The sequence below is a fragment of the Diplotaxodon limnothrissa genome, linkage group LG3 (assembly GCF_057381915.1).
Source record: "Diplotaxodon limnothrissa isolate DT_005_m linkage group LG3, D_limnothrissa_male_GT1.1, whole genome shotgun sequence".
Classification (NCBI taxonomy): domain Eukaryota; kingdom Metazoa; phylum Chordata; class Actinopteri; order Cichliformes; family Cichlidae; genus Diplotaxodon; species Diplotaxodon limnothrissa.
Genome location: NC_140598.1, coordinates 49025442 through 49097530, shown reverse-complemented (window position 1 = coordinate 49097530; position 72089 = coordinate 49025442). Strand labels below are relative to the sequence as shown.

Here is a 72089-nt window from a genome sequence, read left to right as displayed (position 1 = left end):
AGACTTACCGGCGTTTAATAAGCAGATGCTAAGAAGAAAAAACCATAATAACAACACAGAGTAGCGTTACTAGAATGATCTGCATGCAGGCTGCTATTGACGTTAGTTGTACCTTTATCATTATTCTAACTACAAAATGTGTTGCAATAAAAACAGAGGCTTGGCTACAGAAGAAATGTTTGTAGATTAGATGAGTTATCATACGTTCTGTAATTTGGGAGCAGAGCAGTTACTACAGTTGCAATAATCTCAATTAAATGGAGGAAATGTCTTCCACTAACAGCTCACATGTATGTTGCCTGAGAGGTGAAATACAGGCTAAAAACTCAATTAAATGCTTATCTAAAGCTGTGAGATAAGCTGGTACATGTTGATAGTTATTTTGTTAAACTAATCAGCTGCCATCCTTCAGCCCTCACTTTCAGTGACACGAAGCCCTGTTCTTTCCCAGTCAGTATATGTAAAACAAGCTGCATTTGCAGTTTACAGTCATTAGTTTCCTGTTTAAACTGTGAGTCAGGCAGACCTTTTGTGGTATAAAGGTCATTGGTACTGTGTTTACAATACATTTGGGTCATTTTATATCAAAATCTCATAAAAAAAAAAAAAAGTTCCCAACTGAACACCTCAGACTATGATCATATTAGAAAACTGCTTTGAGGAATCATGGCTAGAAGATGACCTGATATCAAAATGTAGGGAAAATGAGACATTTCATATTCTGTAACACGTTTTCACTGACCAACTATCTCACCTATCTCCAGTGAATGATCACAAGACAGGTAAACCATCCAGGGCACCAATGCTGAGGTTTTATACTCTTTGTTGTCATAGACATTAAATTGCTAGTAACACCATGCTTCTTCTTCTTCTTCGGCCGATTCCTTTTAGGGAATTGCCACAGTGGATCATCTTCCTCCACCTCACCTTGTCAACACCAACCCTCTGCATGTCCTTCACTACATCCAGGAACCTCAACTGTTGTCTTCCTTTCTTCCTGCCTGCCTGCTCCATCTTCAACACCCTTTGTCCGATATATCCTCTGTCTCTGCTCTGCACATATGCAAACATCTCAGTCTTGTCTCTCTAACTTTGCCACCAAACTGCCTGAGCCATCCCTCTGATGCACTCATTTCTAATCTTGTCCATTCTTGTCACTCCCAGTGAAAATCTTACATCTGCTTTCTGCCACCTCCACCTCGGCTAATGTTGATCTGCAAAATGATCCACTGTGCAGTTCCAACTGGAAATCGACTGATTGGCAACAGCATTAAAAAACAGATTATAATTCATCGTAACTCAACATTATTGACGCAGTGTGTTGACAGAGAACATAATAAAAGGCAGAAACATCCAAAAAAGGGCTTTGACTGTCCTTCAAGAACCCTCAAGAACTATTCCAACTTGAAGACATTACAAGAAAGCTGCCTCAGAGAGTTCGGACTGTGTTGAAGGATAGTGGCAGTCATATTTTTCGAAAGCATAGCTAAGCTAAAAAGTAAGTAACTCGGCAGCACAGTCACAGGCTGCAGAGTTCCAGATGGCTGAGGATTACAGCAGCAGACAGTTCAGCTCAGGTCAGCACAGAGATCCTTCTTTGAAAAAAAAAAAAAAAAAATCATAGGAACAGATCTGACTTTCAGACGCTTTCCTGTGTTTCTCTGTGTTCCTGCCGCCTGTCATGCCGCAATAGTCGGTAAACCCTAAACATCTGCCACCTGTGTGGGCTAAAAAAAGACATTTTTTAACTGCTAGCATGAACGTGAGCTTCTCCTGGCCAATAAAACAGCTGAAATGGGTCAGAGGTTTCTGGGAGTCATGCCGACTGCATGCCTGTAATTGAAGCAGGTTACTGACCTTTACTTTCAGTTTATCGTCACACCCTTTATATTACTCTCAGCCTGATTATGTTAACAGGTGTGCTACTATGTTTGTCTTGTGTGTGTGCGCGTGTGTGTGTGTATATATTCATGTGCTTATCAGTCAGTTGTGTTTGTTTTTTTTCCATCCTGTTGACATTTTGTTCTGGATTGTCTGACACTCGAATTATCCTTATGAAAAACATCTCACGCAGAGACGATAAAGTAGAGATGTGCGTGCGTTAGTAAAACGTGCCAATAAAGAGGAAACTTACTCTCTTTTCTGTCTTTGTTGCTATTTTTTTGTCCTGCATGTCTCTCCAGGAGGTCTGAAGATAACGTGCGAGTACATAACCCAGCACGAGGGAGTTCTGTGTGAGGAGGTGAGGCTGCTGAGCGAGACCAACGACGACGTCTGCGTCAGAGTTAAAGTTCACGCCAGAGTCATGGGTAAGGTTGTGTTTAACAACATATATGTGATAATATAATCTTGTCTGCTTCTTCTGTATAAATAGTTACAAATACACCACATTGTATCCTATAAAAGACCTTTTTCTTTTTTTTATAGCTGAGGCATTGTGTAGTTGATTGATTTTTCAGTCATTACCATACGACTACCTATGCCCGTGAGACTTTCTATTATAAAACCATTAATCATTTGGGAACTTATTAAACTGAAATGACTGGAAGGCTTCCATAGATTAGTTGCTAAGGCTCATGAAACCTCGAAGGAAGGCCAAAGACGATTTACCTCATTAAGTGTAGAGGACAAACTGACCAGGAGCCATTTGGTTTAGTTTTTATCACTTAATTTGATTAATAAAATTTCATAAACTTGTGGAAACAAATCATACATTTTCCACAGGTTTTCTAAAATCTGAAGTGGTTCTTAAAAGTGTTTTTTTTTGTTTGTTTGTTCCTCCATGTCTTCTTACATGAGGTAAAATACATAAATACCTGATTAACTTATTGATAAATGATTTATTTGATAATTAATATATAATTGGTAGTTCTCCCAGACTGTTAAATGACCTATAAAGTTAAATGATCAAACTACATAACATCAGAATTTGCCCTCACTGACCGCTTCATTGAGTACACCTGTTCAAGGACGCATCAATGAAAGCGCCTACTCAGCGAGTCACATTGCAGCAGCTCGATGCTTTTATCCATGTAGACATGACCTTTGGGATGTGGTGGAACAGGAGATTCACATCATGGATGTGCGGCAGCTGTGTGACGCTGTCATGTCAACATGGACCAAAATCTCGGAGGAATGTTTCCGGCACTTTGTTGAATCATGAAGAATTAAAGCAATGTTGAAGGTAAAAAGAGGGCCAATGCGGTTCTAGTAAGGTGTACCTAATAAAGTGTCCTGTGAGTGTATTTTCATTATATTTTACTTTTTAATTTATAAATGATCAGTCATTTCTTCTTTGGTTTTAAAGGGAGAACTAACAGATAATCCCAAAGGTCGCTTGTTTCTGGTGTGCTGCTGCCACCTGCTGGTTACTTTGAATTTTTGGGTCTGAATAACTTTTAAAACAACAACCAAAGTAAGTCACAATGAACCACTAAAAAAGAAAGGCTAAATTTTTTTGTGGTCAAATTTTTTAAAATAATAAAAACAAAAATGTTCAGAAATACTAACCGAAAAATCATTTTAAAAAGTCCCCTTTTCTGTGGTGAGGGATACGACAGAAACAATATGGCTCTTGTAATCCATAAATCTTTTGTTCTGCTCTGTCCTGCTGCGCGGAGGCTGTAATAATAAATTTGCATCCTCCTCTTCAATCCATGTCAGTGAGACTGAATTAGTCTGTGGCGTTTCTCTCAGCAGATGGAGAATTAGTTAAAGGGGGTGCGCAGTGTGTTTTTCCATCTGTGTCTGTGTAAATATAGCAGAACGTGGTGTGTGTGTGTGTGTGTGTGTGTGTGTGTGTGTGTGCGCGTGCGTGCGTGCGTGCGTGTGTGGTACTTGCGTAGTTGAGGATGAATGATGGCTGTGTTGTTTAGTGTTTATTTTTATCCTCATAATGTGGCCTGAACATCTGTTCAGATGTTTGTGTGTAACTGAGTCCTGGATGAAAACCAGATCAATGGATTAAACTCTACGTCAGCTGTACCGCTCACATCAGATCAGTGACGGAGTATAATACAACTCAGCTGCAGGCTGAGCCTTTAGTCTTGTATAAATACACATGGTTGTTATCCGATGTATAGTTAATTATTATATATCCAGTGAGGCTGATAGGAAGCATCCTAATGGTAGTTTTTAGTTAGTTATTAAAATGTAAAAAGTGATTTTATCTTGTAGGGAAACTGTAATAGACATTCCCAATATTTTAATCTAATTTGATGAAAGCTTGAACTGCTAGTTATTTTTATGTTCATCTATTCTTAAGGTGGTCGTTTGTTGGAGCCCATATACGTTATTTCTTAATACCTTAAAAAAACGGTGTATCCAAAACAGTATGGTAAAAAGAATCACCTGATGTCAAAGTGCTTTAAGTCTTTAGCCACTCACCGGTGACGATCAAAACATGTACTGTTAGAAAGCAGATTAGTGAGTTTCACATGTTGCAAGTAGGTAAGATAACAATAGGAGTGGCTGCAGACAAGCTCGCAAACGTGTGGGAGTAGTTTGATCTGGGACTCTCCACCATTTGACCCTTTGAACTGAAGAAGCTTCTCGGATGAGAGGTGAAACGTCTTCAAGCAACTTAAAGAAGTCCAGACGCTTTTCTTTCCAAGGTCCTTAGACTATGATGGCCTGGATGAGTAGTTTAGTTATTTCATGGACATATATCGTGTGTCCAGAGGGGAAGGGGATGTGTTACTTGTGAAAATTTTAAGCTTTGTAACTGTACATTCAGCTGTGTATTTTAAAGTCTACGACAGACTTCTGGCAGTAATTTTGGCAGTATTAGGGCTGGGGGGAAAAAAAATTAAAGAAATTGCATTGGCCGGGAATCGAACCCGGGCCTCCCGCGTGGCAGGCGAGAATTCTACCACTGAACCACCAATGCGTTGCTGCATGTGTATCCTGCAGTCACGAAAAAAAGCATGCGCCTGCTGCTGCAGGGTGGGAGGAGGGACTGTGGAGAAGTAGAGTAGATGCCTCAGGGGAGAAGGAGGAGGGGGGTGAAAAAGGGGGCTGCCTCTCTTAAAGGAGCCGCTCGGTCTGTGTCTCTCACACCGTGTGCACATCGTGGATTATATACATGAGTTTGAGACCGATGCCTGAGCTTTTTAAAGCCAAGTGCTCACAGGTCATGTTTCCACTTCTAAATGCTCTACAACAAGACTTAAAGGAAGGAAAATATGTCACTCTCTTTTTTGCCTCTGTTTGCTCAAATACTTTGATGTTGTGAAACACTGTTCATAATGTGCAAAGGTGTGGCTGGAATAGACTGACGATGTTTTATTGTTATTGCACCAGAACATGCCATCAAAGGTTATTGTCAGATTGTAATGTAGCTCCAAATAACTGACTCCTGTCAGACATTTCCAGTGCCTGACTTTCAGTGGTTGTGTCTAGCTGAAGGGTTTCAAATTGATTTAGTTCATGGACCACATTCGATTCAGTTCTGCTTTATTTAAACAGCACCAATTCACAGTGACAATCACTTCAAGGCACTTTATATTTTAAGGTACAGACACTACAGTATTAGAGAGGAAACCCCAGCAATCACACAGTCCTGTATGAGGGAGCACTTGGCAATAGTGGGAAGGGAGATTAAACAGGAAGAGATATCAGAAAGAAAAAGTTATAGATATCCAATGTTTCTTTAATTTGAGCGAGAAATAAAATTTGTTACTTTTAGGTCATTCAGGCTTCGTGCTGGGACAGCCACTCTCATAACGCCATCCACTCTAAACTAACAGCACAAGGCTTCCTGGTACCAGAACGTCCAGAAATTCGGACTTGTTTCTCTGCAGATTTTAGACTCTGCAGCCATCTAGTGGCCGGATATCGACTCTTATGCTCAATCACAAAGAGCCGCCTCCACGTCTAAAAGCCTTAAAGTTCATATTTAAAATTTGTAGTTTTTATGTGCAGACCAGTTTCATGCCTGAACACTGGGCCATATAGTACTACATGATCAAAGGTCTTTTTACTTTTTTCAAATGTAAATTTCCCACATAACTATTGACTTATCACATTTAGGTTTGTAAAGAAAGCTACAAGAGTCTTGAATATGTGCAGGATCAGAATCTGTATTTATTTTGTTTTAAATTAACATTTAGATTATTTAGTTTCATTAAATGCCTCTTACAGTAAATTCAGGCTAGTGAAGCAGGTCATTTCCCAGCATGCCCTTAGCAGTCGACAGCCTTGATTAATCTCTCATTACAGTTCATATTGTAATGTAAGAATCGCGCTGATTAGAGTAACGATTTCTTTTTGTCTCTCTGCCTCTTGTCCAGATCGTCACCATGGTACCCCCATGCTGCTGGAAGGCGTTCGCTGCATCGGTCCGGAGCTCGAGTACGACTCTGAGCAGAGTGACTGGCAGGGATTTGACTAAATGTCAGCCTTCTGTTCCCAGTTGTTTCACACATCCACAAACGCCTACAGAAGTTCACACACCTGCCATCTTCACAGATAGAAAAAGAAACAGAAACCTCCTGAGCTGCCCGTTAATACACACACACACACACACACACACTATTAGTGCCACGGGCTGTGCAGCTTTTCCACCTCTGGTGTGATTCACTGTTCACTGGACCTCAGAAATGGTTTTCATCCTGAGACGTGAAAAACATTCCTCAGCTCTGACCTTCACTCTGAAGGAACATGTAATTAAGTCCTCTTGCTTTTCTGTCTTCAACTGTTGTGCTTTCCTTGTTCATCCGTTAGAGGGCAGCGTCTGCCTGTAAATCAGCACAGCCTCACAACTACTTGTGGTTCAGTTTTAGTCTTTTTCTGATGTGCAAAGCCCGCCTGGATTCATAGAGTTAGGAGTAAACAAGGGCTCATTTACGACTTCAAAAGCTTGACCCTAAATTAAGGCTCTAATCTGCGCAATTCAGGGAGGACGAGAGCGAATTAGGAACATTGTTTAACATGCAATACCTCTGTGTGACTATCAGGGGTGCTAAAGAACTCTGCATCCGTTACTGCTCCAATCTCAAGGCCATCTTTTACCAGTTGTGCTGCAGTGTTCTCTATTTAAAGGAAGACCTAAATATAAAATGTGTCTGCATCTTCAGTGTTCATGTTAAACCCATCTCAGCAGGTATACCTAATATTTCTGTTGTATTTGAACCAACCTGCCCCAAACATTTCACTTTCCCCAGTCTGCCTTTCAAAATAAAACATAGGCTTGTTTCAGTAGGTGAGGAATGAATGTACAGCTGCCACACTGGAGGGAGGGGAAAGTGATGCTTCAGTACCTGCTCTCCTGCTATCTGGCACTGATCTGCTGACATATGTCAGGATTTTCTAAGCTGGTTTTCACTCTGTGTGATAGGTGTGTGTACTTTAAAAGCTCCTTCTCGTTCTTTTTTGGGGTCCTTAGGACCAAGTAAAGCGCTATACAAATACAGACCATTTACCATTTAAGAGGAGCTGACATCAAAATCTGACGTTTACCTCTCGTGTTTTAAGTCTTGTCTTTTCTTTTTCTTCTTCTTCTTTTTGTTGTTGTTGTTGCTGAGCTACAGATGCTGTTGACTCACCAGTTTTCCCCAAATTAAAAACAAATGTGTAACCAAAACAAGATCGAATCAAATATTCGGTGTACGTGTGCATAGCCTGTAGTTGTTTTAAGGGTGTTAAACTGGGGTGAAAGAATTGGCTGATGAATTTGTTTAAATATTGTTGTTATATTATTATCGAATAATCATTTTAAAAACATTTTCATTATTTTATCCCAAACTTTTCCCTGGACCAACATCTCCTGCCCATGTGTAGACCCTTAAAGCAGTGCTTTAACACACACTGACCACCATCCTTTGGTATTTAAGTCTCTGAGGGGCTTTTTCCTTTCAGCTATTCAAGCTCCAATCTCTTGCTTTAATCCATGAAGCCTTCAGAAAAGTGCCTTTCATCGCCACATCCCGTTTGTCTCTTAACTCCCCGTTGTTCATCCGTCTGCATCCTGTCACCCGAGCAGTTTTCAGGTTTAGCCAGTGTTAGTCCGAGCCACCCAGGAAGCACCTAAACTTTGGAAGTTTGCAGGTTTCAAACCACTACTTCCACCACCTCTCTGTCCCAGCGCCGTCTTCACAGTGCAACTGCAGATCAGAGGGAGCTCTGCTAACTTAAATTTGTGCTTAAAAGATCAAGTGCCATGATCTGGCTGCACTGCCGTCTCTTTATAATCTCCTCTGAAAGAAGTCCTAACATCTCCTTCCTGCTGGTTAATGTTCATGTTTTTGTTGTTACTCGTTCTGTTGTTGGTTGCATTCAGCCTTAAAGAATTCAATTTAGCGTGTAATTTTTTTTCTTATTATTAGACCACGCGCACTGGGTATAGTAAAGATTGGATAGATTATTTTGATGTTTGTTTGTGCACGATAGGTCAGAGATCCATCTTAGTGTAAAGCTGAAGTGCTCGATAGGTTTCAGGAATGTAGCAGTTTATTTGTTGCTCCCGGTATGTTTGATTTGTATTTTTAATGTTGAAAATGGATTAAAAAAAATGTATATGTTTGAGTCTGGCTGCTCTTTGTGTCCGCTGTCAGTGCATTTCAAGGATGCTTGGTGGCAGTCTCCACTGTCACTGCACAACAGATATCCTGCAGAAAGTCTATTCAGTCTTTTACACAAAGTATTTCTTTATTTGACTTCAGTGGATAGGAAAAAAAAAGTTTTTTACCCTCTAAAAAATTTAGATGAATTGTGAAGTCTTCACTTGATTTAGGGTTACTTTATGTTCTCGACATTACAGGATCTTTGTGGAGAAAAGTTTCGCATGAGACTGAACACAAAATGTACTTGTAACCGGTTCATGGAAGCTTTACAAGAATTCAGTTCATGTTTCTGTCCAACACACAAACCTCATGACATCCTCCTCTTAGTCAGATTTAGTGATTTACTGTAAATGTCCCAAACAGTACAGACTACACTCCTTTTCTTTTTCTTGGATCATGATCTAGAATTATAATAATATTTTTGTCTGTGTTCAATTATAATTTTAATTGAATACATGGGATTACAAAGGTTGAAGAAAAAGTCTCATCCACCTCATATTTCCATATATGTCTGTCAGGACTCAGAATCAGAGAAACTTTATTAATCCTAGAGCAGCATGCACCCACACAACAGACAACACAGCAATCCTATTAAATGAAGTGTAGAAGTAGAAATATAAATAATATAAATATATATATTTTTAGAGAGAGACTTTATCTCAACATCTACAGGCAGGCTGTGCACACACAACAACAAAAGTTCTCATCGTGTTCAGGTTTAGTTGTTTAACAACCTGCAGGCCTGCATCAAAATTATAACCGGGACGATGTGCCATTACTCCCGATTCTTGAGTTTACGCTCCGCTTTAAAACTTCCACACTGGAATTTCTCCTATAAATAAATCAATAAATAAAAGCGGACGCAGCACCGTGAGAAAGCAGGAGAGGATGTTGTGGATTCTCTCCTTTATTCCTCTCCAGCTGGTTTCCAAACATTATATAACCAATCTTAAATAACCGCCGCTCTTGCAACTGCGTAATGTCGCAGTTTCAAAGGTCGCAACCCTCCCACAAACGTCCACACAACACCAAACTGACGCATTTCTAATTTGCTTACGTTTGACCTTCAGATTTGTTTTCTTCTCATCAGTTGATGGGCGGCTTTGGGGACAAAAACAAAGAAAAGAAAAGTTTGAAGAAAGTCCGCAGTGTTCAGATCACAGAGGTCTCTGCGCTCCTGGGACCCTCTGTAGTCCTGAACTAAACCCGGATTCGCCAGCCCCGATGCTGCCGCATCAAACTAAAAATCATTTAAAAAAGAAAAAAGAAGGACAAACAGCCGTTTGACCTAAGACTGAGATCACAGCTCGCTTTTAACTTTTTCTTTCTCTGAAAAAAAAAGTAGTCTGGGGGAAAATGCAGAGCTGCACGGATCTGCATTTAAACTAATAACCTTGTGATTTTCTACTTTCTTGTTTTCTTTGTCATTTGAGACTCCTCCTGTTGTTAAAGTGAACTCATGTCTTTGAATAATGACGTGCACAAAAGCAGGAGTCAGTAGCTCTTTAAATACTCGGTGAGGAGACAGAAGCACAACTAACATAACTTTAGTAGTTTTCATATGTGGTCACGTTTGGACCAGTGTAAGCAGCAGCGGTGTTTGGATCCCGTGGAAGAAACCAAAAGGCAACATGTATGAGGACACCAGACAAGCGCTCTGAATTATCACATTGATAATTTTCTGTGTGTTTCTAATAAATGCTGTAAAACTCTAATAATAATAATTTAAATTCATTATTAGTTAAACTCATTTAATTTCAAGTGAAATTCTAATTTAAAACATTACCACAACGATAGTGTAGTTTGTGTAACTTTGAAGTGTGGCGTTATATTCAAAAGTTTTCCTTCCGTTTAAAAAAATATTGATTTTTCTTCTTTCTTTTCTTTTTGTTGTTGCAGATTTTAAACGGGGAGAACTGAATCTAAAATTGAAATTTGTGTATTTCTCATGCTTATTATTATATTCAGTAGTCCACGGGCAAAAAATAAAAAATAAAATAAGAAGATTTTAGAGCAGTAATCGCGCATTTCAATACCAACACGAAATCATATTTATAAAAAGGTACATTTCGTTCAAACAGTTTGACCTTAGAGCCACACAGAAGGCTACTTTGTCTACAGAGCGTCACTCCACAGGTTTTATTTGGCGGGTCTTTTCCTCCCGGGACTGAACCTGGGATTTTTTGTGTAAACCACCACACTGTGGACCACTTGTTAAAGTTAGTTTCCTCCACTTTGTACGTAAAAACTTTGTAGAGAAACCTTCAACGGGCCAGAGCTCCTCTGCGTCCGTTTTAACGAGCAGCAGCATTCACACACACTGCACGCGCACATTTACCGAACAAACAGGAACTCCGTGGAGGCTCGTGTGTGACATCTAACGCACTTTGTTTGTGGTTTTTTTGTTTTGTTTTTTTTTTGTTTTAAAAGAGTTTCTAAGAGGCTCGTGCAGCCTTTTATGTCCTCGTTTGAAATCTTCCAGTGGGAGACTTTTCCCCTTTAAATTGTGATAAAAACTTCACTTGTTTTTTATATTCACATAGCTGTGTTTGGCATGGCTCCACAGAGGCAACACTCAGGTTTGCTCATTAAATGAAGTTAAAGTGAAAACTCTAACAATTCTAATAAAAATCGTTACATGGATTCTTACACGTGGACATGTTTGCGCAGAGCTTGTGTGAGATGTGTGCCCTCCCACTGACCTCCGGGATTACAGTGATCTCTGTTGATTGATCTGATTGATCAGATTCATCTCCACGAGGCCGCAATCCGTACACGGGGTGGCGGTGGTGGTGGTGGTGGGGGCGCAGATGAGGCAGTCGGTGAATGGTGCAAATAAAGCGTTTTTTTCTTTTGGCCTTTGGGCACGAGCTTTTCCAAACAGTGCGCAGGTCTGGGTGGCTGTAAACACTGGTATCATGTGACGCAGAATATGCGCTTTGATTTAATGTAAGTGAGATTTCAGGAGATTAAATTTGGATCTCACCATGATGATACTAAAAAACAAAAGTGGGGGAAATTTGTTGTTGTTGTTGTTGTTGTTGTTTTTTCAGGATAAACCTGAACTCAGATCAGCACAGCATAAGGAAAAAAACTTTCTAAAAAAAGATTATTGTTATTATTATGCATTATTTTATACTTCCAATGCGATAGCGACATTTAATGAATAGTGACGAGTGCAGACTATAAAATGAAGCGCAAAAGGAAAGTTTAAGAAAGTCAGTATGTTGGAAAAAAAACAAACATCTTAACTGAAATTACGAATGAGGGCACTTAGAATAAAAACATTACACAGAACCACTTCGGTATTAAACGCGTGTAAATTGATGCTGTATTAACATATAAAAAGCATCCAAATGTTTCTTAAATGTACACCAGCATTTAAGTGCTTCCCTATATCGCCACAGTAAATGTTTTTGATATGAAGCATTTAAGGTGAAACAAAACACTGTATCTCCTGTTTGTTTTGGGGCATCTTTTGAAGAGGACCGATCTGTTTACTATTGCACAAATTCAGCCGTGTCTTTTAATTTCATGCAACCACTGTTTGTGCACGTTCACTGTTTATTAACAACACAGGGTTGTCCCCGTCTTGATCTCTCTATCATGCATGTGTCCATCCATCTAACGCTCTCTAAAAAGCCTAAACAAGCAGGTGTGTCAGTCGGCAGCCAGGCCTGAATGGAAGTACTGGGGTACAATTAGGCATCAAATGTAGCAGCCAATAAATAAATAAATAATCTGTACTTGTTAACATATTAGAAACATGAAAATGTTTCCTAAAAACACCCAAAGAAATCAAGCTATGAGGAGTCTTCAGAAAATTGAATATGGAGGGAAAAATCTGTTTTTTGGAGGGCAAAAACATTGGAGACAACGAGGAAGAAGGTGTGTGTGTGTGTGTGTGTGTGTGTGTGTGTGTGTGTGTGTGTGTGTGTGTGTGTGTGTGTGTGTCGCTGTGCAGCAGCAGCAATCAGTCCCCTCTTGTCTCTCCGCAGAGTGCAGCGTCTGATTGACAGTTTCTATTCATACTCTGTGAGATTAGGCCAGCTGAAAGGAGTAACGACCCATGGCTGTGCGCAGTAATTACGGCTTCGGATAAGAAAAATAAGAAAAAACACACACGGCAAAACTATAATTATATAATCCCATTCAAAATGCCCCCCTTTTTCCGCGCTGTTTTCAGACACGTTTCACCTGTAAAGAGGAAATTCCATCCAATGTTTCAGTTGCGCCCGCGACTGAAATTATCTCACAATCACAACAAACTACAGGCTGCACCATCAACATCAAGCTGGCAGAAGAAAATAGACCGGTGAAAAGATGACTCCGCGCATATACAGTGGCGCTGGCAATGAGCCGCTTTATCTCCAATGGAAAACAAATTGTAACCTCACTTTGTGCTGCTTCATCTCAGTGCTTGTGACAGATTTGTGTGTTAACAGCGTGCAGTGTGCTTACCATCCATATCATAAACAAAAGACCAGACAATTCTGTGCAGGCTAAGGGGGTGGACAAAATAACCGGAACGCCTATTCAGACAGTTGGTTTAACTCTTTGGTCATTTTCAGAGTGGAGATTGTGACACTATGGCACCGGATTAAATTTTCAAAACACGTGTTTTGCTGCTGTTGCATCCATCCTCAGGATACAGCTGCTTTTGGCTGGAAGCTAAAAATCCAATCTCTGAACTAAAGCTATGCAGATAAAATATTTTGTAGATACCACACATTTAAAAAAATACATGTATTTTATTTATTTATTTAGCTATGAGCTTTGTTTTTTATTTATTTTTTTACAAAATTATGGCCTCATCACAACAACATTCAGGGGCACAACAACTTTCTCAGAAAAAAATCCAACTCAGTTTTTGAGGTTCTGCGTATTGAAGCGACTCTGTCCTCAACGCACAGCACAGTCTAGTAATATAGAAATTTATTTAATGGCCCCAAATCATGATTTCGGTTTTAAAAAACGACTAGTATCGTAATATTTTGATTTCAATAAGAAAAAGGGAACTCGAAGGTTCATGTGAATGAAGAATAGATTTAGAAACGCTCACAGCATGCGAGCAGGGCAGGGGGCTTTCTGTTTATTCCCAATATGTGGCAAAGACCGATAAGAACATCCAGGATTTAATAAGCAGGAAATTAAGAATATATTTTACTGCACAGCTCAAATATATATATATATATATATTTTTTCCTGGTGTTAAGAGGCTTCCATTGAGAATTGCTAGTGCCTCTGATCGAGTGAGGGAAAAAATCGAGCTAAACTGAGACATATTGAGAATAATTCAGGCTTTACCTTACTGGGTCAGAACTGTTCATTGTGCATCTGCACTCATTGTTTTTCTGGACCGCAGTGAGGATGCTGTAGGGAAACCCGTGCATTGCTTCTTCGGGCTGTTTCCAGAGAAATACTGCAGGAAAAAAAACAATCGTCTCATATCTCTGTGCCTGATCGCAGTCCACAGCGCCGCTTATCCTCTAGTGAAAACATGCCCTGCCGGTGGACCAATGGGAGAGCGACTCTGTGCGGGCAGGAAATGACGTCTGGTTCGTGTCACCACAAATGCTATCCACACTCTCCTGCTCTGATGTAGGCAGGGTGCTCGAGCCGCCCCGCTCAGACGTGATGTTTCAGCTGTAAAGCAAATTGTCAACAAACCAACAAGAGTGCTCGAGACTCTGCGAGCAAATGTGACCCCATTACCCGACACCCTCTAGAAGGGTCTCAACACAGACATTTTTTTTGTTTGTGCGCCTTTCAAAAGCAGGAGAAGGACGACCCCCTTATGTGACCATCTCACCATCATCATCATCAACATGCAGTCACGGATCTGCAGAGGCAGCCGATCTGACCAGGAGTGAAGTAACAGGCTGCTGCGCTGGACAAACCAGGAGAAACTTTCCTTCCTGACTTCTGCACGGTGAACTGTGGCCGCTGTGGGTTTTTTTTTCAGCGCCTCCTCACACTTTATTTCTATGTGGGTGAGCAGTGTGTGAGTGGCACCTACCCGCTCCTCCGTAGATCTTGTTGCCCCCCTTGCAGCCCGCACCATGCATTCCTCCTGCACCTCGTATAGTTAGAGAAAATATATCGAGGTCTCTTTTTCGCTCTCACCCCCCCTAGGCCCGGCTAACTCTTGCTTCGGTTTTGGACTCCGGACCGTGCGTCATGCAGCAACACCTGAAGCTCACCACGGTCCCTTTGCAGGACCACATGGTTCCTTTGTAACTGGATCTACTTTATTTTGGAGGGAGAGGGGGGCATGCTCTCCTCGTCTCTGGAGAACATTTTCAAAGAGGTGAAGAAAGTAGAAAGAGAGGACTGAGTGGAAGTGACGTAAGGAGGGAGAGATAAAGCTAATCTTATAGATTGTAACTTACTTGTAGATGTTTGACCAGGCCACGACTATGGGCGATGGGAACCACCGCTGTGGTCCCAACCCACTGTGTCCGGACAGGATGGAAACAAAGTGTCGCTCCGAGATAGGGAACCGGTCTCCGGTTCAGAGCTCCACCGACACCCCGGGAACATCAGCATCCACGCCGACTTCCTCCAGCGAAGACGGGCATGACAAACTTTTGGGAGTGGACCCTGACTACTGCCGGAGAATTTTAGTAAGAGGTGAGTGGACAAAACGAAGAGATTAGTCCTGTGCTTAAAACTGCTGATCAGACAAAGATCTGTCAAATTTTACGCAGTACACGAGTATCATAAATAAATTAAGTGGATGTACAACAAAAACAGTTTAGATTATAGACTAACTTCAGATACACAGTGCAGCCAGGCAATGCATTTAAAATAAAATATACACACTTTAGACAGTGGTAAGAATTTTCCTGGAAATGTTTTAAATATCATATCAAACTATTAAATAAAAAGAAGAAACACTTGTGTTTATATGGAGTCAAAACTGTGAAAGTTTATCAAACACACACTTGAACTTCTAAACAAAGCGTATGATGTGAGCATGACACATCTGGTGAAGAGAGACCCAGAAAAAAAGAAAAAAAAGTATCTATTGTAGTAACAACAGGCGGCGTGCACTTTAACTATAACAGTTTTAAACAGCAACAGTAGGGGAGTAAACACACCTTCGCTTTCTAAGTCATTTTTACTTATGCATACTTATGCAAACTTAAACCTCTGAGACAAATCATCGACTAATACTGGTTGCATCAATTGTGGCCGCACCTTTGTTCGTGTGAGAGCATAAAAAATTAATTAGTCCAATCAATAATGAAAACAGGGACATTTTGCTTCAGTGAGATGATGCCTTATATTTTCCTAACAGCAGGGATATTTTGCCTTTAAGCGATAGTGAGTGCAGCTGCTTCAAATCACAGCTGAGAGGTGCAGGAAGTAAAAGAAAGGCTTAAAACTTAAAATCAGGGAGAAGTCGCGCTGTTTGTGCAAAAGAACTGATATATATTTTAAAACACACACACACACACACACACACACACACACACACACACACACACACACACACACACACACACACACACAAAATAAACACACATAAGTGTGTGTGTATTGCCTTTTCTGTCATTATATTATTACAAATATTAATACATAATATTTCATTAAGTGTTAAAGTCCACACTCTCCTGCAGGAGGTCAGAAATCTGGGTAAGATCGTGAGAAAATAAGTTCCGATAAAAAAAAAAAGTCAAGAAGAAAATAAAAATAATAATAAAATAAAATACATCCGTTTCTAATCCTTAAAGTTCGTAAATGATTGCTGGTAGTTCTTTCGGAGTCATGGAAAACATAAAAAGAGAACTTAAATCATGTGTTCCGATGACAGCTAAAAAAATATGAAAAAAGTACATGATGTACTTTTTTAAATGTATGTAAAATACACAAACATACATAAAACAGCAGTTAGACATATTTTAGGCCAGCTGCAAATTAAATTAAAATTATATAATTTGAGTTATGAAATAACTGTCTTAACCTCGTTTAAAATATTGATTTATATTTAGAATATTTGAAAACTGTGAGCCATTGTAAGAGTTTCGTGCATGGATTTTTTTTTCCCAGAATGCATTTCATTTATGAAAAAACATAAACGTCAGCTTCTCTGCATTGAGAGAGGACAATAAAAATAAAATAAAATCTGAGCGTTATTTCGATGGGGATCTATTTCGCAGGAGTGTGTAACCGCTGTGGGCAGACTCGGTATGTCGGCCTATCAGTTTTCAGGTTATAGAAAGCTGAGGATGTTGTGGCTGCTGGCTGGTTTAGTTTTAGCTTTCATCGAGCGTTTTGTCGTGCGCTGTCATGGCTCACACTAAGCGGGGAAAAAAGCATATTTAGCTTTAGAGAATATTAAAATTACTACAGTTCACTAGGAGGGCTATGGCAGGAAGAGGGAGAGAAATGTCCATGTAAGAGGTCTAAAAACCGTCTGTGCTCCTGTAGAAATGCACCTACACGGCTTATTAATAACAGAGTCATTCTTTATTTCTGACTCTTTGTTGCACATAATTAAACATTGTTGGGTGATTCTATTCGAGCGTTTTATCTGTATGTAAAATAGTGTTTGTGATTATTTATGGACATACTGAATCAAACGTAGTTCTGTATTAAGAGATCTGGCAGTCAGGTGTTCATTGTGAATCCTCAGCACTCGTCACTCCCTAGTGCTGGAACATACGGTCCTTATTGTGCTGCCTCAGTTTGATCATCTGAGAAGAAAAAGAGGCCTGGAGGACAGATCTGTGAGGCCATTTAGGTGGGGATAGTGTGTGGTTAAACGTCGGTAGGATTTGTTTTTCGAGCTGAGGCCGGCTTTTCCGCGGAGCCACCGAGGTCATCGAGAGGTCAGCAGGTCTGCAAACAGCCGCTGGCTTCCTCCTCTGCTTGCAAATATTTGCTCAGTTCGAGCTGCTCGAGCAAGGACATATCTAAACTGTATGTACTGTATGATTGTGTTTAAGTAGATTTAGCCTCTCTGAAGAGAAGATTTTCCCCCTTCCTTTCTCTTGCCTGGCTACACTTTATGCAAATAAACTATGTGTGCGTAAAGACGGAGAGCTCATTATGCATCAGGGACCTGGGGGTAACCAAACACTTGTGTTTGAGCTGTTGGTAGGGCTGGGATTGAAATGCGTTTTCAGTACAGCTCATGGCGTGCAGGGACCATAACTGATGAATTCACGGCGTTTCACAGACGCTTCTAATTGTCACCAAAACGCAAAAACAACCCGCCTTTTGTCTTTTACGCAACAATCCTCATTTTAACTTACCTGCTGTGTTTTATTTACATTTTCAACTCCACGTTACAAAGAAGAGGGTGTTTGACATTTATAGGAGCCGAACAAGTCCATGTAACTGCACAGCTTAACAACAACAAAAAACAAACAAAAGAAAAAAACGAGTTTTGTTTTTACGCACACTATGCGTTTCTCTTACCGTTAGCAATGTCCTGCCCGTAGAAAACACTATGTGCCTCCAGTTCAATCGGTTTTGTTTCATATTTTATTCAAAGCTCTTCATATTTTATTGGAGTACATATTTTATGACCTGAAAAAACCGTGGACAACGACGGGATCATGTCTGGCCGGTGCGTCCATTCGTTGTGATAAATACGAACAAATATTCGTAGCTACAGTGAGACCACAAATACACGGGCTGGACACGTGGTTTAAAAACACAAAACAAAACAAACAAACTTTTTAATTTTTTCTTTTTTAAGAAATACGGGTGGGTTTTTTTTTTTATCAAGGACTTTTTAATTTTCGGCTCTCCACTAGGTCTGATTCAATGTATGAAATTATTTATTATTATTTTTTTTCCCGGTGTTTTCATTATTCTGGGAGGGAAAAAAGTCATGGCAAACATGAAACAATAATACTTAAAAGTCAACACAAGGAAAAAGCAGGAAAGCTGCCACCCATAGAAACCGTGCGCGCTAACTAATGTTCGGGGCAGATAACGGCGCGCAGTCCTGGTGCTTGGAGTGGAAACGATGCTCAGAGAGCTTCTGTGCAGCTGAGTCGCAGTGTTACAAAACACATTAGTAGCTCTGTTTAAAACCCAGGGCAGAAATTAAGTGATACAACACTTAATTTTTTTAAAGGAACTGACCAACAGCCAAATACTCGCAGTACCATAAATTTGACAATGCGTCACACAAATTTGGTTTTTTAAAATTTATTTATTTATTTATCTTTTACGCACGTTAACCCAACATGGCCCTCAGCTCTACAAGCCTCATGTATGTCCCTGCGTTTTGGGCGCAGGGCAAGTTTAAACCCAACTAATTCAGTTTTAATGATAACATGGCACGTTGGTTCAACTAACATACCATTAAAAGTATGTGCCATCATTTACAACACCTAACACCCAGGCTCATTACTGATAACAGAGTCTGTTTGCCTCCGTGTTTTCTCTCTGAAGTCGTATATTGGCCGGTTTAGTATCTTTATAGTTCTGTTTCTGAAGTCTGCAGCTGCTGGAAAGTCGATTAATCTAGTTTTTAGCTGTTTTTCTCTGTTTCGTTTTCAGCAGCTATCTGTTGCTATGTTATAACCACCACAGCCTCACGTTAACACTTACTTTAACCGAATCGACGTTTCTTTTTCTGGACAGACGCCAAAGGCACCATCCGAGAGATCGTCCTGCCCAAGGGCCTGGACTTGGATCGGCCCAAACGCACGCGGACCTCCTTCACGGCCGAACAGCTGTACCGGCTCGAGCTCGAGTTCCAGCGGTGCCAGTACGTAGTGGGGCGCGAGCGCACGGAGCTCGCGAGACAGCTGAATCTGTCGGAAACGCAGGTAAGGCCAAAACGGAGCTAGCTGCTCTGGACCAAAAATACTTTAAAAAAATGATACAAAACAAAACGGTTTATAAATATTTAAAAATAATTAGCCGTGACAAAATTTTCTCCAACTATGCACTTAGCTACTAAGTTAAGTAGCCGGTTCCTAGCCAATACATTTATCTCATAACAAAGGCTACTTTAATAACATCACAGCCCTCTGCTATACTTGGCTAGCTAAAGCGGGGGTTCGATTAGCGACAGACAGATGTTTTCTTAATTGTGAGCACAGGTGTGAGCAGAATCTTTAATTGGCTCCTCGACCAATCGCAAACGAGGAGTCGCAAAGCTCAGAATAACTTTCCACAGAAAATTGTTTATTTATGTCCGTTTTCAAGAACACATGTTTTCACAGTGATGGGATCAATAAGTATCTACCACAAGTCCATTTTTGGAGCTTTTAAAATACCTCTGCCTGCATTTAGGTATATATGCATTTTTTGATGAATTTCAAACCACAGCCTCTTGGTGAGTCAACATCTCCGTGACACATGTGGATGCACATTAGCTGCTTGTGTGTTACGATCAAAGTGCACTTATGTCTTTTCAAATTGTTTTAATTGTCAGCAAACGCAGAGAAATATAATTAAAATGTAAATACATAGTTATTAATTCAGTTTATTTGGTTGTACGTTGGTAAGAAACCACACAGAATCAAGGCTGAGCACACAGTGAACAAAAAAAACTACAGAAAATGATTGGTGGTGGTGGTGGGGGTTGGTGTTTTTGTAACATAAAAAAAATAGATCGTGACATTTCATGGCACTCTTTCCTGAACCCACCTCCCGTCATTCATTCCTGCCCAACCACAGAGGTCATAGCTGTATGGAGTTATGCATTAGCAGCAGCGGCAGCACAGCAGGCTTTATGTTTCTTTCTTTTCTTCTAAAAATGAGCTGGTTTCAGAGAATTGTCCCTAAATTACAAATTACAACTGGCTAAACTGTTGGCTGAAGGACAAGTTGACATATGTAGAACAATAAAAAGCTTGGCGCAGATGTAAATCAGCATTAACTTATATCCTCTGTAACTTCACTTTATGCACTTTATGTTAAAGATTAAAACAGGTGAGTTGGACTTCTGCTGTCCAAATGTGTGCTTTTTAATATTCATGTTTTTTTCATATATATATAAACACTGGAATATTTCTAACATTTTGAGTTATTTTTCAGTGTTAGAAAATCAGCACTGCTCAGTGTTAGTCTTTGTTAATCTTCAACACTGACTAGGTTACTTTTAAAAATATAACACTGTCAAAAGTGTTCATTTAACACTCAACAGTGTTATATTTAACACTCAGAGGAGTGGACCCACTCTCTAGTGTCGATTTAACACTGCTGTGTACCGAGACGCGTCGCCTGCGTGAAAGCACTAGTTGCAAGCAAAAACACGCAGCACTTTTGCGCATCTTCGTCGTGCGCGAAGCAAACCAATTGTGAAGTACCTCAAAACATGCCCTCACAAATAAAGGTGGTCGGATGGACGTGTGTGAAACACAGAGCAGCCACTGTGTCCCTCATTAGCGCTGCATATAGGGGTGTTAATGGGAGGGCCTCAGCTTCCTGCTGCTGAGGATTGGCTGAATGAAAAACTGTCTGGCCTTCAAGTGACGTGAAAAAAAAAGTGAAAAAAAATCTCTTTAATGTGAAATATTAAACCCACGGAGTCGAAATTTCTTAATGCTATGGGAACAGCTTTTAAGCGTGATCGAAAGGCTTTTAGTTGGCATTAGAGGCGTTTTCTTCCTCATTATTATCCTCTTTCTATCGGTGGCGGTTCCATGTTTTTAGGCAAATGCGCCATTCAAGGCTAATCGCGACCAATCACAAAGGAAAGATAGGAGCTCTTATAAGTTTCAGACCCCCTTTAAGGAAGATGTTTGGAGATGTTTTTCTGGCTTTCTGGTGACTTATGGTGTTTGTTGATGTTTTGAGTTCGCTTCTAAAGATTTTCGAGCAGTAATCTGATTTTCATGCTACAATTAAAGAGCGTTACGTTTAAAAGGAACTCAATTACATCTATCTATCTATCTATCTATCTATCTATCTATCTATCTATCTATCTATCTATCTATCGTGAACAATTTCTGTTGGAAAGCAAAAACAGCAGAAGGCCTCAGGGCTTAAAGCACTTTAGAATAAAGTCCATGTTTTGGGGTAGTTTCGATTTTGTTTACTCGGTGGGAATATGATTGACTTTTAGATGATGATTAACTTCCAATTAAAATATGGTGAAAATGTGCGTATTTCTCTGTACATCTTTCATCGTTATTTTTTATGCCAAACTCTTTTGTATCAAGTGATCACTGAAATGAAAAAGACTAAATAAAAAAAATATATAATACATTTATAAATACATTAAATTAAATTAAAAAATAAAATTAAAAAAATCCCTAACTCCCGGTATTGCTTGTATTCAAGCTGACCCTGAATCAGCTCACAAACACACAAATTTCCATAATTGATTCATATAATATAAAAATATAGAAAACACATAAATAAGAAGTAAAAGTCACTTCCAGCAGTTGATCAGCATCTGAATATCAAAACTATTATTCTCACGTGTTCCAAGCTCCAAAACGTAAATGTAAACTTTGCACTTTCTTTCAAATCTGATTCTGGTGATTTTGGCCCGAGTTTGAAAGCGTAAATCTTCTTCTCATATGCAATCATTTATCCATAAAAATGGGTGGAGCTCTGTTAGTGTGGAAGAAGTTAATTTTAAATTAGTTTATTCGTATATATATATATATATATATATATATATATATATATATATATATATATATATATATATATATATATATATGATTTTTCTGCATTGAGCTGAAAGAGTACAAAGAGCAGTGTGAGAGAGAAGAGAACAGGTGTTATTTATGAGGGTTACAGTTACAGTTATTTTTCTTAAATTATTCTGACTGAAACAATTCAGAGAAACCGAAGACTTCAGCCTCATTGAAACATTTGAGTCCACGTATGAACAAAGCAGGTGTAAAGAGGGTCACTCGTGGCCCTCACTCTGTTGTAACGCGTTACTCTGTAATCTGTTACCAGCTCAGAGCTCCCCCTTCATCCCGGCAGGTGGCTCCCCGCTACTGGACAACACAGCAGGAAGGGCTGGAGCACACACACACACACACACACACACACACACACACACACACACACACACACACACACACACACACACACACACAAAGCCTGAACTGTACATGAAGCCTCCATTTCTGTTACCTTCATGGTCAGTTTTGGTTGGATAACGGAGGACTGATGGATGTTTATGGAGGTGTGTTCCTGCATGTGGAGTTGCTTTAGGATGGCAGTCAGAGAAATCAGTTGATTCAGTGAAAGTCTATGTAACCGTCTGTATTTTAGGACACATTATGTGTGTGTGTTATCGTGTGTATTCTACCTCACACTTCCAGACGAAACACATGGCCTGTCAGCATTAGAAAAATGTAAAAAAAAAATATATAAAAGCATGTACAACATTTTCAGCCAGGAAAAAACAAAAAAACAAAGAAAAACAAACTTGTGTGTTCTTTAAATCTCTCCACTAGCTCGAGTGGTGTGTTTGCCCTCCAGATGAAGTACAGGTTGCCTTTGTCTCAGCCTTTTGTTGTCTGCAGCCCTTCCACAGAAAGCTGTGGATTTAATGGTTTCTGTGCTGTGGTGTAATCCTGCCTCAAATGGAAGAGAGTTCAGGGATGAGATCGTGTTTTATAGATAATTTATAGCTGACTGAACAGAGCACATTTGGGCATATGCTAGCACAAATGCACACCTTTTTTTAACATATTTGTTTGAATGCACCGCAAATAAACACTGATTTTAGATTTCTGTTAGACATCTTTTAACATTCGGCTGTTAGAAACGTAAAAAATCTCCAAAATAAATCTCTTCCAGGATCTAGGACTGTGACTACAAACCCTTAGATTTTTTTTTCTCCGTGTACAGAAAGTAAAATCTAAGTCTAAAGTGTCTCCTATATCTTCTCTTTATCAGCCTCCACTGCCTATTTATTTTAAAAATTGAAGAAGGGAGTATGAGAAGATTTTTTGTGTAAATTAAGGTATTTCAGTGTCAAGAGAATTAAAAAAGAATATTGTGATAATATATTTTTAAAAAACTTATGTTTTGTGCAGTGCAGTGTGCTGTCCGTTAAATTGTTTAGTATGTGGGACACAAAGTTGGCTTCATGTAAAAAGTGTTGGATCAGAGCAGGTGGAGCTCGTTCACAGATCGGCTCTTAACTTTCTCTTGTTTTTATCCCAAACAAATCATTCAGTCTGCTTTAGTTTGTTTTCTTCACTGAGCTCTCAGGTGAGTGTGCACACGAATGATTTGCATGTGTTTTCTGGCCCAGTCAGATTCTGTCCCTGCTGGCCTCCAAACACTCTGTAAAAGAAGCACATTTTAGTGTGTATGTGTTTTGGGTATGTCCAACCTGCAATCCACCTGGTTTGGGAATGCCTCTTTATTCCCCTGGAAGAGCTGGAGGCGGTAGCCAGGGACTGGCTCATGTTGTCCCAGTGACCTGAAGCCCTGGATAAGTGGTAGAAGATGGGTGGATGGTTGGATAGATGGAAGGAAGTGTACAGCCAGTGTTAGAGTGAACCTCTCAGATGTAGCTGCAGGTATATAAGTCACCCAAAATGAGTGTCATGCTTTGTTTGTTGCCCTGTCTGATGTCTTTTCTCTCAGATGGACTGTCTCTTGATGCCAAACAGCCTGGAGAGCAGTTTAATGGCTGTAAAAACTTCAAATGATGCTGTTTGTTGCTTTTTGTTTTGTGGCCTACTGTACTGCAGAGGGGTCAGAGGTCACAGATGATCTAATGTGGATCCCAAAACCTGTAACTTTGGATTTGTAACCGGTTGTGTAAGGCTTCTCTTAGCAGCTTGCAAAGTGGTTCATAAATAAAATGTATTAATGAATTAATAATTGTTATGTTGAGCACTATGTGAGGGTAAAAGGAGAGAAACGTGGCTCTCGATGAACCTTTCTGACCTCTTATGAAACTGAAGTTACCGTTTGCTTGTGCAACTGTGCAAAATTCTTTGCATGATATTATTTAACGGTCAATGTTTTAGTGGGAAATAGCAAGAGAGGTGTATTATGGACCTGATTAAGCCCTATGGGAAATCCGATTTTCCTCCTTTAGATATACAAAATTCCTTTTTTGATAACACGAGCAGAAAGTGATTTTACGTACATGCCGATAGATCCCTGAAAGACAGCTATGTTCCTCTGAGACAAGACGACGAGCCGTGCTCCTGCGGGTGTCTGCTTACAGTGAATGTGCTCGTTGTGCGTATTGTTCTCCATGACGGCCCAGACAGATGTTGTCTGGCCGATCGTCTGGAGCGTAGAGGGCCTGGCCATTACGTATAGTTTTGCAGATGTAGCAGAGAGGCGGCCGCACAGTACGGCGATTGTCCAAACACTCAGAATGGAGAAAGAGATAGGAAGGGAGGCTGTCAGACAGACAGACAGACAGAAAGACGGACACTTGCTGCCTTTGTGCTTTCAGATTAAATGTTTGGACTTGGTGCTGAAAAGAAACAAACTCTTTCCTCTTCGCTCCGCAGTGACCTAAAACTCGAGCGTCGTCTTCAAAATGGGAACTTTGTCCAACTTAGCGATGGTCAGGAAGAAACCTGTGAAGCTCTGATTATCTAATCAACTGATTAGGTAATCAGAACATAACAGCAATTAATTCTTCGCCGCCTTTGTCTCTAATCACTCTCATAGATTGATTTGACTTGCTTCATCAGTTTCTGGCAGAGTGAAGAGTGTGTGAAGCCAAGCAGAGGGTAATTTTACAAACATATGGAGCAACTTGTAATCCTTCAGCTTATGGGGAAATAGGAAATCAGCAGAACTGGATACAAGAGGTTTTCACTTCATGTGCACAAACACTCACACAAACACAGACACACACAAAGCTGACCCCAAGTTGCCAGACAATTAGAGGGGTCAAAGGTCTCCCATGTGGCCCTTATTTTTTGGGTAAGATTTCCAGTTTGACAATTGCAATGACTCCTGTGGTTGAAAATGGGAATGCTGGGAAGCAGTCAGATAAACGGAGCAAATGTGGAGGCGGAGCAAATTAAATAAATTAGAAGGTAATGAATCCAGTCAAATACTGATGAGTACAAGTATCTAAAATGTGGCCTTAACGACAGTGTTTTAGTAGCATAGATGGCTTTACATGCTTTCATTTTGGCTCATTTAAAACACTCTAAAGTCTTTAACAGGAAAGCCGCTGAGCAGAGGAGATGCGGGACCCCCTGTGCTATAGGTGATGCATGCACAGACATGAAATCTAAGAATAAGGTAGAGTCGCGCTTTATTGTAGCTTGCTTTTACCAGCTGTGATTCCCCAGAAAGATGGAAAAAAAATAACAACTGTCACAGATTTGGGCATCACGAGGCTGCGCAGCCAAGACGAGACCATGTGCCGAAGGCGATGGGAAATTCAAGTGACTGCGGGGTGACATGCACAAAAAGTCATGGACCACATCCAAACACCTGCTGAGTTTTTTTTTTTGCTGAATGCGTGCGGTGTATCGCTAACGTTGCAGTGTGCGCGGGGAGGAGGTAATGGCTTAAACGGAGAGCAGTCATTGGACAGAGGACAGGAAGGAGGGGCAGAGAGAGAGAGTGAGAGAGGTGGGCCTCATAACAGTCCCGAGTGCTTTTGTGCTAAGGAGGATTAGGCAGCCATGTCTAACAGCGATTCTATAAAACGAGGTTTGATTGATTGATTGATTGATTGGTAATTTATTTCAACATGTGAACAATATACAAGTACATTTAGAAAAGAAATGAGAGAAAAAAAATATACTATACAAATTACATACAAAAAAACATTCTGATTAATTTACATGTTGAAAGGGAGTGGGAAGAAGTATACACTTATTTAATCCCACCCCTGTCCCATAAATTATCAGTGAATATTTAGTCAGCTTCCTTACTGATATAATTTGTAATAAAAATAGTGAACAGATTTCTGATATACTATATACTATAATATCACATCATGAATTTTTTGTTTGTTTGTTTTTAAATAGAGACATTCACTTAATTTAAATATTTTCCTTTTCTTTATAGATCGAGAAGATCATATTTTTATAACTCTTTTTGAACAGTTTTATGTTTGGACATTGCTTTAATTCCATATTCAGTTTGTTCCATAGTTTCACTCCTTGAACAGAAACACAAAAGCCTTTTCTTGTAGTACGTACCTTCATTGTTTTGAAGTTACAAAAACCCCTTAAATTATAACTTCCTTCTTTCAAAAAAAACATACTCTGAATATTACCTGGCAGTTCTTTATTTTTTGCTTTGAATAGAATTTGTGCTGTTTGGAATTTCACTATATCGTCAATTTTCAATATTTCAGACTGCAAAAATAGTGAGTTTGTATGTTCCCTATAACCTGCATTGTGGATGATTCGAATTGCTTTCTTTTGAAGAGTAAAAAGTGAATGTAATGTGGTTTTATAGTTATTGCCCCAGACCTCTGCACAATAGCTTAAGTATGGTGAAACCAGTGAACAGTAGAGAATATGAAGTGATGTTCTGTCGAATACCTGCTTTGCCTTGTTTAGTACTGCAATGCTTCGTGATACTTTGGAATGAATATATCTTACGTGAGCTCTCCAGTTAAGTTTTTCATCTATTATTACCCCCAGAAATTTATTTTCACTGACTCTTTCAATATCAACACCATTTATTTGAATCTTTGCATTAGTATTTAAACTACTATTTCCAAATAACATAAGTTTAGATTTATTCAAATTTAATGATAATTTGTTTTTATCAAGCCAGAACTTCACTTTACTTATTTCATTAGTCATATCCTCCAATAAATTCTGCAGATCATCACCAGAGCAAAAAATGTTTGTATCGTCAGCAAAGAGAACCACTTTTAATACTTTGGACACTTTACAGATGTCGTTAATGTACAAGTTGAAGAATTTTGGACCCAAAACTGACCCTTGGGGTACACCACAAGCAATGTCCATACATAAGGAGCAACCACCATTTATTTTCACAAACTGCTTTCTGTCACTTAAATAACTCCGGACCCAATCTAAAACTACCCCTCTGACACCATAACGTTCCAGTTTTCTTATTAATATATCATGATCTATAGTGTCAAATGCCTTTGTCAAGTCTATGAATAACCCAGCCACATATTGCTTTTTGTCTATGGAATTTGTGATGTATTCTATTGAATCTAATAGTGCCGATGATGTTGATCTGCTTGATCGGAATCCGTACTGACTCTCAGTGAGTAGTTTATGTTTATCTATAAATTTTTCCAGTCTGTTTTTAAACAGTTTTTCAAGAACTTTTGAGAATTGAGGTAGTAAAGAGACAGGCCTGTAGTTTGTGAAATGGTGTTTGTTTCCAGATTTGTATAGAGGTATAACTTTTGCTATTTTCATTCTGTCTGGAAATCGACCAGTTTGAAATGATAAATTACAGATGTATGTAAATGGTTTTATAATAGCCTCAATGACTCTTTTAACCACTAACGTTAACCTCTGAGTGAACCTGGAGCTGCTCTGAGGTTTAGAGGTCAGGTGAAATGTGTTGCTGACAACAGTTTGGAGGGGAGATGTGAATATCAGGCAGGTGAAAATGATTTCTAGTCCTAAACTGAGGTGATTTTACTTTTAATACAATACTACTACTATTTTTTTCATGCATGAACGTGTTTAAATGATCGAATCTGGTACATTTAACCTCAAACGGGCAGATTCTGGGATTCTTTGCAACCACACATTTTGATACTCGACAGAAGTGATATTGAAATACCCAGAAACAATGAGGAGATCACATCCTCTGCTGTGTGTACATAAAAACTTCATTTTATTATAATGACTTCATTTATAGAGCACATTTTAAAAAGACTTATTATTAAGTGCTTTGAAAAACGAACAAAATCAGGACACAGGAGGTAAATGAAAACAGAAAGCCAAACATTAATGGGGGGGAAAGGGGCGAAAAGCAAAATGTCAATAATATTAATAAATACCATTCAAGGAATAAAAGCTATAAAAGCTACAGCAACAGTGGAGACAACAAACAAGACAGTGGAAAATAAACAACAGCACTGCGTTAATGAGTTTATCAAAATATGCTTTCAGAAGTGATTTAAGGAAGTCCTCGACGGTTTAAAGCGTCTCTCCTCAGGCAGGTTGTGCAGAGCTGAGGGGCCCTGATGGAGGAGCATTTCTGCTGTGCGTTAAAGTAAAACATGCAGGGAGCCAATGGAGAGAGGCCAGGGTCGGTGTGACGTGATGCCATCTGCTAAAACAACATGGTTATGCAGGCATTTGAGAACAAACGCTCCACGGGGCTTCACAATAAAAGCATGTAAATGATTCAAATGTCAGGGTAGTGGTTAAGAAGTGAGCAAATATAACGATGGTTATTTTGAAACGGACAGGTGAGTTTTAAGTTTAGGTGCAGAGACATAAATACGACTGATCATCTTTGTGAAACAGTTTTATAGATATTAGTGTAAGTTTCCCCAAACTAAAAGGACAGTAAGTTTATAATAGATAGTTGGTCCGGCCCATTAGCTAGCCGCTACCAACCCATCGCATACAGTACAGCTGAGTCGCCAGTGGCCCATTGCGCTACATACACACTCTAAGAAATAAAATGTTGCATTTACTCCACCCAGTTATGTCAACCGGTTCCACATAACTGGGTTAGTGAAATATAAAATGTATAATACACTTAATTTGAACAACAAATTTTAAGTACATCTGTCAAGCTTTGGCTAATTAAATGCAAATCACAAGAATGGTGTTGTATTAACTAAATATCATAATGTTGATCTAACTAACATGTTGACTTAAATTGACAACACTAAATAAAATCTACTCAACCAAAACAAGCCCTACTTACTCTATAAAATAAGATGTTGCATTTACTCCACCCAGTTATGTCAACCGGTTCCACACAACTGGGTTAGTGAAATCTAAAATGTATGACACATTTAATTTGAACAACAAATTTTAAGTACATCTGATAAATTGACTAACCCTAAACGAGCTCTACTGAAACTATAGGATTAAATTACTTACTCTATTTAAAGTAAATTGAATAAATCAAACACAATTTTATTCAGTTAACCCAACTTTAATAACACTTGGTGTAAAATGTGCTGAAGCAAACTTTGAGCTGTTCAAAATTCTAGATCAATGCCTTTTTCCTAAACAAAAGTATCTTCACATATATGCAAGTGCATATTAAGTACAGGAAGACATAATACAGAATGTTAAAATCAAGTTATTAAAACTGGAAAGTGTTGTGATTCCAACATTTTTAACATTAACATGACTTAATTTAAACTTGCTTCGGGTACAATGGAAAACTCACAATACAGTCCTATAAACAACAAGTAGAAATGATTTTAGTGGCATTTTTGTCCATATTTAAAAAAACTTTTTTTTCCCCAAAACTTAAAATGAAGTCCAAACTTAGGAGCAGTCTTGTTCAATGTAGCTGGATGGTGGTAAAAGTTCAACATGAACAAAGCATGCCAAAAAGTATGAGGCCTTGCAGAAGTTCTTGTGGAATTCAAACTGAACAGTTTATAAAGTGCAAGGGTGCATGGGTTTGAGAATCTTGTAACCAGTTCAGTGTCCTCTATAGTTCAGTGCAGGCTGTTTCACTCTGACAACACAGACTCCTAAAGTCAGCTGCTCCATTTCTCTTCTTGCACTAAGATCCACATCCTTAAAATGAAAACAAAGGGGGGAAAAAGTTACTTGCATATAGATACATATGAACAAATGAGCCCACCTTCAATTTACTATCCCAAATTAAAAAAAACTAACAAACAAACTGATCTTTCCCCTTTTCTAACTTACCAAGAATTCCTTGAACAGGTCATCTGGCTTTTTATTTATGTAGACACAGATAGTTTTTAGAACGCATTTCCGTCGAACATCAATGCTGATATTCTGGTGGAGATAAGAACTCAATGTGAGACAAGATTTTGGTTCTTTTCCACCTCTTCTCAAACCAAAGTCAAAAATATTAACAGATGAGTGATTAGCGATGAGTAATTAAACAATGTTTGACAACTCACATTAGTGACATTCAGTGAGGTTAATGATTGGTTAGGCACTGACTCTTCTGAGTCAGATCAACAAATATATGAACACAAAACTAGAAGCTTTTCAATTTTGACAATACATGAAAGCTTTCACTTTTGCTTTAATCAATTCTAGACTGTTCAACAATATAATTATTAATTGTACCCCTAAAAATGTTAAAATGAAATAGAAGATTAGAACTCGGCAATATGGATTCAAAATCCTATCACAATATTTTCTGGTATTTATTACGATAACAAGAGTTACAATAAAAGATACCAGTAACCACAATCACATCTGAGCCACTTTTGTTGCATCTACTGACACAGAACTAGCTGACCAACATAAAATGAAGGGGGGAACACACAAATTGTCACTTTGATAATCAATGGAACTGATACAAGGAGTTAAATGCATTACATATCGTTAGCTTCATAGCATAATTGCCTAAGTCATTTGACTAAGTCAATGACTTAGGCACTTATGCTATGAAGCTAACGATATAGCTGTATTACACATAATGCTGCATTTTAACGACACAAGATAAATGCATGTCTTACACTTTAATCACTGATATTAACACTAAACCAGATATCAACACGGGGTAGAATTCCTTCAAACAATGTAGCAACTTATTTGATGCATGTTTCTAAAATACACTATACATATATTTCATTCTTCAAACGGATAGGATCGCTGGCGCTCCTGGTGCTCATTACTGACACCAGGGAGCATGCGCGGTAGATGTTGGGAGTAATTTTAAAGCTGCAGTTCTTAGTAGGCAAGTTGCAGCTTAACATGAATCGTAAAACATTTTGGGAAATTACACCGAAGTGGGCCCAATAATATTTGTTAAATGCCTGACTACTAACACCTGTGAGAGGCATACAAGCTAGAATGCTAAAAAAAAAAAATTACCAAACATCATTTGTTTTAAAATAAAACATACAGAAGTACTCCCGAAAATGTCGGATGTTTATCATTTAGTACACATTAACCAAATTTGTCATCCTTAAATGGTTGTACTTACCAAATAATCCTCAAATGGCAATGGATTTTATCCAGGCTTCTGAGCATGATGCAAGTTTCGGTTGAAAATGGCGGTTGTTCAAACTTCCACACTGCACATGTGCAAACTGAGAAGTACGGAGAGCCTGTTAGGACAATCCTCTTCAAATTAAAGTGCTGTTCATTTTAAATGAACTTTTTACGTTGGATTTAATGTACTGCATTTTGTTGTATTGAAATATTGTGTTATTAATTAAAATCAAAACAATATCCTTGTGTTTAGAGTTAAAAATCAATTGGTGACATTAATTTTAACATAAAAGGTTTACATAATGCTAGCAACATCAATGTATCATTTCTTAGAGTGCAGTTGAGCATCCATCATTGCATTATATATGGTTCAGTGGCCCCTGGTGTTTTCATTGTGTGTTCGTCACATGCCTGAGATCAGGGGGATCTCAACAGGGTCACAGTGGGAGCAACAAGCGGGTGGAGGAGTCGTAGAAAGTGCGCCGCATTTCACTTTGCATTACACAGCCATTATACAGTCAGAGAGTGCTGCTGGGATGTTGTAGTTAATGATTTCAATCGTGCGGGGGGGTCAAGTGCATACAACAAAAGGGTCAAAGTGCAAAAAAAAAACAAAAAAAAAACCATTAAGAAATTGAGAATCATAAATGCATCTAAACACAAATAAATCTTTTCATGATCTCCAGTTCTCCATCTCTAGCTGGATACAGCAAAGCTTAGGTGCACACACATATGCCCACTTGATCTGTACATTGGGTCTTGATCTGGCTTAACCTTTCTACCTCTAACCCGGTTTGCCCACCTTGCTGTTTGCAGCTGGCTGTAACCACGGTGAAGGCCTCTGACCTGTGCCCGGCGGCCTCATCATCTCTCCATTTTGTTGAACGTACCCCAACCTGGCTGAATTTACCCCATCACTGTTTAAATTGTGTTTTGTTGCTCAGCATTGGCTGGTTTCAGGGAGAAGAAGTGACGTGCGCGCTGGAAACTAAACTAGAGATCCACTGGTCAAGACAGACATGCATATGTGATTTTTTTTTCAAAATAGCCATATACATAATGACATATTTCCACACAAGAACATTCACAAAAAGCCTGCCTGCACCTGTAAATATCATTTAATAGATAAACCAACTTCTTAATGTTTAATAAAAGACTGTTTTAGAGCGTACCACAGCTCCACAGAGTTGTAATTATTAATAATAATTATAAAAGCAATAATATATAGTAAATTACTGTCTCTTCAAAGCATGAAAGCATGTGTTTGTGAGGTTTTAATGCAAAGGCTTCAGTGCGAGTGCTCAACCAATGTAAGAAACATTTGATCCTTTATTAGCAGCTCTTCTTCATCATTAATGGCATTTGAGGAGGAGTTATTTATGAAGCTCTTGTTATTCCATGATGTAGTGATAAGGACGTCTGGGCTGAAAACACAATGAGATGGATATTGGTTCGTAAGCTGGATTGTTTTAAATATAACCTCATGGAGGACTCAGTCCTAAACTCTTCACCCTCGCCCCGACCATGCCCCCTGTACTGCATTAGGGCGTGGTGCAGAGGGTGAGCCTGTCTGCCTGTCTAGGGCAAATGCAGGTCACACCCGATCCAGATCTCCCTCGGTAATCTCTGCTTCCACGCTGAACCCTGGATCCCATTAAAAAATGATTTACATTCAATAGTGTAGATGTACCAAAGGCAGCTTTGCTTTCTTCTCCTCTCATCATTTTCCCTCTGTAAAACATCGGAAAGCTTTTTTTCCACCCCTCCCTCCTTTTGTTTGGAGCAGTGGATAGGAGGATACTGATGTGAGCAGGAGAGGAAGCCACGCCCACGTCAATGAGGGTAGAGGAAAGGGATTTTGCTCCATAGTGAAAGCCTTTAACTGGATATTTGGCAGGCACGTGAAGATACAGAGAGAGGTCTTAGAGGGTCGTGTGTGAGCTAACGAGGACGAAATCTGGAATATAAGGAAGGACATGATGCTGCACACATCATTTCTGATGCTTTTCCCACCCTCCTGTTGTCCCTCCCCTCTTCTCCCCTCTTATCTCCGTCTCTGACGTCCCCCCCCCCTGCGCCTCGTTTGGGTCTTTGCAGTAAGATGTGCTTGCATCAGTATTTCTCTCTGAGCTGTGGGATTCTTTGGATCCTCTCTGATCTCATTATTTGTGTCACGTCAGTAGCTGGAACTATGATCTCACTTGAACTAGTAGCTGTTACAGTGACACTGTAGTTAACACCAGCCAGACTGACTATCTGAATAAAAATGAACAGCTTTAGATTATTGCCTTACTGGATTGCTCTGATGTTTTGGAAGATAAGAGTTAGCTGATACCAGTTGAACAAAAGCGTCTCTCAGCAAGAGTCTAGAAGGACCGCAGGGTCCTTGGGAAGGATCGAAATGTGTACGTAGGAACCATCAAAGTGCCCTTGAGTTCTTACTTAGACCCCTAAATGTCCCATAATCTCACAGAAGTCGGGATTAGATGAGCATGTATGGAAGCCTCCAGTGGCATGGGACACATTTCTAGGGATTTGATTTGGTCAGATCTGCATTTTTTATGATCAGCAGATGGAAACTGAAATTTTACCCGGGATATCTGCTTGTCATGGAAGTGCAACACTTGCCAAAAAAGTCTGGTTATTCTTAACCTCCTAAGAACTCTTCCACGGCACACATTTTTAATTTGTCTTTGATATTTGGGGTCATTGGGGCCCAATGAATGTAAAAACAAAGAATTACCAACTTTTTTTTAACCTTCTTTTTGTTTTTAAGAAACATAAGAGCCACATATGAGGATATTCGTTTAAAAGTTTTATAGAACAATGGCAGTATAATGTCCTCATAAGTGGATATCAGTAGAGCAAAATTGAGTATTTTAGTCTAAATAACCCAAAATGTGATGTCCACATATGTGGACGCCAGGTCCTCGGAGGTTAATTAAGAAGTAAAAAATGCAGATTGATTTAAAAGGCCAAATTAATGGCTAAGTCACAAAGGATGGTTATCCAATGCTTTATAGCAAACACATTTCCTCTTTTGCTCTCCACAATGATCATTTACCTTCTTAGTACTAAAGCAACAGGCCAATACCAGTCATGTCTGCACCAGCGGCCATCGCGTGGAGTCGGTTTAATTTTTTATGTGATCTTTTTAAAAACTTCTCTGCATTTACAGTCACAGGCTTAGTCATTAATAGCTTTTCTAGGAACCACAGACACATTGTCAGTTGCCCCTGAGGCATCAGAAGACATCCAGATCGAGTCCATCTCAGCACACAGCTGCTGTGCTTTCTTTTCTTAATTTGTTTCTGCTCAAACACAACACAAACCCCAGGTCATGACGACTCCCCTTTTTTCTTACTTGCAGCTGGAAATCTACCAGTGGACTGCAGTGATTTTCAGCAGCAATGAGGTTTAAGATCAGGCCAAACATGTTCAGTGAGCCTGATGAAATGAAGTTGAAATGGTGTTTTAAGCCTGTAGGTTCCTATGAGACCCTCTGTCAGAGCGATGGGTCATGTGACCACTTTCAGCTGCTTCTAGTTACTGCTTTTTATAGCACAAACGGAGCATTGCGGAGCAGCTTTAGTATTTAGGCTGTTAAGCTAAATCACATCTGACACCACAGAGTTATTTTTGCTTTTAATGTATTTACTTATTTTGTTTTTGATTCAGTTTCCAGGAGGGATTTCCTAGTTTCTATTTAGTTTTAGTTAACTTTTTAAAAGTTTTCTTTTTACATGTCTCAGGGGTGAAAATCAGTCAAACAGTTTTTTTTAACCACATACTCCAAGTCTCTTTTATTTTATTTCAGTTGTTTTTTGCTCCAGTTCTTCTTTTTAAAATTATTTTCATACAGCTTCCTAACTTTTATTTTTAATGAACTAGAATAAATTTAATTGCTAAAATTTTAAAAAATAAAACAACATTTTAATTATTTTTTTAATTAAAGTGAAATAACCTTAATTTGAATTGTAGTTCTTAAGTAAAGATCAAACGAGAATACTTGTAAGTAACAACGTCTCGTTCCACAGAAGCTTTCCTAATTCTCCTGAACTTGTTTCAGACTCCTTTTGCTGATGATTTTGATTCATTTTTGATTAGACCAAGCCGAGAGCTTGTTGGAAATGCTGAATTATTACGCTGCTCGTTTTAGCGCCACACTCTGCGATACAGTGAACCTGCAGCGAAACACGGAGTTAGCTGTATCTCGGTCAGGATGTTATACATTTTTCATGGGTGACTCCTTACAGAGGTGTCTCTCTATGAGCTGTGACCCCGTGACCCCTATGTTCCCTTCAATCAGCCTCCCCGTAGCCATTCCTAAGTTTTAAGCATACTGTACATTAAAGCTGCACTTCATTAATTAAATATGGCAGACAAGGACAGACAGAGTTCACCAAGCTTTTGCTGTTTGGCTGCAGTTAACACGATGTCTTGTGAACGATGAAACTGAACGATTTCGAGAGCGTTTTTGTTCTTTCAGCTTCAAATTTTCACTTTATTTTTCCTTTTGCATTCTAGTTTCCAGTGTTTCAGTTGAGACTCTGCGTTTCAAACCTCTTAGGGACACAAAGTGGGCAAAATCGTGGTCAAAGCTGCAGACAGAAACAACAGATTTGATCCATTTGCTGTTGCCTTGATTTTAAACTATCTCTGTTTGTTCTTCATGGAGTTCTGAGGCTATGACTGGTTTTGCTGTTGCAGCGCACTTGAGGTCACAAAGTGTCCTCAGACTTTGGGAGCTGTGTAGCTTTTGGCATGAAGTGAATCAGTGTGATGATTCTGGAGACGTTCCAGTGCTGAAATGAAGAAAAGGTGCAATAAAATCAGGGTTTTCACGACTGTGATTGAAAATTTATTTGGTCCTATTCTTTGAGTCTTGGCAAAATCATCTCTCAGTTCTTCTCGTAACATTTTTGCCGACTCCACCGCTGACAGACTGTGTTTGCCTTCGCAGGTGAAGGTGTGGTTCCAAAACCGCAGAACCAAACAGAAGAAGGACACCACCAAGGATTCAGACAAGCGCTCCTCCTCCACGTCTGAGTCTTTGGCCACCTGCAACATCCTGCGCCTCCTAGAGCAGGGGCGCCTCCTGTCAGGCCCTGCCCCCCCACCACCCAACTCTCTCCTGGGGCCTCCGTCTCATCCAGCAAATGGCTCCCTGCTGAGCAGCCCGGGTGGAGGCTCTTCCACCTCTCCAGGGATCAGCAGCAGCACTCCTCCCAGCTCCCTACCAGGAGGGACGTTCGGGCTTTCTCTGCCCTCGCTGGGGGGCACCTCGCCCTCCCCGCGGCTGGGTGTCCCGCCACCTCACCCCCTCTGCTTCTCCATGCCGCTCCTGGGGAGCGCTCACCATGAACTGTCGTCCTCCTACGGCTGCGGCTCTTCAGCATTTGAGCCGTACATGCGGCTGGACAGGAAGGAGGCAGACCTGGGTGGGAAGAAGACAGTTTCTTAAGTGTAATGCCCCTCTTTCAGGGGACGACTGGGGGAGCAGGGCTCGTCTTTGGAAGAGTTTTTCTCCTCAGTCTCTCTCCCCGCCACCTGTTTGACTCTTGAGTGGCTGCAGTGAGGCAAGAAAGCAGCCCGGTTCATAGAAGTGCGAAAAAAAGAAAAGAAAAGAGAGGAAGTCGCTTTCTTACAGCACCATTTTGTGCCACTGCACTGTTTGGCACACTGACACAAAATGGTGAAAAGGACTTGATGTGGTAGGAAGTGATGATTTCACCCTCCCACATAAAAAAAAACAAACATGTGGATTTTTGAAAAAAAAAAATGCCATGTGTGTATGTTGCGTGAACTCCGACAGGCAGATGTTTTTATCACCACTCTCTTTGCAGTGGTTTTAAGCGACTCTTCACTTTTTGTCCAGTGTGTGTGTGTGTGTGTGTGTGTGTGTGTGTGATTTTTCTCTCTATACAGGCCTTCATTTACTGTTCAGGATTAAAAAAAGAAAAACAAAACAAAAAATGAGAAGAGCGGTATTTCAAAGAGAGCTTTATGTACACATTTCTATTCCTGTACACGTGGCCATGTTTGATTTTAGTTGATGTGTTTTCACGATAATAATAAGAATAAGAAGAAAAAAAAAAGAACTGTAGCATTTTAATATCAGTCTGTTTGGTGTCCAGCTGTAGTTTTTGTAAAAGTTTCTTTGGTTGTGTTTGTGTATGAAACATAATGTGGTAGGATCTGGACAAATGGTGCAAAAATCACATATCTAGATCTAACAGTTTAACATGAAAAGAAAGCTGAAAAGAAGGCTGGTTAGTGTCTGCCAAAGCGTTTACAGATAAAGCCTCGAGAAGCGCCTCACGTGCGTTCTCTGGCCGGTGAAGTAAGTGGAGGTCGGGCTGAGAGAGATGACCTTTGAACCCGGGCCAGCGGTATCAGTTTGACCTTGTAATCTTGTCTTCAAGACGCTGAGACCGAGAAAATTTTCAGAGGCGTAAAGAATAAGCACCGACTCTCAGCGCAGAGATCTCTGCGCTTAAGCTGCATCTCCATCGTTAAGTCATCACACATTAAAATGAATCAACAGTTTTGATAATAACTTGTTTATCATCGCTTTTCAAGCAAAAGAAAACAAACAAACAACAAAACAAACCTGTAACTTTTTCTGGTTTCAGCTTTTCAAACGAGATGATTTGTGATGGTACAGCGACCGCAGCGCTAACCTTTCACATACTAAAAGAAGAACTGAGAAAACATTTGTCAGATTAACTGATGATGAAAAACGTTAGCTGCAGCTGCAGTTTGGATTAAAAAACTGATGAATATGCAGATTTTTGGTACCGGAAACTTTCTGGTTTTTGCTCGAGGTCTGCTTTGGTCGCACCGAGGTAAACGGTCCATTTAGAGGATAAAAGAAGGTCTTTGTTTGCAGAATCATTGGCTATGTAGTGATGATCCCTTAGTTTTTATTAGTTTCTTTTAATTTATCGGCTATGATGAATGGATGAAAGAGGATATCCGCTTGAACACCCCAAACACCTGGCCGTTGCTCTGAGAGGTTCCTACAGCTGGATTTCCTGACAGCTGTAGGATTTGCTGTTTCATAACCCATAGTGTAATTTTTCTATTTTTTCAGGTTTGTTTATTTAATTATTATTTTTGAAATGTTACAACAACATGAAAGCTACTTAAGTACTGTTTTACCGGGTCATCACATCCCTAATCTTAATCTCTTTGAACATTTTCAGGATACAGTAAGCCGCAGCGTTACATGAGAAAATCTCAGGCTGTTGATTTTCCTTCAGCCGCCCTGTTTTGCCCTCCTGTTACACTTTAACTCAGCCTGTCTGCGTTCACCACTCATTGAAAGCACTTTATGTTTTTATGGCGTTTCTACATCATCCTGTATTTCCTCCACTTTCACCCCCTCACCCTTCCTGAGAAGTTTATTTTCTTAGGAAGGTGATTTTCAGAATTAAAGCCAGGAAAAATACATCCTAAGTTATTTCCCCTCCTGAAATAATCTGCAGCTTTCTTTCAGCTGCATTCTTTAATTGATTGATTTGAAGCTAAATTCCCCTCTTCGTGTTAGAACTAACAGAGCATTTGTCTGATTCATTCAGGGCTGAATGAGAAGGAAGGAAGTGGCTGAATGACCTGTATTTTTCATTTTTCTCTTCCCCATGAGATGCCATTTGTCCAGGTTTCCTTGTTGTCCAAAGCAAATCAGAATCAACCGCGAGAGCCTGCTATTCGAAACAGTTTGCCCTCAATTTGTGCGTGTCAGATGAGTTATTGCCCCCTTTTCACTCCCGTCTCTCGTCTGTTTTCCCATGTATCTATTCATTTCTAAATTTCACCTCACTGTGAGTTTTATTTCCTGCTCTCTTTCTCTTACACTCACTGAAGATGGCCTGACATGTGCTAAAAAAAAGAAAAAGGACACTGCCATGACATCAATTTAAAAAAAAAAAGAAAAAGAGTGCCTGTAAGTAAAGGCCGGGGCTACGTTTAAAACAGCCGGGCATGTTTCTGGCTGCACATACATTTCTTTCTGAGTGCAGGAAAGATTCTGACCTTCAGCTCACCGGGCCTTTTTGCACCCGTGTACCAGCAGCCAGTAGCTGGTGATTTGTTGTTGCTCCTGTGTTTAGAGCCCAGCAGCGATGCAATAAAAAAAAAGAAAGAAAAAAATCCCCCTGTTATCTACTCGTAGGTTTCTGTAGCAGTGCACCTGTGATGTTGTTGAACACTGTATTATTTTCTATAAGCACCATCCATAATTCACATGCTCTGGCATCAAATATTGAGCAGAGATGTGGAGCTGAGAGGTCAGGAGGCTTGCTTCTCGTGTAGGGCCAATGTAGTCTTTTCGTTTATTTGTCTTTTTCTCACAGCCAGGTTGTTTCATTCCTCTGCTGTCTGTCTCTCTCGTTTTTTGTTTTTTTTTGCTGGATATTAAAAAAAAGTGTTTCTACTGTTTTGCATTAAGCTGCACAAGACAGAAGACACTGAACTTCTTAGCTCATTTCCCATCCAATGTGAGATGACAGAAAATGTTCAGTGGTTGCAAAAGAAATCTCAAACTCTATATTTTCCCTCAACTTTCAGCCACTGAATGCTTTCTGGACTTACTGTAATGCGTCCTCAGCTCATTAGATGCAGGCTTCAGGTTGAGGGGGGACAGCCGGATAAGTGAGACGGCCCTTCTTCTCCCTGACAGAAGGAAATGGGGTAAAGCTTTGCATCAGTTCAACAAAGCCTTCGTCTTAGTTTCTTTTTCTCGTTCCAGCTGAAGCGTGGAAGTGTTGCTTTTGTTGCGTGTGTGACATCTTGCACTTGTTTAAGCGAGACCACCATTTCAGGAACATTGCGGGCCTCCTCGCGGCTCTCGTCCTTTGAGATTGTGAGAAAAATGTTCCGTTTATTTTGAAGACAACAAACTGATTCTGCTTGGTTTACTCTTTGGTTTATGCACAGCCTAGGTCCTGCAGAGGCCCTAACATCTTTTCTTTGAGCAGTACTTTAATGTCAAGCCAATGGCACCAGCTACTTCTTATGATGAACAAACTGTATGTACATAGATATAAATTTATATATAAATATATATAAATGGGTCTTTGCACAAGTTATCTCCATGTCTGCTCCGTGTGATTTTAACAGGAAAAACAAAATGTGAAAGAAAGTTCGGAAAAAAAAGACTTTATATATGCTTTACAATTCTTTGTCTCATTAACATTTTGCACTTATTTAAAGAGGCTTACTTTCTGTTTCTGGGCTGACAGAGCAGTTTTCACGCTCTGCCAAGATATTGTACAATATGTATATGTATTTTTATTCATATGCATATAAATATATGTCTATGTAATTTGCCTCCTGTGTTCTGTTTTATTTCTCATTCTCTGGCCTGCCTCAGGGCCAAAAATGCAACTTTAAAGAGTGAATATAAAGAAAATAATAATTAATAAATGCCCCCCCTCAAAAAAAATAAGTTATTTCACAGTTTGTTGTGAGTGATAGTATTTGTAATCCACAGTCCTTGCAGAGGCTTATTTCGTTTGTCTTTGTCAGTGAACAAACATGACCAACATCTGCGTGCTTGAGCTTCCTCCATCCACTCCGAGCATTTTGAAAGTGCCTTAGCTTGCTTACAGCTTTATTAAAAACCTTGGCCTCTCCCTATTCGCTTGGCAAATCAAAGCAGTGGACGGCTCATTTCTTCTTTTTTTCCAGGCCTTTCTGTGGAGGTGCTGCCTTTTAAATTCCTTACACTTTAATTATGTTTTGGTTTGCATGGTGGCGCACAAAGCCTGAATTGGCACGTCCTTGGGACATTAATTGGATGAGAATATACTTCACGAAATGTGAAATGACTCATGTGATTCTGCCTGTATGAAATAATAATCTGATGTTTTTAATTGCAAAAATATTTATTATAGTGGAGAAGGTCAAATTAGAGGAAGAATTGGAAGAGCGCTGCTGACACCTTATAAACTCATTGGTCTGTTTTCCCTAAACAAACCTCGGATTTAAATGCAAAGAGCAGTGCTTTAAAAGATTCTGTACAGTGAGGGTATATTTTGGCATTATTATTATTGCTCTTGTTATTAAAGCCAGTGTAACCATGTTCTAATGGTAAGCCCTAACAACCAGCGTATATTTATAAAGGAAAAGGCAAGAAATAAGTAGGAAAAATATCTAATCATAGAATAATTCAATAAATGTGTAAGGGTTATTTTATTTTATCCCCTTTTCTACCCACAAAAACTGGACTTACAGCTACTTTTCACCCACCTGTAACCCGTTTTTATTCCCTAATGAAAAAAGAAGATCTTTCAGTCATGACAAATAGCTGTGATTAGCTTTTCCAGTTTAAAGATACTGAACATGTTTGGTCCTCACAGAGGGCAGTCTGAGATTCACCAAGATTGTTATGAACCCTTTGTGATGTAGCACCTACCGCTGGGTCACGCGGACGCAGACATGTCACATGAATCACATTTTTATTATTTCTTACCAAAAGTCCCCCAAATTACATGTCAGTGTGAAGAATTATGTGCAAAGAAAGAACAAGTTGTAACTCTTTCAAAGCCGTGAAGGTAAAATACCACATATATCCCCTGTAAGCCCAGACTTTGGTGAGGGGCACCTTTCCAAACAGGGACAATCGATCTGCAGGGTGCCAATTATAGTGATTGGCACCTTTATTTGAGCGAGGAAGAAGCGAGAGGGCCAGCAGAAAGAAGACCAGATGGGTGGGCTGTTTTAGAGAGGGGCTGGGAGGAGGGGAGGGCAGAGCTGGGCGGGGATGGAGAGTAACTGCGGGGGCGGGGGAAGAAACTTTGGTGATAAACAGCTTCCAGGGAGGAGCAACAAGGCTGAACTTGTTGGTTTTTAATGGTTTTTAATTGGTGCAATTTTATCAACAGCTATTTAAAGGATAATTATTGCTGCATTTAACTTTATTTGCCTGGAAAAAAAAACACATGGTTGGAAAAATAAAAATCAGTATTTTACTAAAAATAAATAGAACAAAAACTATTATCAAACTGTCAGTTTGACTCATAACAATTAATAAGCGGCTTATTTTAGTTTGTGCAGTGGCAGCTTAACTGAGCCAATAATGCCTGTAATAGTAATCAATAATTAGTAATTAAAATGCACTAGTTCAAACGAATAATCACTGAACAGTGAAAGAATTATAGTAAAAAGAATCAGTGAACAAACTTTGTAATTTTTTTCATACTTTTCTTACTTTAATTATTTTTAAATAATACATTTAAAAAATGTGAAGATTTTAAGAAAATAACATTAGAAAAATATTTAAACATCAAAGGCAAAGTAGTACAAAAGCTTTGTAAGGTAGATGAGGTGTGTAAATTACACGTTTTTAAACAGTAGGGGATTTTTATATTTTTAAAAACCAGATAATGCTTTATAGAATAGAATAGAATAGAATTCAACTTTATTGTCATTGCACATGCACAGGTACAGGGCAACGAAATGCAGTTTGCATCCATCCAGAAGTGCTTTAGTGATATAGATATATTACAATATATATTAGCAATAATATAGATATGTGAGTATATTACAGAAATGGGTCTATTATGGTATGTTATAATGTACACGGTATGAAGTATGTTGTGAATATTCTATAACTATAAGTATGTACAGGCTGTAGTGAGTACAAGCTATGTACAGGATATGAATATAAATATGAAAAACTATACAGAATATGAAATAAATAACTTTACAGAATCTGGGATATACAGCTATACAGAAATGGGAACTATGCAAGTTTATTTGGTTACTTTTAAACGTTATTTTCACCGTGGTGTTTGAGGAGTGCGCTTATTGTTTCACTGAATTTTCACTTCAAACACTTCATAAAGTCACTTAACATGATGAGTGTGTTTATTTTGGTTTATTTATTTTGGTTTTAGTTCTGTGTTTTGTAGTTTTATTTTCATTTTTTAATAAGTTTTGATTTTATTTGTTTTGTGAGTTTTTGTTTTCAGTGCAGTTGAGTTTCATTTAGTTTTCAGAGTGAGTTTGCTTGTTTTATTTTTATTTTTGTTAGCTTACAGTTTATTCTTTCTAATTATGATTATATGGAGAGACTTTATCAGTGGAAATATTTAGGCAAAGCAGAATGGATGCTTCAATACAAACACAGCTCTTTACAAAGGCAGCTGGCTCACAGTTATGTAAACATGCCGGCCTCGGTAAAGGCTGGTTACACCGACAAATTTTTACCAAACCAATAAAGATAATTAAAACTAAGAAGATTTCATTTGTAACTTTGCTTTTTTTTTGTTTGTTTTGTTTTGTAAGTTCACAAAGTTCAGTTGGTTTTCTTTTCTTTCTTACTTTTTAAGTTTATTCTTTATTTTTTTTCTGTCAACTAAAATGTTTTTTTTCCCCACATCTTGTTTTACTTTTTAATTTAGCTGCAGTCAAACCTTGACTGTGATACTGAAGCTCTGCTTTTCTATCTTTCAGCACAGATTGATGTTTAACAAAGTGCTTCACAGAGTAATTTCACATTTTTCAGTTAAATGAATAACCTTATGGCCTGCATTTGTATAGCGCTTTACTAGTCCCTAAGGACCCCAAAGCGCTTCACACTACATTCAGTCATTCACACATTCACACACTGGCAATGGCAAGCTACATTGTAGCCACAGCTGCCCTGGGGCGCACTGACAGAGGCGAGGCTGCCGGACACTGGCGCCACCGGGCGAACATGGGGTTAGTATCTTGCCCAAGGATATTTGGCATGCAGCCAGGAGGCAGCCTGGGATCGAACCACCGACCTTCTGATTAGTGGCTGACCTGCTCTGCCACCTGAGCTACAGCCACCCCACAAACCCTTAGCATCACAAACACAAACAAAACATAACATATCAATTCAAATCAATATTTAATGTGCTGCATTATACAGCCTAAGTACTCTTATAGGCTTAAAGCAATATCTGTTATCAACTACACTGGCTTATATGTGTAGGAAATATAGTTGTATATTTAGACTGCTTGTGCATGCCCATTCTAGATTATGGAATCTATTGATTCTATAATCTGGACACTCTGTCTGACTATGGCCCATTGATGACATCTGAATATAAAAGACATAATGAAAGTTCTGTTGATGTTGCTGTCATTAAATTTGTCATACATAGCTTTTATAATAATAAACTAAAGAGGCATAAAGGTTATAAATAGTTTATTTTAGCCCAACTTCATTATATGTGACAAACATAAGTACTTCCAGGAGTGTGAGTTGTAGCTGTGTCATAGTTTTAGTTTCTCAGCTCCTGGTGATGTAGACAAACAAACACTGAGGCAAGTTTCTAATGAAAACTAGAGTTTGGTGAAGTGATGACCTTTTTTTCCAAACACCAGAATGTGTGTTTACATACAGACGATACCATCGTCTCCACCAGTGACGTAGGAACAACAGTTCAGCAGACAAATGAAAACCTTCAACAACAAAAACCCTCTAAATCTAAACTGTGTGATCTTGATGATTTTTTAAACTTGATTTGATTCTTTTACTCTGATAGCAGCCTGTCTTACAAAGACGTCTGAGCGAGAGATTAAATGAATAAGAAGGAAAAACGGCTACAAAGTCTGCACTCACGCTCATGTAAGTGAGCATCAGATCAATTCCACATCACCACTCAGAAGCTGTTTGTTGTGCATCAACAAATGAACCTTCAGCTCCACATTGGCTCTGTTTTTCTTTTAATATGCACAGTGTGTGTTTGTGTTTGTGTGTGTGTGAGAATGAGGGTGTGCATTTGGTCCACAGATCTTCAGGAATGCTTCACTGTCCTGCCACCCCCGCCTTTTTGCCCCCGCTCGCCTTTCTCCATCCCTCCATCCTTTCTCCCTCTTCCTTCCTCCTCTGATAAAGCAGCTCAGCAGCCCATCAGGGGGCCTCTCCACTAATTAGGGTCACTAATTGGGGGTCGGCCAGGCCAGGGACCCCTCCACACCTGCATGGTCATGTGACTTTCAAAGAGGTGCGCAGGGTCAGGGGTCGTGCAGTTGAGGTTGTGGTTGGATTAATTTGACTGAGCAGATGAAGAGCGGGGTGATAGCAACACATAGATAGAAAACAGCCTCGCAGAAGGACTTTATGTGTCAATCTCCTCAGCTAGCTCCAACTGCTGAAGACCCGTGGTAATCAATCCACCCTCAAAACAAAAATATCGCCTTCCAAACAGATGTGTCTCACTTGGTTATGAGAGCCTCTCAGAACAGTCGCCAAATCTGTAACAGCAAAATGACCAAAATTAAACTGATCCATGCATTAAATTAATGCAGGGAAAAACAGGTTAAGAAATAAGTGTTGGGACATACTTGTCTGGTCAGAGGTTAATTGGTAGGTAATCTTCACGGCAGAGACCTCAGTGGAGGCCCCAAGCCCACCTGGCTCTCAAAGCTCTCATGGACTAAGTGATGTCTCCTTGTTTTGACAAGTGTCGTGCTTAAGCTCGTAAAAATATTCAGAGCTGCATTCCTAAGAAGCCCACTGACCAGAGGGAGAGAGGGGAAACAACAGGACACGAGGGATTTTTTTTAAATCACGCAAAGAAAAGGGGATGAGATGCAACACTGTTGGGTCATAGATGTTATAGATTTATTTCCCAGCTGAATTTCATTTAGCTGCTTTAGATTCAATGTCTCACTTTCATGCTGGTGTAGATGCAAGTGACCAGAACTGAGCTGCCATATTGATGTAATTAGTAGCACCTGTGCGATTCCTGTTAGGTGAAGTCATAATGTCTGATGGGATTGCTAAGATGAAGAAGAAATGACTGTTTATTAGAAATTAGTGCTTTGAACTGTTTTTAAACTAATCTAAATCTAAAGGGATTTAGTTCCTGAGAATCTTTTGACCAGAGAAAGTGCAATATAAAAATATATATTGTTTTTAAGCATCCAGTCGAGCATTTTCACTGTTATCATCTTAGTATTTTAAACCAGAAGTGACGGTGAGGTGTTTGATCTGTCTGTGTGATTGAATACTTATTGGTTAATGAACTGTGACTGACAAGCTGTGAGCCAATAAGTGTGCTCCGGATAATCCTCCTTTCTCACTGTAATAATTACCATAATTTAAAAAATGTTGGTTACGTATTAAAAAAAAATCGCTGGTTCGATCCCAGTAAGAGGCACAAATCCCTGGGGGTTTGTGTCAGTGAAGGCATCCAGTGTAAAAATCTGCCTAATCAAATATGCAGAGCTACCCGCTGTAGCTATAAAGTAGCTTTACAAAATGAACTTCATGTTTTATTCAGAATGAGCTGAAACTAGTCGTCGAGGCCACAAAATCATCAGGACAAAAGTTCACTGAGTTCACAGAAGGAGGAAGTGTAGGCATTTTCCATAGGTGGAGGCATTTTTGTAACCAGAAGCGTCGCCTCCTGCTGGTCACTTAAAAGAACACAGCACTGGTTTCAATTTTAAATTAAAGTAGGCCACTTTCACCTCCTCTCTCATTATAAGGGGCCACCAGCTGCCTTTCATAGTGCAACCCTACAACAGATTTGTGTCTCCAACAAATTGAAATATCTTAACTGCAAAGCTCCTACTTCTCAAACAATCTTTCAAAAGTGGATTCAAGCACCAAAATTTGCATGTGTGGTGCTATTGATTTAAAAAAACCAAAAAAAAAACCCCCTGTTAGCTGCTTTTTTAAATTTTAGAATTAAAAAAAAGTACAACCTGGGAATCATTTCAGGAGGCAGGAGTTTTACTATAAAATGTCCACTTCTGGATGCATTTCAGAGGTTTTATTCTTGATTGGTAACATTTTGACTGTAAGTAAGTCACATTTATAACATGAACACATTAAGAAGTGTTACAATTAAAACAATTAAAACAAATTTTTGCATGCCACTTCAATGGGCCAACAACAATTGCAGTTCCACAGCACTGCCCAGGCCAAGGGATTACCCATTCACCTCTTTGTTAGCACTAGAACACATACAACTTGTATTACTACTAACACTGAGTTGCAATTTTTTTTTCTGTGCAATTGAATGAATTTAACGTATTCACTGTATAAAGATTCCTTTTGTATGTTTTGTATTTTTATTTTTGTTTACTACAAGTACATAGTTCTCCTTTCCATCATGTCAGAAGGGATAAAAAGGGCAGCTGAAAAGACCTGAGCTACTCTGACAGGGGCCAAATCATTATGGTGAGATGAAACTGAAGATGTTCAACAAGACCTGCTGGGTCCCATTAAACAGTGACTGGGTGTTGAGGATGCATTCTGTGGTCATCCCCATTCACAAAGGTAGTAGAACCTAACCTGCTGTTGCAGGAATTCTTCTTTTTGCTAAAAGAAATGGCCCATAATGCTGTGGTTGTGAGCTCCTGCCTCTCCTGTTTTTTGCCTTCAGCTGGACTCTAACCAGTGACCATTTGCTCCCATGCAAACCTCTACACCAAGAAGATTATCTTTTCTCCAGGACTCTAAGTAGCAGCCAGGTGCTACTAATCACTTGCACGTGAGTGATTAAGTTTTAGCAGTCTGCTTGTCTGGAGCATTCAGGTATGTGCTAATATGATGTCACAATCTTCCCAGGACTGGACATCCCAACAAAATCACGCCACAGTCAGACCTACAATTAGAAAAAAAGATGGAACTAGTATGGCTTGTTTGGAAGAGTTTTCAGGAGCAAGTCTCCTCTCTCTAAAAAAGGACATGGCAGTACAGATTAGATTTGCAAAGTTGGATCTGAAAATCACAAGACTTATGGAACAATGTCCTTTGAAGAGATGATACCAAAGTGGAGCTGTCTGGTCATAATGCACAGCACCGCATTTGGTGAAGTTTGGTGATATTAACGTGTTCTGCAGCCGCAGAGTTGACCATGAACACCTCTGTACACCAGAGGGATACAGAGGTATACTGATGCAACATTGTAAAGAAGAGTGGACCAAAACTCCTCCACATTAATGCGAAGGATGATGTGAGACAGGAAATTACAGGGAGTGCAGAATTATTAGGCAAATGAGTATTTTGTCCACATCATCCTCTTCATGCATGTTGTCTTACTCCAAGCTGTATAGGCTCGAAAGCCAACTACCAATTAAGCATATTAGGTGATGTGCATCTCTGTAATGAGAAGGGGTGTGGTCTAATGACATCAACACCCTATATCAGGTGTGCATAATTATTAGGCAACGTCCTTTCCTTTGGCAAAATGGGTCAAAAGAAGGACTTGACAGGCTCAGAAAAGTCAAAAATAGTGAGATATCTTGCAGAGGGATGCAGCAGTCTCAAAATTGCAAAGCTTCTGAAGCGTGATCATCGAACAATCAAGCGTTTCATTCAAAATAGTCAACAGGGTCGCAAGAAGCGTGTGGAAAAACCAAGGCGCAAAATAACTGCCCATGAACTGAGAAAAGTCAAGCGTGCAGCTGCCAAGATGCCACTTGCCACCAGTTTGGCCATATTTCAGAGCTGCAACATCACTGGAGTGCCCAAAAGCACAAGGTGTGCAATACTCAGAGACATGGCCAAGGTAAGAAAGGCTGAAAGACGACCACCACTGAACAAGACACACAAGCTGAAACGTCAAGACTGGGCCAAGAAATATCTCAAGACTGGTTTTTCTAAGGTTTTATGGACTGATGAAATGAGAGTGAGTCTTGATGGGCCAGATGGATGGGCCCGTGGCTGGATTGGTAAAGGGCAGAGAGCTCCAGTCCGACTCAGACGCCAGCAAGGTGGAGGTGGAGTACTGGTTTGGGCTGGTATCATCAAAGATGAGCTTGTGGGGCCTTTTCGGGTTGAGGATGGAGTCAAGCTCAACTCCCAGTCCTACTGCCAGTTTCTGGAAGACACCTTCTTCAAGCAGTGGTACAGGAAGAAGTCTGCATCCTTAAAGAAAAACATGATTTTCATGCAGGACAATGCTCCATCACACGCGTCCAAGTACTCCACAGCGTGGCTGGCAAGAAAGGGTATAAAAGAAGAAAAACTAATGACATGGCCTCCTTGTTCACCTGATCTGAACCCCATTGAGAACCTGTGGTCCATCATCAAATGTGAGATTTACAAGGAGGGAAAACAGTACACCTCTCTGAACAGTGTCTGGGAGGCTGTGGTTGCTGCTGCACGCAATGTTGATGGTGAACAGATCAAAACACTGACAGAATCAATGGATGGCAGGCTTTTGAGTGTCCTTGCAAAGAAAGGTGGCTATATTGGTCGCTGATTTGTTTTTGTTTTGTTTTTGAATGTCAGAAATGTATATTTGTGAATGTGGAGATGTTATATTGGTTTCACTGGTAAAAATAAATAATTGAAATGGGTATATATTTGTTTTTTGTTAAGTTGCCTAATAATTATGCACAGTAATAGTCACCTGCACACACAGATATCCCCCTAAAATAGCTCAAACTAAAAACAAACTAAAAACTACTTCCAAAAACATTCAGCTTTGATATTAATGAGTTTTTTGGGTTCATTGAGAACATGGTTGTTGTTCAATAATAAAATTATTCCTCAAAAATACAACTTGCCTAATAATTCTGCACTCCCTATTTCTTCAATTTATTGCCCTTAAAGCTGTTTCTACAAGCTACTGAGTCACAGCGTGTTTTCAGTTTTCACACACTGCTTCTGCATTTTGGTTTAGTTTTTGTTAAAAGACACAGTGTAACACGTCATGCGTTGGTGTTCATCATAGATTGTAGTTAAAGACCAGATTAATATTTTTATATTCTGATATGTAAAACCTTAGAACTTTGTAGAAAATGTACTTTTCTTTCCTACCATAACCCCATGTCTTCCTTTGTTTGTTCCCAGAAAGTTTTTCAGCTCCCAGAAAAGTATTTACAGGCTTTTTGTAATATTCTCCTTGAGAGTTCTTTCTGTAAGATCTTTTTAACCAACGTTTTTCTGTCCTGTTCCGGCCTGTTTTTTGTTTCTCATGTAAAGACTCAGACTGTTTTTGGACCTTGGTTTTGTGTCTGCACCTTGCCACTTTTGTTCACCACGCTAACTTCCTTCTCGTGTATGAACCTAGCCTTGAATTACAAATTTGAATACTGGATTTTTATTTTATTTTATTTTATTTTATTTTATTTTTTGCCTCTATGGTACACAGAATGAATTTGGGATCTATCAGATGCCTCCCTGATGGTATTGCATGATGAATCCAAACAACTACAGTGCCCAAAAAAATGTGTCAAATTTAGATATTAGAAAATCAAATCAAATGAGTACATCCTCGAGCAGGATACAAAACCGTGTCGCTAAAAACATTTTAATTTTACCACATTTTCTCATGGTTACCTTTTGAAGGTTTGCCGATGCATTGTGGTGCAAACAGCAAACATGCCTGCATTTTCACAGGATAAAAGTATTTCATTTTCGGTCCCATCTGCAAACACTAGCATCAAGGCCTAATGCAGGTCACAATGTGGACACACAGGCATTTAAGCCAAAGATTTGTTGGTGACCTGTAATAGTTGTAATTTTGTGGCATTGTGGTTGCACGCACCCTCTATGATTGCTCTGTAACATTTCAATTTCTCAGCCTTTCACAGAGCTGAATGAATCTGCCCGCTGCATACAAAGAAGCACAGCTGAAGACTTAAAAAGTTGAGAACACAATTTATTGTGCAGAAGTTACCCTTCAGCACAACAAATTGGACAGTTGGTGTAAGAGGAGCAGAGGCCACTGGTTTACACTTTCACAGGATTCAAGGACGACCTCCCTCCCAGTTTTGTTTTGCCTGTGGATCTTGTTTTGCCAGAGCAGGCCACATATTTGTATCATCTCCTCTTTTACATTTCTGACCATTTAACTTGCAGACAGATAACCTAGCTGTGATTTCATGGGAAACAAGCAGCGAGTGCATTGAGAATATTCCAGTGTTGTGACGATCATGCTGAGAATCAATGGACAGAGCTCTAGATTGACTTGATTGCTTTGGCTGTGTGTATAAAGGTGCTTTTGTGGAGAAGCCATTCCTGTGCTTATCTTGCTTGATTAGGTCAGTGGATTTTTCAGAAAGTGATCACACCTCAAGGACACAAAGTAGCACCTTCGTTTGTCTCCCACAGCACATCGCATCTGTCCTCTGAAGCAATCTTTTTCCCATTAGCTGTGGCCAGCAGTCTTAAAACCTTGGAGGAAACTCGATCAACGCTGCTTTTAAATCCACTGTATTGTTCACTTTCCTTCTCCGACTTCACTTTGTGCCCAACGAGAGTAATGCATGGTGCTAATGCATGGCAGAGACCTTTCCTCATCCAATAAATACAAGGTTTTGTGCCGAAAGCTTCTTTTACTTTACATACATTCAGGGTCATCAGGCTGGCATTCAAGGGGAATCGACAATAACTTGTTACAGATTCAGCAACACTGAGGAGGAATATGTTATTTGCAATTCAACGTGGTTGAAGAGTGCTTTTGGAAATAACAGGTGAGGTGAGGATGAGCAGAATGCAGTTAGTGGTGAAAAAGTACTTAAGAATTTGTATAAGACAATCTTAATAGAGTGTCTGTGTGTCCTACGCTGGAATCTTGAGTATCTCATTCAGCACTTAAGCACATTCGCCTCATATAAATGAAGTTCTGTGAAGATAACAGCTTTCACTGTCTATACTGTCTCTTGATCAGATATTGATTGTATTTCTGGCTTATTTCATGATTATCAGAAATGTCATGTTTGTTTCATTCTTCTGTGTCTAATGAGGTTCTTTTAATTATGTGTTTTTCTGTATCCAAGGCATGTTAATGTATCATGTCTTTATTAAGTGCTGCTTCAAAGCAGATGTTTCTATGTAATTAACTGTTCCTAAATGCTGTTTGCTCCACCAGTCAAGCTTTCATTCCTCCCGACGATGTGCTGATAATAATTCTAATGCCATAAATTATCTTTCAATTCAATTTATATAAAATCCCAACAGCTGTCACCTCAAGGCACTTTATCTTGTAAGGTAAAGACCCCAAATTACAATAGTTCAGCCTAGAAGTAATAGCTGCATGAAATAGTTTTTCAGCATCAGCAACATTATGTTTTTAATTTTAGTCATATTGTGTTTCTTGCGCAAAGTCAAGAAAGCATTTGCATAATATACTCAAGATTCCTCACAGTGTGACGGGAAGGCGAGGTAATGGCATCCAGACTTAGCGTCTGGTTAGACACCATGTTTCTAAGATTTTTAGGGCTGGGTACAAAAACCTCAGTTTTATCTGCATCCATGTCTTTAAGCCATTCTTGCAGTTTAACTGATTGGTTTGTATCATCTGGCTTCACAGCTCTGCCGATGCAGAGCATGTGTAATGTAAACATATTGGTCCTACCTAGAATGGCAAACATTGAGACATTCTGCGCTTAAGTTAAAGCACAGATACTTGTGTTAAAAAATACTCTGGTAAAAGCTGAAGTACTGATTACATTTATTTACTCAAGTAAAAGTAAAAAAGTACAGTCTGTGAAATGTACTCAAAGTAAGAAACTGAAGAGAAGCTCTTTATAGGACGTTTTTACCAGCTGTTTTTGTACAAAACTAACTGAACCTTGTGATATATTAATGTAATAACATTATATTAGTAGATAGGAATGTAAACTTTATTTCAGCCGAAATCTTATTCTAATAAACGTACTCGGCTTGAATCTTTTATGCAGAACATGAGCAGAGAAAAAGGAGAATTTTTAAAAATAGCTCTATTCTGTGTTGCTTGCATTGTAGAAGGTGACTCTGCTTCCACACCTAAACAGGAAAATGAGTGCAGTCAGGGAATAAAAATGGGATTCAGCTGGTGTGTAAACCTAAAATTGGTTATAGTGGCTCAGCATGGGGAAAATAATCACAACTCACAATAATTTTATATCGAGGAGCTCCAGTAGGTTTTCTTTGTGTGCAGGCTGTGATCAGTTTACCTGCTGCTGCTGGTCTGAGGCTTACTGCTCTGTGGATTTACACAACTGAATTCAGGATGTCAACTGATGTTTCGCATCTTGGTTGATTTCCATCATCTACACTGACAGTACACAGTTTACACTGTCTTCATACTAGACTGTATAAAGTTGGTATGAAGGTGGAGTTCAGTGCAGCACTTGATCTAATCTAACTCTGACCATGAAACCACAGCCTCTGTGCATCAGTCCACCACAGTGCTTAAATCCATCACAGTGTGACAAGTTTTATCCTCCACTAAACGCAGAGTATTTCCATTCATCATTGAAATAACACAAAATAATAACTGAGGTCTATACCTCAGTTATTATTTCAGGACTTCACAAAATAAAAAAAATAAATAAAAAATCAGATTTAAGTTTGTCAGTGTCACTGAGCAGTCCTCACCGTTAAATATAGCCTCTCCTCCTGTCCTGGTTTTTGCACACGAACAGTTTGTGTGTTTGCTGATGTTTGTTGAGCTTATAGAAACGTCGCATTTCAAATTACCTGCTGCTTAAAAAAACGTCACTCCCGTTATCCTCGCTCCTCTTCTGTAGCGCGAGGTAGATGCTGAAGTACAGAGAGCACAACTCAGGGACATATGCACTCGTGTCCATGTTGTGCTAAAAAACAAAACTACAGTTCAGGCTCAAACTTTGATATTTGTAAGCTTGCACTGACTATGTAACTAAAAGTAATGAGTTTGATTTGAAAATGTAATTAGTCAAAGTACAATTGTTAATCTTAGGGTATGAAGTACACTTCCTGTTCACACGAACAAACTGGAGTCTTCAAAAAATTCAACAGTGAAGCTTAAAGTTGCTGCTAATGAATATAAAAAATGTTTTGCATAAATATGAATTACAGCAGTTTGTCATTCTGTGTCATGTAACAGGAGTCTTTAGTTTTACAGAACTAACCTATGATTTCTTTTCAGCTTTCTTCCAGTGGTTTGTGTCTCCCTTATATCATCTCTGACTGGCCAAATGTCTCACGTTTGTATTATTGTAGTTCGCATAGATCATCCCGACAGTTTGGATGTGACACTCTGCGTCGCTGGGGTCACTGCAGGTTGCCCTCATTAGTAGTGGGGGTTTCTGCTTCGCCTCCGTCCGTCACTCTATTTGTGTCCTCCCTAGTAGAGCCAAAAACGACCACACATGATCGGAGGTTCCTGCCCAGACAATAACCTATAACCCTTGAAACTTCATTTAGTTCTTTGCCTCCATTCATACTTCATTCACTCTGACTTCAGCAATCCGTTTAGTCGCTGAAAAGGGAATGGAGACGCAGATCATTTGCGTATAACACCCTTGGCTCAAACTCAGGACACACATGCACACATCCTCCAGCGCTCACGCAGTGCTCTCTTCCGGGTCGGACTGAAAACAGAAGAACCCAAAGAGAGAGGGAGCAGACTGGGATTAATGGGAAAGAGGAAAAAATAAAGGAAGAGGAGGAGGAGTGGGCTGAGGAAGAGGAGGTGGGTTCTTTTCTGCTATTCAGCGGATGTGTGAACAAAGGCCTGGTCAAACTGTCGGGCCCACATCCTAGGGTGTTTACTGCTCTCGTATCTATAACCAACAAAATCAAGCATCGCCCCACCACCACCATCGCTACAACCTCACAGCTCAACTCCCCCTGCTGCCCCTTTCCCCTTGAGCTGCCTGGCTTTATTGGGAACAGCAAATTAAGGAACCATCCATCTGGGTGTGATCACCAATTACGGAGGGAAACTGTCAGCATGTATTAAGGCCTGCAGGGAAGGCGGGCGTGTTAGGGCGGCTTTTATGAAGAGGGAGGAAAGGGAGGGATTAAGGAGTGAGAAGGGGATAGGATATGATTTAAAAATTCAAACATTTACATTTATCTTTGTGCCAAAACCAAACCCATTCAGGCCCTTCTTAATTATCCAGGTTTTTTATTTCTTGCAAATAAGTCAGCTCATTATTTGAAGGTTTTCTACTCCAAAGATGTATGTTTGCATGCAGAAGCGAGGATGACTGAGTGCATTTTTTGTTTTTGACACAGTGCACACATCTAAGTGATACAAATAAGGCAAAAACTCAGTGCAGCCTATGGCCAGCCCCCTTTTGTCGCTGCTCACTGGCACAAGCGGTGATTCCCAGTAACACTTTCTCACAACACAATAGGCCCGTCATTAACTTTTTGCTCCATCGGAATGCTGAAAGACCCCGACGACCGAACGCCCCCTCTCCCCACCCCTCGCTCCCCCACGCATCCCGCTTTTCTCTCCACTTGCTGGTTTTCCAGGGCCCTAATTTGTGAAGGCCAGGTGTGTGCAACCCCACAGTAAAGAGGGGGTGGGAGGGTGGGAATGAGGGAGCACTGGTGCAGACTATTTTCCGGTACATTCTCTGAAGCACTGTTTGTACATAATTACACTGTTAATGTGTTAATTCATAACTTAGTTTAGCAGGTGTAAACCAGGGGCCAGGGCCTCCACAAGAGATCACAAGACAAACCTGAGGTTAATAATAAAGATAATACAGAAATATTATATTGCACAAATAGAAATATGTTCTTTGACAACTGAAAATAATCACAACACTGCACTAAACTGTAAATGACTAAAATCTGATAACTTTTTATGTTTAACATTTAACTCAGTTATTTTCTGTGAACCAAGCAGTTTTATGTTTTTTTTGGTCACCTCCATCTCCATGTGGAAATAAAGCTGCTAAAGGTGCTCATCTGTTTGCAGTGTTGCAAGTATAACCCCAATCGTAAAAGTGTTGGGATGCTGTCAGTTTCATTCAAAATAAAACATAAAACTTGTCAATTTCTTGTCTATTTCATGACAAAACATCCCAAAGACGGTGGGGCAACAAACGGCTGGAAAAGTAAATGATACTAAAAAACAAACAAACACTGAATATTTCATCATCTACAGTTCTGTACCTAATATCACTAACAGAGTCAGAGAATGAAGAAATCTCTCTGCATGATGGACCAGGCTGAAAATCTGTATCAGATGTTTGTGATCTCCAGGCTCTGAGGCTGTGCTGTGTGAAAAGCACACACTTTGTCATGGAAATCACTGCCACTTCCAGAAATCGCTGTCCGCGAACACAGATCACTGTGCAATCCACAAATGTAGGTTAAAGCAAAGAAGAAGCCTTACGTGAACGTGATCCAGAAACACTGTCCAGTGTTCTGTAGTCAGATGAATCAAGACATGAAATTATTTTTGGAAAAATGGACACCGTATCCTCTCAGTGCTCAGTTCTGCCTGTATCTCTGATGGTATGGGGGTGCATCAGTGCCCATAGAATCAGCATCTTGCACATCTAGAATGGCACCGTCAATGCTGAAAGGTATATACAGGTTTAAGATCCATGAAATTCAAAGTTTAAAACATTTGATTGTTTTCTGTGTTGTAGTGTGAATACAGTATGGGTTTATGAGATTTGTAAATCATGCATTCTGTTTATATTTAATTTTTAAATAGACTTTTTTGGAAATGTGGTTTTATATAAATTTCAAAATAGCAAAAAAAGACGTGAACTATTCAAAAAGTGTAAAAATATCTGCATCATTTGAAGAGTTGTGATTTGAGTTTTGCTGGAGCTTTCACGTTTGCTTGGTTATGTACGTGTAAATTATCCCCTTCATTCATGCACATTCCTCAGTGCTGCTGAATCGGATCTGTGGGAGTTCATGTTCGGAAAACTGCGGTTTCTAGGTGATGTGTCACTTTGAATATGTGCTCTGGTGGTGCGTACGAGTATGAATGTGTGAATGAGTCATTGTGTGTGTGTGTTGGATAATTGGAGGATGAGGACGAGGGTGGCGGGAGGTGCTTGAGAGGATCGGGGGGCTACAAGTTGAAATCCAAAATCCAAAGCTGTTCACCAGCCAGTCCGGTTCAGCCTGGCAGCTTTTTTGAAGAGTCACAGCGGGTGAGTGAGGAGGTAGGTGGCAGTGGAGGGAGGAGAAGGAAGAGGAGGGAGGACCAGGACTAATTGCCACTAATTGAATTGGATGTGCTGATCAGATGGGAGGCTGTGGAAGTAATCGGAGTTGTCACAGTAGATAACGCCGGGCCGTCCCAGAGTGTCCGCCTCATGTGACAGTCTGTAACATAGCCTGCGAGAGGGCACTGGCCCCCTTTGTCATTGCCACAAAAGGGGAGAGAAGCAAAGTTGCCAGTTACAGTGAGCAGCAACAGGCTCGGAACAGGAGGGAGGAACAGAGGAGGGAGGAGGAGGAGAGAAAATGGTGGCAAGAGGTGGAGAAAGAACCTGGTAGAGAAAAACAAGGTAGGAGGGAGGTCGGAGGCAAGACTGAAGGGAAATGAGATGTTTCCTGGCAAAATCAGCAGGTTTCATTCAGAAAAGGCAACAAATAACATAAAGACTTCATGCAATAAAACATTATTGTTGTGTGTAATTATTAAGGATAAAAACAAAATTCAATTTGTGGCTCAAGAGTTAGGAGTTCGCCTTGTAATCGGAAGGTTGCCGGTTCGAGCCCCGGCTTGGACAGTCTCGGTCGTTGTGTCCTTGGGCAAGACACTTCACCCGTTGCCTACTGGTGGTGGTCAGAGGGCCCGGTGGCGCCAGTGTCCGGCAGCCTCGCCTCTGTCAGTGCGCCCCAGGGTGGCTGTGGCTACAATGTAGCTTGCCATCACCAGTGTGTGAATGTGTGTGTGAATGGGTGGATGACTGGATATGTAAAGCGCTTTGGGGTCCTTAGGGACTAGTAAAAGCGCTATATAAATACAGGCCATTTACCATGGTTGACGGCAACAAAATTCAAAAGTAATTTCTGCTGTCTTTATACTGATGGAACTTACAAGCAATTTACAACATCAGTAAAAAACACAAAACTTCAGCAAAGGTTTCGGCTACAGGAAATAGTCAAGTGACTATTTCTATCCATTTATTTTTATATTAAATGTCAACTTTGGAACATGCATTTGATTTTTATCTGCTCTTCTGACTCTGGTATCTTTTTTTCTTACTGTGTTTTTAAGATTAAGAACAAACAAACAGAAACTTTAACTTGATGAAAGAGCAACTTTTAAATTAATTAAACTGCTGTTAAAACACTATTTATGATTGAAAGGCTGATTCTTATGTTGCATTCCTATTCATTTCTATCTAACACTGATACTCTGATGAATGCATTGACAGCAACTTGGTGTTGCGCATCTTACTTTCTGCAGGCAGACTGGAGCAGCCAAGAATCAAACCACCAACCGTCCAATTAGCAGAGAGCACGCTTTACCTCCTGAGCTACAGTTGCATCACTTTAATTTACTCTTCATATAGACATGAACAGTGACTGCTTTCAAGCTAACCACTGATATATTTTCAGATTTTTTAAGCAGTTTTCCTTAATGAGGTTCCTTAATATTTTATTTTAAGTTTTCCTTAATATCCCTTACTAGTTATATGAAATTGCTTTAAAAAAAAGCACATTTCTTTAAATACTGTCATTTGTAACAACATGCACATTAACAATGATGGTGAGCAAAGGTGATGGGGTGTCACAGGGTGCACAGACTGAGGGTTTGTAAGAGGGAGACATACACTCCATGAACCTGGAACTCCAATCTATAAATCTATTATATTGATCTAATCTATTCAGTAAGAGCAATGCAGTCTGAGCTGTGTTTTCAGCATATCTTTTTGATGTGACAGTGTTTTAGCAGGACAACACACCATGTCACAAACTGGTTTCTTAAACATGACATTGAATTCGCTGTTCTCAAATGGCCTCCACAGTCACCAGATCTCAATATAACAGAGCAGCTTTGGGATGTGGTGGAAGAGCAGGTTCACATCATGGATGAGCAGCAACTGTGTGATGCTCTCATGTCAATATGGACCAAAATATCTGTGAAGTGTTTCCAGCACCTTGTTGAGTCTGTGCCATGAAGAATTAAAGCAGCGGTGAAATCAAAAGTGTGACTAAAGAGCTATAATTACTATGATGTGCTTCTCTGTAGGCCTAATGTAAGTAAACGTCTCAGGCCATTAACGTCTACAAACACTGTCTCTTTTCTTCACTTGGGAAACAATGCAGCATGGTGGATCGCCACCACCGCTATCGAGCTTGTACATAAAGGTTTCTTGTATTTATTCCATTTTCCAAAGTTGGTTTCACTCCATGCAGCAGTGTAACAGCACTGAAGCAACACACCAGAGCTTCTCTGATTATTTTCATCGGATTCTGTGTTTGTGAAAGGACACAAAACTCCAAAGCAAACCTGAAGGCTGAACATAAACACCTGATGTTGATCATAGAAAAGGAAGATAATAGAAGGACGATTGGACTACAGCTGCTGAGAGAGAGAGAGGGAAGGAGGGAGAGACAGGCGTGAGAAAGAGAGAGAGAAGCAGAGAGTGGCCGAGAGTCCAATTAAGCAGGATTTCTCTCATTGCACATCTGACTCTCTCTCTCTCTCTCTCTCACACACACACACACACACACACACACACACACACACACACACACACACACACACACACACACAGCAGCTGTGCAGTCAGTTGGTGCTGCTGAGGGAGGGGCAGTACAATGAAAGCAGAGTTTTGTGTGTGCGTGAGAGTGTGCACTTCCATATTTGTGCATTTTTCCCCCTTGCATCACTATGCACATACCACATCCTCTCTGGATGCGGGTGTCTACCTGTGCGGCTCCGTGTGCACGAGTGTGTAGTGTAAAGGGAGAGCTGTGCACGCTGTGGACGTCCCGGGGCTCGCAGATGTGTGAGCGTGTAGGACTAAGCCCTGGTGAAGCCCGCTGCGAGGGGTCACAACCTTTACAGAATCAGTGCCTCTGCATGTCAGGACTAATGGAAGGGCCTCACCAGCTGCACAGAGAAGTGGAGGAAGAGGAGGAGGAGGAGGGGGATGAAGGGAGAGAAGCGAGAGGAAAACGGGGAGAGTTGAGAAAAAAGATGAAAAGTGAATAAACAACACTGTTTTGGAGGAGGGAAATGGGGGAGAGGACGGGAAGATTTGGGAGTTGGAGAGAGACGGTGGGAAGAGAATGGAGAGGAGATGAAATCTGAGGAGGGGGCTGGAACGGGTGGGAGGCGGAGGATGGAAACACTGGGGAAGTTTGAGGAAGAACTTTAAATACTTTTATCTTATGGAAGAGAAAAGTTGGATAGAGAGAGAAGAAAAAAAGGAATACCTGACACGTGGACATGAAGAAGAAAAGAAAAGAAATGAGAAATGGGGAATGCAAGGTAAGGTTAAAATTTTCTCAGCTGACAAAAGAAATAAGAGGAGGGAGAAAAATCAGGTGTGTAAAGAAATGTCTGCCTAATAAGGAACAAACTGGATGAGTGATGGTATGATGGACGCTCTAGGAGACAAAGGGTGTGGCCTCTCTGGTGAATACAGATTTTTTTCCTGCCTTGAGTCCTCCCCTTAACACTAAAATTCAAAGTCTTATCAGCTTCAAGTATGATTTTTATACAGCATAGGTGATGTAAAACAAAAAAAATCCTAATCAACTATAATTAGGTGGGGGGGGGGGGGGGGGGGGGAGTGCTTTGGGTCTCTAATTAATTTGAATTAGAGATTTAACAGCTACACACTGAACAAAAGAAAGATACGTTGATTTAAAAATATCTTGCTTCATCACTGCATCCAGCTGAAATGCAGAAATCCTGGAGCCCTTCAGTCTAAAAGCCAGGATCCCCATGTGCATGTAAATAACACTAAATAAAGCTAATTATGTCCAACCTTGACCCTTGACCCTGATGAGTCAGCAGGAAGCAATTTTTTACAGAAAAATGAGTGTTATTTCTGTTAATTGTCATGAAATGATCATCTGCAAAGGTGCAAACAAATCAGCTCAGGGCTTTTGAGAACTCAAGAAAATAAGCAGAAGATGAGATCATGATGAAGATGTTTTAAAAGCTTTTTATAATTTTTTTTAAATCTATTAAATCTATGCTAATTTATGCTGTGCACCACATTCAAAAATAATTCTCCCCCACACAGTATAAGTGTGTGTTCAGCTGCAGACAGTGCCACTGTGTGCCCATCATGACCAGACAGCCTGCTTCCTCTGCTGACATGACCCGGGGACGCTGATCGGCCGTCTGTGCCACTTTGTGCCGGGTTCAGCAGGCCGCTTCCCCTCTGACATCATCACTGTAAGACGGTGATGTAGCTGCTGTTACAGGAGACAGGGTAAAAGCCAACAATGGAGGACTCTGACACCGTGTCTGGAAGGTCGTTGGGCGTACAGTGACTGACGCGTTGTTTCTTCCTCAGTCTTCAACTTAATATCAAGGCAGAATTTACACACTGTGGCCTCACAGCGAAGCAAAAGCGACTGTGGAAGCAGAGTCAAAATGTTAGATTCCAAACATTTTGAAGATTAAATATGTGACTTTCATGTTTTATTTATTTATTTATTTTTGAGATTTGGGGCTCAGCAGAGAATCAGCAGAGTGGAACCTGTTGAGGAAGAAAAAGCAGAGCAACAGGTGGCAGATCAGAGTTAGAGCGACACCTACAGAGCACAGGGGGAAAAACCTAAAGACGCAGCTAAAAGACACACATACACACATGCACACACACACATATATATATAATTGTTACAATATATATATATATATATATATATATATATATATAATTGTTACAAATTCATTTTGGAGAAAAACACACAAATTATCTACTTTAAAAAAATCTAAATATTTATTGATGTTATTATATTTTGAAGGAAGGTATCATGTAAATGCATTTCTTAAATATGTGCTAAGACTATATTTCTTTGTCCCAAGGCTGGACAAACATATAACGTAGTTTAATTCAACTAAAAGTGATTTACAGTGAGGGAAACAAAATTTTAATCACTTTTTAAATTTCATTGTCCGTTTTTTAACATCATATGTTATCTAGTAAGGCGGAACAACTTTGGTATCATGTATGAAATCATATGTAAGTTTCAGTAGTGATGAAATTTTTCAAAAAAAATTGGTTTTTTTTGTAAAAAATAATTATTTTTTGTATTGTGAAAAGGATTTTTTTTCCTATTTTCAAAAATGCTACTATTATATATTTCTGACAAAACAAAAAATATGCAACTCGTAATCATGTTTTCCAAAATAAAATATATTTTAAAACTGTCTAATTGAACTGAATCTAAAATACATTACAGACATCTTAAGAAGCAATCTGTGTGTCTGCGAACATGAAAAGATGAAAAACACAAAATTGGACCAACATTTTAGTCCTGTTTAATCGCCCCATCTCATAAACAATAGAGCGAGGGATAACTAATACAACAGATGATAAAATGGAATAGAAAACGAGAGCCAGGAAACCGACATTAGTGTAATAGTCGGCTCCCTTTTGAGAGCTGGATTTGCCCGTTTTTGAACTTTTGAACCCGGGTCGTCTTTAAAGTGATCAGCATGAGCAATATAGTTCACGCATATATATTGCACTTACATTTTGAGTATTTTCTCTCAGTATGTGTCTGTGTTTGTGTGTAATGCATGCTGGGGCCTAATCACAGGAGAATATTGTCATTTACTCACTCTAATAGACTCGGTCGACATCCTCTGGTCTGAACTAATGCAGAAACGAATCGCCCCGCTGGGAGCTGACTCACAGGCAGCTATTCTTAGTCAGAGCCAACTGGACTCATTCACTCACACCTGCAGCTGCAAACATTTGTGTCCAACGACAGTAGTGCACTCAGAAAAATTATGGTTCTTAAATGGTTCTTCAGATGGCTTCATGGTTCTTTAAAGAACCATCATACGTCAAAGAACCTTTTTATTTTGTGGATGGTTCTTCAGCTATTACAAATGGTTCTTTAAAGAACAAAAGGTTCTTCATCCTTAGCAATCTAAGTTTGATGGTGTAAATGGCATAAATATTTATTCACTATAATGAGGCTGTGAATTATACTGTGTGTTTTCTTTGTGTGCATGTGTGTGCGAAGGGAGAGGACGGGATACCTGGCAATTACCCTTTAAGAGAAGATGGTAGGAAACTGAATATTCAAATAAAAGCTAGAAATATTTGCTTAAAAATATACTGGTGGCAGGGGTGGGGGGCCAAAGCCTAAAGACCCTAACCCCCCCCCCCCCCCCCCCCCCCCACACACACACACACACCCCTAACCCCACAAACACATTATGAATATGGTGAGTTAACAAACAGTAGACACAATACACACATTCAAATACTGTACTTTAGTTATAAATTTTGATAAAGCATTACTATAATGGATAATATATAATATGTAATATAATATATCTATATCACTAAAGCACTTCTGGATGGATGCAAACTGCATTTCGTTGCCCTGTACCTGTGCATGTGCAATGACAATAAAGTTGAATTCTATTCTATTCTATTCTATTCTATTCTATTTTCTACTCCAAGGCATTACTTTTGAGATTATTATATATTTTTGAAAATATAGCATAATGATAATACTAGTTATTGTAAACTTTACAAACCACCCAGCAGTATGTAAAGTCAAATTATGAAATACAAGTAAATAACAATTGCAGAACAGAATGTCAGTGTAATGAACACACACTTCGTTTTGACAAAGCGCACTGCTTAGGTAAATGATCTGAGTAGTTGTTCATCACTGAGCAATTTGTTAATATGTGTTTCGAGCCAAATAAATGACAGGGAGAGAGACAGTGACGTCAGAACACGTCATACTATAACCTCCCGGGAGCGGACGGAGGGGGTCAGTCGTTGGGATGCGCATGCGCAGACAGAGTGCGCGAGCGGCGGGCCTTGACCTTTCGGGAAAAAAAACTCACGGACGGTGACAGCGAAACGGATAACAGTCTTCAGTACCTGCTGGACTTTGAAGCTGTGGATTCTGGGACTGTTAGAAAAGGTAAAACATTTTCATTAAAACCTTATTACTGTTTTGTTTTTGTTACTCGTCATTGTAGCTTGCTGTTGATGTTGTGCTAACAGTAGCGATTAGCTAGATACGTTAGCCGTTGACGTCAGCGCAATTTAGTATCCGGTATACAGAAACTGTTTTCCTAACAAAACCACTGTTATAATTAAGTGAAGCTGCTCCCAGATAATTTGAACCTTTGGCTTCTAAAATATGTGGTTCAATTGCGTGCCTGAAGCCTGTTGTGAGCTCTGTGTCTGATCTAGAAACTCTGAAATCCTGTAGATCTGAGCCGTACATTAAATACTCACATGAACCTGTACTTTGAATTCTGTATGAGCTGTATAAAATGCAGCTATGCATAAGAGTTTTGAATGAATAATTAGATTAGATAACTCTTTATTGTCTAATCGAATTATATAGAAATGAATAGAACGTGGTTCTTTAGACTGATGCCATAGAAGAACCTTTTTTGGTGCCACAAAGAACCTTTCAAACAATGGTTTCAAACATGAGAAGGTGTGTCTTTGACTGTTCCTGCATAACTTAGTTTCGGACTAGTTGACAAGTTATGCTCCGGTCATTTGATGTTTCCAAGATAGATGTTCTTTTGTAATATAGTTAATTTTTTTGTATATTTCATTTATCCACCATCATACATCATACATACAAGCTAAGAAGAGGTCGTTATACTAACAAGAGGTATCAACGCTGGGCCAAAGTTCAGCACATGGTTAAAGTTTGTAATCCAGCCAGGGTGTAAATATCACTCAGCAGCCAGAGCTGAAGCAGGTAGCATCAACACATAAATCTACTCTACCCGGCTTAAATCACAAGAGCACCTCTGACCAAAAAGCTGTAGATTTTTCTTGTTTGCACAAATTAATCCAGATTCACATTAATTGTGTTCACAGCTCCAACAAAATGAGGAAGAGGAGGGGGAGAAACACAATTAGGTTGAATTACAATTGGATGGAAGGCGAGGACAAGAAGAAGGAAGCTTAGGATGAGGAGGAAGAGAAGCAGCAGGAGCATCTTTAGGGATCCCTATGATGTCATTGAGGTTTGTTTCATTAATATGGTCCTCTCACAAAGAACGATGACTTGTTTTAGTTCACCTACTTCCTGTATTAAATAGTGATATGCAAAATGTTGTGAAAAACCATGGAACAGGCACGTATAGTGCATCTGCAGGTAAATGAACATCAAATCTCTGAGACAGACTGAAATCTGTATATTTATCACCCTTATGATAAAACCCATGTCAGCCATTGGTTTATGGACTTTGTATTTTGAAGCCTCAATATTTGCTTTATTGCTGTTGCTATGTTGGGACCATATTAGGATGAGGGATCAGAATCTGGAGTCGTGCACACTATTGTTTCATTTAGTGTGTATCCATAAGATTTGTACAGCAGATCCAAGTTGTGCCTTGAAAACAGGAAAGTCGTCTGCATAGAGGAGAACTGTAATAGCAGGCTTGTACAAAGTGAGGCTTTGTGCACTCGTTTTACTTCTGTCACCCTGTTTTGATGCAGATTTCACTTGAAATCAGGCAAGAACTGGACTTATTTTTTATGTGTTCTTGTGAATTGATTGTGTATCGCATATGTTTGATTTGACTTTCTGCAAGACAACAGTCGTCCACTGGCCAAAACAGTTTTCCAAATACCTCCACGTGATCTAGCCTGGATTTAGAAAAGAATAGCAAAAAAAAATCTGCACCTCCTGCTTCAGATGCAATTTGTGTTTCTGTGTTCAGAGGCAGCGGTGAGAGGGGAGACCTCGGCTCATCCAGCTGGAGAGCCTGACCAGGAGGAGTCGAACATTAACTCATTTCTTCCAGGGCACCCTGCAGACTCGGCTACTGGCAACAGCAAGGGATGACGTGAACGCCAAACTGGAGTCCATCACAGGTCAACTGCAGGTATGCGAGTCAGACCTTCTGAGGAGGGTTTCACTTTTCTCTCTTCTTTATAATTGACTCTTTTCTCTCTCTTTCAGCTCCTTGTCTCAGAGTGAGAGGGATTTGAAGCACAAAGGGAGGAACTTGTCGTTTGGTTGGCTGATATGGATGTCCGCCTGAGAGGTTGACCAGCTGACAGGAAACACCAGTGAAAAACTGAAACAACTGCAGGTGTGGGCTTGTTTTGATATGACATATATTTGATATGAAACATACGTCAGAGACATTATCCTAAACTGGACTAACCAAGGACCATGAGTACAACATGAAACGTACATTACATAGTGTAAGGCTGAAGTTCATTGATCATTTTAATCATAAACTTGTTGTTGAAATATTTTTACTGAACATGCAAACATCTGCTGATGAAAATGTGTTGATTTATTGGTCTGTTATGAAGCTATTGCTATTTCTAATGTGTTTTATCACTTTCTGATGTTTTATTAATTAAACAATACATGTATTATTTGTTGTGTTATCTGTAGATATAGTATTTATATATATTTATTTATAGTATAGCCAATATATTTAATTATTACTGTTTAAAACACTAATATGTGACATGTATTAGTAGTGATGTTGTGCTGAGGGTTAAAATGCCTTTTTGTCTTTTGGTAACTACAAAATGACAATAAACCATTAATATATGTCTATGCTGTGCTCGTATTTATTTTACCCTACTCAAATTCAATTTATGATGCATTTTATTTTGAAAGATTTAAAATGGTTTTTTAAAGAACCACTCAAAAAAGGTTCTTTAAATGGTTCTTTTAAAGAACCATTTGAAGGAGCTTTTTAAAAATGGTTCTTTAAAGAACCATTTTTAAAAAGGTTCTTTGAAAAACCATTAAAGGTGCCCCAAAGAACCATTTCTTGATGGTTCTTTGGGGCACCTTTAAAGGTTCTTCAATGAACCACTGAAAGAAATGGTTCTTCAAAGAACCATTGTTTGAAAGGTTGTTTGTGGCACCAAAAAAGGTTCTTCTATGGCATCAGTCTAAAGAACCACTTTTGGTTCCAGTTGGCACCTTTATTTTTCTGAGTGTGTAGTAGCGGATTATATAGCACAGTTCCATGAATGCACACAAATCCATGATAACATCAAGTGGTACACGTGGCCCAAATCCTAATATCCCATTAATCCCTTCTGGCTCCTACCAGATGGTCAAAGGGTAGTTTAGGGTCATAGAAAATTATGTTCTTCTGCTGAAGGTGATGGTGTGTGTGTGTGTGTGTTTGGACACAAATGTAATGGTTTGCACGCAGATTTTTATGAAAGGGATGGGAGAAAATGTGAGCGAGGATGAAGAAGAAGAAGAAAAAAAGGGAAGTCTCACATCAGAGAGAGTCGGTGGAGCTGGTGGCGGCTTCCCTGTTTGTTTGTTTGTTTGTGTTTGCCGAGTACAGTGGAGTCACCAGGAGGCCAGCAGTGTCTGTGAGGCTATTCTGTCATAACGCATCCCGTCTCCCATCTGCAAACACACTCCATCTTTGCTCCCTCTCCCCTTTCGGCGGTCGGAGCATCCTCCTCTCTGAATTCCCAGAAATCTAATCTGTCATTGTTCTGCTAAAAAAAAAAGCAACCCAAAAAAACATTTCCTTCTTACTATTTGTCTCTTAAAATGTTTCATTCCCTCCCTCTGCTGCCTTCCTGCCGAAAGCCTTGTCCTAACGCAACAGGTCACAACCCGGCTGACCTCTTGTTGACCCCAGCCTGACCTTTTGTGGGTTAGCATCTCTCCCTCTTATCTCCAGCCGTGGTACTGCTAAAAGCCTGGATAATCCAATCACGCTGTCATTAGTACTGAGCGGGCCCCGGAGCTGGAGCAGGTGAGTGGGAGCATTTGTGTAAATGTGTGTGTCCCTTTCCTTTTTTTTAAAATCTTTCCCTTTTGCTCAGATTCAGCTCATTTTCAAGCACAAACATGATGTATGTAAACCAGCAGATAATCACAGCCTCCACACCCCCACCTATATCAGATCAGTGGTGTTTAAACCCCCAGTGATCACCTCAGTGTGGTGTTGTATCCTAACCCACGTGAACGTCGTGGACCCTCTGCTTTTTCAAACAGCACAGTCGATGGGAGCGGATGCAGATGAGGGCGGTGTTGCCAGGACTGAGATTTTCAGGATGGCAGGCATGTGTGGTGCCCCAGCCAATCACGGAGAGGATGCTCACAAAGACTCGCAAAATCACCATGATCTCTGCCTCCGTGAAGAAAAACTTTAATCCCCTGAGTGAGAGAGAGCCGGTGACTCGTAACGGCTTTAAAGAGCAATTAAAATTTTTAGTAAGACGCTGCTTTTTTAATTGGATCTCTATTATTGTTTCATGCCTTTCACCGTGGCAGTGTCTCCCTTTCGAGCTCAGTGGAACCTACCTGATTAATTATGAATAAAGCAATAATGAGCATAGCCCTCTTTAACCCGAGTGCAACCTGCATATGACACATTCTTTAATTAAACCGAGCACTTTAATTACATTAAAATTGGGCATACTATTTTTACTGCGTAGACACTCTGTTCAACTCCTTGCTTTGTTCTTTAGATACTCTTTATGCAGTCTTTTTTTCAATCCTTTTAGTATCTCATGCAAGATATAATACTTTATTGCCTTGCTTCTAAAAGACCTGACCAGGCCACTGCAAGTGGTATTCTATGTGAATTACCATCCAAGGTCTCAGTGATGCGAAACCTTCTCTGCAAAACGAGTTGAACTCCTGTGGGGAAATAATGAATCATTTATCTATTTTTTGGATGACAGGAAAGTGGTCAGGTCTAAATCACCACTCACATCAGCCTCTAAACTAGCCGTTGGCTTCATTTCCTGTATTCTGTTCAAAGTTTTGTAGTTTTGTTTTGTGATTGGCTGGAACACACAGCACAAACTCACAGCTGGATGCAGACTACAGCATCCAACCTCCACGTGTATTGCGCTGGAATATTTCAGAGCTGGAAGCAGTACAGGCCAGTATCACTGATATCATTATTTGATGAATCATCATTTATTTGCAAATATTCTGAACGCATTTTAACGAGCTCTAAATCACTGTGATTTTTACTTTCAACAATAATTATTTAAAACAATAAAACACATTGATATTTGAGGTACATTTTATTGATTTCCAAATAAATTAATGTATATCTTTGTAACACAGTTCAGTGGGCTACATGTTGATGTTAAAGGACTGAAATAAATATTGATAGTATAAGTTTAGTATCGATCCAGAACTAATAAGGTGCAGGTATGATGCTATCGATCTGCCCACCTCTGCTGTGTAAGCAGCGGCAGTTACACTGTCACATTACACCGTCGAGGTAAATGTCAAACGGCTGCAGGTTTGAGAGCGAGCGTGTCTATCACGTGGTAAACGAGCAGCAACTTGAACTTTCGCTTCCTTATCTTCACAGGAGCGGCTCTGTTGACGCTTTCATTGTCTTTTATCTAAATGCGCTACAGGCAGAATCGTGGGAAAGTCCCATCATCATATATGCACTGTTCCGTTTCTAAAACTTGCGCTATCACCTAAGTCAGGATGGCCGAGCGGTCTAAGGCGCTGCGTTCAGGTCGCAGTCTCCCCTGGAGGCGTGGGTTCGAATCCCACTTCTGACAGTAACTTTTCACAAGCAGCACGAACAGCTTGCTCTCCTCGGGGTTGGTTAGAATCTGTTAGTTAACACGCCGCCGTGTTCAGGGTTAAAAATGTCGCGTTTTAGTCAGCTGTTCACGGGGTGGCATCAAGTGTCATCCGTCAACACTCTCAAAACGCAGGTGCTGCTATAACTTCGCTCTGTGAGAATCAAGTCCGATTGATTTTAAGTGATAACCTGTTTATTGGATTTGTTAAGAGGAAACCTGAGCGGCCTTTCACAGCTCTGGCCAGTAACCAGTAGCTCGAACCTAAAATAGAAAACTTTCCAGCTCTTGCACACATGCAGGCTGGGAAACACAGCTGACAGCATGAAGCACTGTGACTTTACCCCAGTGAAAGAATGAAAAGGTTTAATATAGCAGAAATATAAAAATACGACTGTCAACGAGGATAAATGAATAAATAACTAAATAAATAAAGACATTCAGTGAACAAAGAGCATAATAACTGACATAAATAATAAAAAATGCTGCATTCATAAACTGTTTGATGGGAAAATTGTGGACCCCTATTATTATTATTATTATTATTATTATTATTATTATTATTATGCTTCAGTCTAAAAATTCGGACTTGCAAATATAAAGTATTCAGATGCGTTGGGCCTGAAAATCTGGTTAAAATATTCTTATTTATTTACAAAGTACTCCTAAAAATATTTATTGTATAATGCCATTACTTTCTTTTTTTTGTATTTTATAATATAAAATCTTAATAACTGTATATTAAGTTATTGAGGGATATTCTTACATGTGTATTTTGTTATGTTGTCGTTTATTGTCTTTACATGGGGATGCTCACAGCAGGCGTTACAGTTCCTGTGAAAACACTTTTATCTGCTCATGATGACACTGTGTTGAATTTCTTGGTTAAAATTTGAGTGTTTAGGAGATCAGACCAGAGTTGCCAGTTGGGTCGTTTTAAATTATACGAACGTCGACTCCCAGAAGATAGTTTTAAATGCTTGAAGTCGTTGTTGGTCATGCTTTCAACCCAGCTTTATTCTATTAGATAATATGAACTAAAATAACCTGCTATAATAAATAATCATTACATGTTGATTAGTAAACTAGTAAAGGAGCATTTCACCAAATCACAGGATTCAGCTTTTTATGTCTAAAACTGTCCTGCACATTTTTTGTAACAACTTTTCCTCGTATGTTTGACAAATGACAGAAAAAGTAAAACAAAGAAACATGAGTAATATCAGGACCAAAGGTTGAGTGAGACCCAAAGCCATCCTTGTTTAGTCTCTTTGGATGAAAAATAAAACCTGCTGGTTTTCTAATCTGTCTCTATTTAATCAGAAGATTAAATATTCTGGTTTTTAATGAGGTTTTCTGACACTGATGCACACTGTGAGAAACACCAGACAACGGCTAATCTTAAGTGACAATTTCACCTTTATTAGCATGGTGAAAAATCATTAGTAAAGGTCAGGGTGACAGGCTGGAGGAGGGCTTGGTGCTCAGGTGGTGCCTGTAAAGAGAGCAACACACTGAGAGAGAGACGACAAGGATGTCCCTCTGCAGTGAACCACAGCAGATCTCTGTACTTGAGCTGCATATGCGCACCGAAAGTGATTGAAAAGCATTTCAATGAGATCCTTTGATTAGCATCCTGCTTTCATCAGGAATTATTGAAAATAATCATTGTCCCAGTGTTTGTGCTGGAAATGATGAATGCCAGCGTGTCGAGGGATTTAAAGAGAAACTACTTTCTGATTTTAATTGACATAAAATAAAGAAGCCAGTGGACACTTTGCTAATTTATTTCACAAGCTGGCTTCTTGGAGCATTATTTGACTCTCTTCCAACAATAATAGCTGTAATTATGGAATTAATAAAGACTGAATAAAAGAGGAGTGAGGGTTCAGAAATGAGAAGTTTCTGTATGATTCACAGTAGAGAAATACGTGTCATCAGCATCACCATCATGCTCCCACCCATCGTTGTCATCTCCTGAATTATTACGCAGAAACGTGGCTCCTGTGGCAGATGTCTGATGCCTCAGAGGTCATGAACTCTGAGTGCAGATGCTGATGGAGGAGTGAAAGCAGCTTTGCCTTTGCCTCAGCTCCTTGAGTGACGTTGATCGTGCAGCAGAGAGACAGTGTCCTCCCTT

General features: G+C 39.7%; 2 protein-coding genes and 2 non-coding genes across 5 annotated transcripts in view; 3 read left to right on the top strand and 1 right to left on the bottom strand.

Moving 5' to 3' along the window:
- adisspb (adipose secreted signaling protein b) overlaps window positions 1–8014 on the top strand; it is a 49790-nt gene extending 41776 nt beyond the window's left edge. For both annotated transcript variants that reach the window (XM_085349511.1, XM_085349510.1), the window contains exons 5-6: window positions 2184–2309; window positions 6291–8014. In XM_085349511.1, coding sequence (XP_085205637.1) covers window positions 2184–2309; window positions 6291–6391 — 227 coding nt within the window. In that variant the 3' untranslated portion in view covers window positions 6392–8014. The remainder of the gene's footprint in view (window positions 1–2183; window positions 2310–6290) is intronic.
- trnag-gcc (transfer RNA glycine (anticodon GCC)) lies at window positions 4818–4888 on the bottom strand. Its single transcript has one exon. It is a non-coding gene; the product is annotated as a tRNA-Gly (tRNA).
- A 6945-nt stretch (window positions 8015–14959) lies between the features above and the next one.
- On the top strand, window positions 14960–37031 carry vax2 (ventral anterior homeobox 2). The gene is made up of 3 exons (XM_085350786.1): window positions 14960–15194; window positions 19170–19357; window positions 36531–37031. The coding sequence occupies exons 1-3, from the start codon at window positions 14960–14962 to the stop codon at window positions 37029–37031; spliced, it is 924 nt and encodes a 307-aa protein (XP_085206912.1).
- A 32811-nt stretch (window positions 37032–69842) lies between these two features.
- Window positions 69843–69925, top strand: trnal-cag (transfer RNA leucine (anticodon CAG)). The gene has a single exon. It is a non-coding gene; the product is annotated as a tRNA-Leu (tRNA).
- Window positions 69926–72089: the final 2164 nt, after the last annotated feature.

Coding starts and splice junctions, on each gene's coding strand:
- vax2 (XM_085350786.1), top strand. CDS start 14,960: ATGTTTGACCAGGCCACGACTATGGGCGATGGGAACCACCGCTGTGGT. Junction 15,195..19,169: donor CCGGAGAATTTTAGTAAGAG/GTGAGTGGACAA, acceptor TTTTCTGGACAG/ACGCCAAAGGCACCATCCGA. Junction 19,358..36,530: donor TGAATCTGTCGGAAACGCAG/GTAAGGCCAAAA, acceptor TTGCCTTCGCAG/GTGAAGGTGTGGTTCCAAAA.